At 39.1% G+C, this 72,089-nt stretch overlaps 3 protein-coding genes, 1 non-coding gene and 1 pseudogene across 4 annotated transcripts; 2 read left to right on the forward strand and 3 right to left on the reverse strand.

The window, feature by feature from the left end:
- Positions 1–17,239: 17,239 nt before the first annotated feature.
- On the reverse strand, positions 17,240–17,344 carry LOC130025605 (U6 spliceosomal RNA). The gene has a single exon (XR_008792740.1). It is a non-coding gene; the product is annotated as a U6 spliceosomal RNA (small nuclear RNA).
- A 5,525-nt stretch (positions 17,345–22,869) lies between these two features.
- Positions 22,870–23,808, forward strand: LOC130025481 (olfactory receptor 51F2-like; annotated as a pseudogene).
- A 15,248-nt stretch (positions 23,809–39,056) lies between these two features.
- On the reverse strand, positions 39,057–40,004 carry LOC130025482 (olfactory receptor 51F2-like). Its single transcript, XM_056116415.1, has one exon. The coding sequence runs from the start codon at positions 40,002–40,004 to the stop codon at positions 39,057–39,059; it is 948 nt and encodes a 315-aa protein (XP_055972390.1).
- A 7,231-nt stretch (positions 40,005–47,235) lies between these two features.
- On the reverse strand, positions 47,236–48,180 carry LOC130025347 (olfactory receptor 51F2-like). The gene has a single exon (XM_056116304.1). It carries the CDS (start codon positions 48,178–48,180, stop codon positions 47,236–47,238), a length of 945 nt encoding a protein of 314 aa, XP_055972279.1.
- A 15,933-nt stretch (positions 48,181–64,113) lies between these two features.
- LOC130025483 (olfactory receptor 51F2-like) lies at positions 64,114–65,064 on the forward strand. The gene has a single exon (XM_056116417.1). It carries the CDS (start codon positions 64,114–64,116, stop codon positions 65,062–65,064), a length of 951 nt encoding a protein of 316 aa, XP_055972392.1.
- Positions 65,065–72,089: the final 7,025 nt, after the last annotated feature.

The raw sequence follows: 72,089 nt of genomic DNA on the forward strand, positions 1-72,089 counted from the left end.
CCCTGTCTGCTTCCACCAACTACCCAGGGATCAGATGGTGCACAGAAGACCCACCCTACGATAGCACAGCGGGTAGGGCGTTCGCCTTACAAGCGGCCAACATGGCTGACCCGAGTTCGATTCCTCCGCCCCTCTCGGAGAGCCCGGCAAGCTGCCGAGAGTATTGGATATGCCAGACACAGTAACAACAAAGTCTCCAATGGAGATGTTACTGGGCCCGCTCGAGCTCGAGCAAATCCCTACCGGGACCAGATAAATACCCCACTGGCAGACACTACCGACACTACCTCCACTACCCAGCCGCCACCACACTCCAGGACACTTTCCGGACCCGTGCGGCCGCAAACATCATAAAGCACTAAATACCCATTTTCCGGAATTGTCGTACCATATTTGATAGGGTTCAAATATGGTAACACCTACAAGGGCGATTAGAGGTCACCCCAAAAGCCTCTATCCCTCTCGGAAAGACTGACAAGCTACCGAGAGTATTCCGCTCACACGGAAGAGCCTGGCAAGCTATCCGTTGTGTATTCAATATGCCAAAACCAGTAACTACAACTGGTCTCATTCACCTGACCCTGAAAGCTTCACCGACATGGCAGCACTGAGAAGGATGAGAAAGGAGAGGCCGATAAAATCTCAAGGCTGAACTAGGCTGCCACAACGAAGGAAGACAAAAATGATCGTCTGTACTTTCAATGCACGTACGCTAGCATCAGATGCATCCATCGAGGACCTGATGGTACAAGCGCGAATGATCAAATACAACATCATTGGTCTGACCGAGACAAGAAGGCACGAATCTCACCATGCCGTTTTCGACACTGGAGAAGAATTGTTCCTCGGAACATGCGATAAAAGAGGTGTCGGAGACGTCGGTGTCCTTGTCAACACAAACTTGGCCATGAGCATTGATTCATTCAAATGCCTAACAACCCGAATCGGACGTTTACATTTGAATAGCTGTGGCTTACTGCATGCAGTTTCTATCTTCATTGTCTACGCACCAACATCTCATTATGATGAAAGAGAAATCGAGAAGTTCTACATGGAGCTGGAGAAATTCTATAAAGAAGACTACACCTTCTACAAGATCATTGTGGGTGATTTTAATGCCGAGATAGGACCGAGAAGATCAGCTGAAGAACTTCACATCGGGACCCATGGCCTAGAATGGAACAAACTGGGTGAGAGACTGTCTGAGTTCATCATGTCGACCAAGACCATCCATGGTAACTCACAGTTCCAGAAGGAAGAATCTAAACGTTGGACATGGGAGTCTCCCAGTGGACGATTCCACAATGAAATAGACCACATCATATTCAATCGACGGTTTTGCCTGACTGATGTTGCTGTTGTCCCAAAATTTCGAACGGGATCAGACCACCGTCTCCTTCGTACAAAATTCTACTTCACACAGCGGGGAGAAAGGGCTGCAAAGTTTAAAAGGAGAACTCCAACTGGGAGCTCTTTGGCACTATTGCGGCAACATGGGAAGATGCCATTGTTGACAACATTGATGAGGAATATGATCAACTGGTACAGCACCTCCATGAATGTGCGAGGAACCCCAAGAGAGAGATAGCCACAAAAAAAGCCTGTCTTCGAAAACTCTTGAGCTTATTCGCCAGCGTGGCTTGGCGCATGCCTCAGGCAACCGCAAGCTAACGTCCGAGCTCACAAAGCAGTGCAGAAATGCGATCAAGGAAGACCTCAAAGAGAGAAGAGCAGAAGTTCTGATAGATGCGGCAGAAGCTGGGAAAAGTATTCGTAACGCCCGTCTGTCCTTCGCCAACTACAAGACCAAGATGACTGCCCTCTGATGTCCTGATGGATCCATCACATCCTCCAGAATGGCAATGGAGAAGATTATCCATGACTTCTACTCAAATCTCTTCGATAGCCATGTCCACTTGCCGACATACCAAATTCGACAGGATGGATATGTCGTTCCCAATGTTCTCCCTTCCGAAATCTGACATGCCATTTCGTCGGTAAAGAAACAAACAGCACCTGTCCCAGACAAGGTCAGACCTGAACACCTGAAGAACCTGCCATCAGTACTCATCAATACACTGGCTTGGCTCTTCACATGCTACCTGTCTGAATGCAAGGTTCCGTCCCAATGGAAAACCAGCAGGACCATACTATACTGTTCAAGAAGGGAAACATCCATGACATTGGCAACAATCGCCCGATCTGCCTATTGTCTGTCATCTACAAGATGTTCACTCGAGACATTCTAAATAGGATTGGCAGAACACTAGATGAAGGACAACCATGTGAGCAAGCCGGGTTCCGCAAAGGATTCAGCACCATCGACCATATCCACAGAATAACCAAGCTCATTGAGGTTTCTCGGGAGTTCAAGATGCCGCTCTGTTTAACATTCATTGATTTAAAGAAGGCCTTTCATTCTGTTGAGACGGAAGCTGTCATTGAAGCCCTAGCCAATCAGGGCATTCAAGCCCAATACATCAAGATCCTCCGTGAGCTGTATTACGGATTCACTACCAGGATCTCACCATTCTACAAAGAAGTAATCATTGATGTCAAGAGAGGGGTTCAGCAGGGTGATACCATTTCATCGAAACTCTTCAGTGCCACCCTCGAGAACATCATGCGATGACTGGAATGGGAAGGAATGGGAGTGAAGATAGATGGTCGGCAACTACACCACCTCCGCTTTGCTGATGACATTATTCTAATAACACCAAACATCAGCCAAGCAGCACAAATGCTGGCCGACTTTGACCATGAGTGTGGAAAGGTAGGACTACAGCTGAATCTTACGCAGACAATGTTTATGAGAAACAGCCTCGTTCCTGATGCCCCATTCGCTCTCAACGGAACGACCATTCTCCGAATGCAACAGCTATGTGTACCTAGGTCGAGAAGTCAACATGACAAATGACCTGGCACCCGAGTTGCGCAGGAGGATGAGAGCGGCTTGGAACGCCTTCAAGAACGTCGAAGAAATAACTAAGAGGACGAAGAACCTCCGGCTCTGGGCACATCTCTTTGATTCCACTGTTCTTCCTGTATTAACATATGCCTCAGAGACCTGGGCCCTACGTAAACAGGATAAAAATGCTATTCGGGTCTCCCAAAGAGGAATTGAAAGAGCTATGCTTGGAATATCACCTTTCACTCAAATGAGAGAAAGAATTTGGGTTCCGACATCCGTCGACGATCAAGAATCAGGGACGCTGTCTCATTTGTCAAGGTGTCAAAAATCAGATGGGCTGGTCACGTAATGAGATTTAAAGACGACCGTTGGACTAGAGCTGTTACTGATTGGATTCCACGGGATGTCAAAAGACCGCGTGGCCGCCCACCTACCAGATGGTCAGACTTCTTCATCAAGATCATGAATGATCGGTTTGAGGCTCTTCATGTTCCCAGAGCGAACAGATGCCATTGGGCTACACTAGCACGCGACAGGGACAAATGGAGACGTTACTGGCGCCCGCTCGAGCAAATCGGTGACTAACGGGAAGTTAAGTGATTAAGTGATTAAGTGATATCAAACAATCGAACAATTAAGTCAAACAGTTAGTCAAACAATTAATTCTACTTCTTACCAATACATTTGGACAAACACAGTAAGAGATATAGATCCCAAAACTTAGTTCTTTGGGCTCTGAGAGCAAGCAAGGCTTTCACTGTAAGTTCCAGACTAAGTCCTCAGGCCATTTCTGCTTGTCCTTCCCCATGGGGGTCCTGTCTCTTAAGTCATAACAGTTTGCATCAAGACCATGCATTTATGCTTTCTAGACTGTCCCATTTCGATGCCAGTGTAGCTTTGCCACTTGCCCTGGGTCGATCCCAGTTCAACGCGGGACCTCTCATTTGGAGTGTTAGGAACGACAGCAACTGAAGCCTGAGTCAAGTAATTATGACCAATGCCCAGGAGTAGATCTATTTCAGAGTCAATCAACTCCCAAACAATAGGAATACAGCGTTAACAGTCTTTCGGTGTTTAACTATAGAACATTGTTCTATAGTAAAATATAAAAAGGCCATAGGAGAAATAGAAAAGCAGGTACAAATACACAGGACTTCAAATGCCCTGTCATTCTCCTCCCGTTTTTCATCGATTTGCTCGAGCAGGCCCAGTAACATCTCCATTTTGAGACTTGTAACTGTGTTTGGCATATCAAATACGTCACGGGTAGCTTGCCAGGCTCTGCCCTGCGGGCGAGATACTCTCGGTAGCTTGCCGAGCTCTCCAAGAGGGGCAGAGGAATCGAACTCGGGCCAGCCATGTTGGCCGCATGCAAGGCAAACGCCCTACCCCACTGTGCATCGCTCCAGCCCACTTCAAATACAAAACAGTACAAATACAAAGTTCAGAATTACCAGAAAGTTTTGGCTTATAATTAATCATGATTGACTTGGGGAACTGACACAATGAGAAGTAAAATACAAAGAAAAAATTAAAGATAACTATAACTAAAATAGGGATGCTAGCAAGAGCACAATAAGCTTCTCTGAGAGGAGGAAAAGGGACAATTCACTGATGAAGCCTAAAACACTTTGGGTTAATATCCAACAGTAGTTCACGTTGATTCAATGAAAAATTACTACTAGACATACAAAGAATAAAATATCCATTCTGTATAGTGTCTTTATAAAATGTTTATGCTTACTTTATTAAAGATTGCACTCATCTGTGGAATATAAAGTCACAGAATGGGAGACTAACACCCAAGAATAGTCAAGATAAGTACATGGAGGTTTGCTCTATGGCTTGGAAGCCGGCCTCACCTGCTGGGGGAAAAGGGCAGCTCAGATAGAGAAGGGAATGCCAAGTAAAGGGTGTCTGGAGGACCTGCTCAGAATGGGAGATGTGTGCCGAAAGTACACTATGGACCCAACATGATGGTCATTTAATACTTTCATTGCAGACCACAGCACCCTAAAGGAGAGAGAGAAAGAGACTAAAAGGGAATGTGCCTGCCACAGAGGCGGAGGGTGGAGGGAGTGGGAGGGATGGGAGGGAAACTGGGAAACTGGGAACATTGGTGATGGAGGACAGGAACTGGTGGAGGGATGGGTACTCCATCATTGCATGACTGAAATGTAAGCACAAAAGTTTGTAAGTCTGTAACTATACCTCAGTGATTCATTAAAAAATAAAAAAAAATTTAAAAAGCCATCCTGCATTACTTTTCTGAATGTTGCTCCTACTGGTAACATTCTGCCAAATGTATCTTCAATTGAAAATGCTACCCCCCCCACTGTAATCTTTTGATTTAGTAATTTGCTTGCCTCTGAATTATAAGAGAACATTCTCTCATTTTAACAAGCATATGATGTGTAAGTGCTAGTCCTATGCTAATATCTGGAAATACATTCAAGTGACTGTTATTCCACTTAGTTGTATAAAAAATTCTGAGAAATAGGATATTACAAAAGTAAAGATAAATCAGACATGAGCAAGCAGAATTAAATTGAAGCAAGACTGCATCTTCACATGTATACATGTTGAAGGCAAGGATTCTATTTAACTTTTTAATGAAATTATATAAACTCTGAGTTCTTAGATCAACCTGTTAATTTTTCTTTAACTCTTTTTTATTTGCCTTCACATATACACTTCCTGGTGCTAAATAACAAAGGAAGCCCAACAAAAGACTGCAGAAATTCCCTGAGGATATATTTATCCCAGGTGCATAAATGATTACACCATAACTAGTTCTTATAAGAAAGAGGTCAAAACAAAACCTTTATAGTTCAGCTCTAAAGAGGAGTGAAGGAAACCTCTTCTATTCGAGGGGAAATATCAAGTAGTTGCTCTCAGATCAAAAATAGTGCTTCGTTGTATCTATAGTAGAATGTATGAAATGGCTTTAAGGGTTAATCATGAGTAATCTGGATTAGACAAAGGAAAAATATTGATGATAAATATAAAAATTAACCTGTCTTCTGGAACTGTCCCTTCCACAACCTTGTTTCTGACTCTTCAAATTATCCTCATCTTGAAGGTAAGAGTCTCTCAACCTACTCCTAGATTTTGACTTTCCTGCCGACTGAGCTCTTGATTATACTTTACTCCCCACCGTCTCGTTAACTTCTATATCCACTTTAAAACTACAAATCCTGTATAGAGGTTTGGTTTTCATCTTTTTAACTCATCATAATAAAAAAACTGCACATCTTGCATGTATATATTTACTGGCACATATGATAGCCTGACACCAAATACAGTTACTGGCATCCTAGGCATTGTTTAACTTATATGTTATTGATTATTATTGAAGATAGATGGTCGGCAACTACACCACCTCCGCTTTGCTGATGACATCGTTCTAATAACACCAAACATCAGCCAAGCAGCACAAATGCTGAACGACTTTGACAGTGAATGTGGAAAGATCGGACTACAGCTGAATCTTACAAAGACAATGTTTATGAGAAACAGCCTTGTTCCTGACGCTCCATTCGCTCTCAATGGAACCACCATCTCCGAATGCAACAGTTATATATACCTAGGTCGAGAAATCAACATGATGAATGACCTGGCACCTGAATTGCACAGGAGGAAGAGAGCGGCTTGGAATGCCTTCAAGAGCATTGAAGAAATAACTAAAAGGACAAAGAACCTCCAGCTATGAGCACATCTCTTTGATTCCACTGTTCTTCCTGCATTAACATATGCCTCAGAGACCTGGACCCTACGAAAATGGGATGAGAACGCTATTCGGGTCTCTCAAAGAGGAATCGAAAGAGCTATGCTTGGAATATCACGATTCACTCAAATGAGAAATAGAATCCGGAGTTCTGATCTTCCTCAACGCTCAAGAATCAGGGACGCTGTCTCATTTGCCAAGACATCAAAAATCAGATGGGCTGGACATGTAATGAGGTTTACAGACAACCACTGGACTAGAGCCATTACTGATTGGATTCCACGGGACATCAAAAGATCACGTGGACGCCCACCTACAAGATGGTCAGACTTCTTCGTCAAGACCCTAAATGATCAGTTTGAGGCTCTGCATGTTCCTAAAATGAACAGATACCATTGGGCTACGCTAGCACGCAACCGGGATGAATGGAGACGTTACTGGCACCCGCTCAAATAGATCGATGAATAATGGGGATTAAGTGATTAAGTGATTAAGTGATTAAGTGAAGTTATTGATTATTTATTCCATTCACAAATTTAAGTCCACAGCAATCTACTTCTTTTGGGGCTGGGGATAATTCCCAAGTAGGAGGTCTGGGGGCCCCTTCCAGGGCTGTAATTCAATGTGAAGTTATGAAGTTGCAGTACTGCTTGGGCTTTGCAGTGTCGAGGATTACCTGGGCCAAAAGTGTTAAGGATTACCAGCACCACAGAAGTCTCAGAGACTTCTAGGACTGTACCAGAATCATGGTGAATCATGTGATCCTGGAGACAGAAACTAAGGTTGGCACCATACAAGGCATAAGACTTAACCCCTGTAAGATCTTTGCAGCCCCTAACATTTTTTCAATTCCATTTAAATACCAGAAGCTGCCTGACACAGTAAATGACCACAGCTCTTGAATCAATGAGACCTGAGTTCACAGCATGGCTCTGTGATTATCAATGTGAATCTTCAACAAATTCTTCACTCCTTACCTATCACTGTCACTGTCACTGTCCCCCCATTGTTCATCGATTTGCTCAAGCGGGCCCAGTAACATAGACTTGTTACTGTGTTTGGCATATCAAATACGTCACGGGTAGCTTGCCAGGCTTTGCCATGCAGTGAGATACTCTCGGTAGCTTACCGGGGCTGGAGCGATAGCACAGCGGGTAGGGTGTTTGCCTTGACGCAGCCAACATGGCCTACCCGAGTTGGATTCCTCCTTACCTATCATGCCATCTAAATATGGTACACACAGTCAATGGTGCTGCGAAAAAAACTAAAGTAGCAAATTTATATATGTCGCAAAGAACCTAATGCAATATCAATTTCTTTTTTAAAAAATGTAAATTGTCCTTTCCTCTATTTTCCAACATTTAACCTACTTTTATTTCAATGCAGACTTGATACTGAGACCAGAGAGACAGGTCACTACACTTAATTGCTACAGTCACTGCTTCATCTCTATGTAGGTTCTTCACTTTGTAACATTCCTAAGACATCGCCCCTAAATTTAAAAAATGTATAATTAAGGATCTTCTCTGAGTAATAAATTAACACATGAAGTCCATTCAATTAAAAAATAACATTTATCAATGTTATTGATTTAACAACTATTTATTTTTCTGACATCCAATCCTACAACAAATAATCCTGTGATGGCATGACAATGGATGCTCCTGCATAGCGCAGTATAAGCTTGGACCTTCCTTTGTGAAAAGATTGTCTAAATATTTTTTTAAAAATTGAGTTCATAGGTCTGCGTGGGATGGGCACGGAGGCCCAGCTCTGGGCAACCAAGCGAACGACTCCTATTCCAACCAGGTACAGCCCGCCCCCAAGGGCCTGGGACCCTCTGTGCGCATGCCCAGCTAGCTCCACCTCCTAGAAAGCCGGTTTTACCCCTGGTCTGCGTGGGACAGGCACGGAGGCCCAGCTCTGGGCAACCAAGCGAACAGCTCCTATTCCAACCAGGTACAGCCCGCCCCCAAGGGCCTGGGACCCTCTGTGTGCATGCCCAGCTAGCTCCACCTCCTAGAAAGCCGGTTTTACCCCTGGTCTGCGTGGGACGGGCACTGAGGCCCAGCTCTGGGCAACCAAGCGAACGGCTCCTATTCCAACCAGGTACAGCCCGCCCCCAAGGGCCTGGGACCCTCTGTGCGCATGCCCAGCTAGCTCCACCTCCTAGAAAGCCGGTTTTACCCCTGGTCTGCGTGGGACAGGCACGGAGGCCCAGCTCTGGGCAACCAAGCGAACAGCTCCTATTCCAACCAGGTACAGCCCGCCCCCAAGGGCCTGGGACCCTCTGTACGCATGCCCAGCTAGCTCCACCTCCTAGAAAGCCGGTTTTACCCCTGGTCTGCGTGGGACAGGCACGGAGGCCCAGCTCTGAGCAACCAAGCGAACGGCTCCTATTCCAACCAGGTACAGCCCGCCCCCCAAGGGCCTGGGACCCTCTCTGCGCATGCACAGCTAGCTCCATCGACGTTCCCAACTCCTCGCTCAGTGCCAGGGACTCTTTCCGGAGCCGCGGCCGCTAACGCGGCCGCAAAATGTTTTCCCACTTCATATGCCATAGGAACCATAAGCTACCTTCTTCGATGGAAACTTCTCTAATTTAACTCAGTCACTAGAAACACAGTAGCCAATAACGCATAAGCCTATCTTAACTCATAAGCCTATCTTAACTCACACTGCATATCAAGCAGAATAGTAACAGTGAATGTTAAGGACTAAACCACACCTCTCACAATGGTAAAGCAACGCAAAAGCCCACCAAACTTTCTTATTGAAGAGTCTAGCCCAGATGACACCAACAGTACTGCAGTGTTAGACAACCTCTCTGACAAGGAATTCAGGAGGGGGCTACTTAGGATGCTTAGGGAACTAAAAGAAACAATGGAAAGCAATGCCAATAGAAGACAAGAGGATTTGAAGGCAGAAATGAGGAAAATGCAATCAGAAATGTCAGACCTGAAAAATCTCATAGGCGAATTGAAAAACTCAGTGGAAGGCCTCAGCAGCAGAGTAACAGATGCTGAGAACAGAATCAGTGAGATCGAAGATGAAGTTCAGAGACTCTCCAGAAAAGAGCAGAAAATGGAAAAGAGACTCACAATTCGGGAACAGATGGCAAGAGAAGATCGTGATGAAGCCAAGAGGGGTAACATAAGAATTATTGGAGTCCCAGGGGTACAGGAAGAAAACCTTGATGAAGAAGAAACTGTCAAAGACATCATTGCTACAACGTTTCCAGAGCTGAAGAAAACTTGTGACCATATTCAGGAGGTCCGAAGGGTACCAGCTAGAAGAAATCCGAATGAAAATACCCCAAGACACATTCTGATCAAAATGACCAAAACCTTAGACAGAGACAAAATTCTGAAAGCAGCAAGATCGAAGAAAGAAATCTCTTACAAAGGAGCATCCTTAAAATTCACAGCTGATTTTTCTGATGAAACCCTTATGGCCCGAAAACAGTGGTGGGACATAGTGAAAAAACTCAATGAAATAAATGCCTCTCCAAAAATACTTTACCCAGCGAGACTCTCATTCATAATAGAAGGAACAACACACAGTTTCACAGACAAACAACAGCTCAGGAACTTCATAGACTCAAAACCGTGGTTACAAGAACAACTAAATGGGCTACTTTAAGGAAAGAAAGGCCCCTCAAATACACCAAATTTCAACAGAACAATGGGACAAAATCCCATAACAATAATCTCTCTCAATGTCAATGGGCTAAACGCACCAATTAAAAGACATAGAGTGGCAGGATGGATTAGAAAATTGAACCCAACATTCTGCTGCCTGCAAGAAACACATCTCAATAGTCAAAGAAAACACAGACTCAGAGTCAAAGGCTGGAAAACAATCCTACAGGCAAACAGCTCCCAGAAAAAAGCTGGGGTAGCCATCCTAATATCAGACCACATCGATTTCAGAGTGAGGAAGGTCATAAGAGACAGTGAAGGTCATTTCTTATTGATCAAAGAATCATTACAACAGGAAGAACTTACAATAATAAATGTATATGCACCTAATGAGAGACCAGCAAAGTACTTAAAACAACTACTCATAGATTTGGAAAAAGACATCAACAGCAACACAATTCTAGTGGGAGACTTCAACACTGCTTTATCACCTCTTGATAGATCAACCAGACTCAAGCTTAGCAAGGACATACTTCATCTGAGGGAAACAATGGAAGAAAGGGACTTAGTCGATATATACAGGACACTTCATCCACAAAAAGCTGAATACACATTCTTCTCAAGCGTACATGGAACATTCTCCAAGATAGACCAAATGCTGAGCCACAAAACATGCCTCCAAAAAATTAAGAAGATAGAGATTGTATCGACAATCTTCTCAGACCATAATGCGCTTAAATTAGAAGTAAATCACATACAAAAAACAGAAAACTAAATCAAACACCTGGAAATTAAACAGTGCTCTTCTGAACAACGAGTGGCTTAGACAGGAAATCAAAGAGGAAATCAAAAGATTCCTAGAAACGAATGAAAATGAGGACACGAGTTACCAAAACTTATGGGACACAGCAAAAGCTGTGTTAAGAGGAAAGTTTATAGCTCTACAAGCATTCCTCAGGAAGGAGGCACGAGCACACATAAGTAACCTAACCTCACAGCTTAAGAGCTTGGAGAAGGACCAACAAAAGGAGCACAACCCGAACAGGAGAAAGGAAATAATAAAACTCAGAGCAGAGATTAACGAGATGGAAACCCAAAAAACAATCCGAAAGATCAATGAAACCAAGAGCTGGTTCTTCGAGAAAATTAACAAGATTGATAAGCCTCTAGCAAAACTCACAAAGAAAGGGAGAGAGAAAACCCTAATAAACCGAATCAGAAATGAAAAGGGGGTCATTACAACAGAAACTACAGAAATTCAAAGGATCCTCAGGGAGTACTTTGAGAAACTGTATGCCACGGAACATCAAAACCTCGAGGAAATGGATAAATTCCTAGACTCCTACAGACTCCCAAGGCTGAACCAAGAAGACCTGGAATACCTGAACAGACCTATCACCATCAAGGAAATTGAAATGGTAATAAAAAGTCTCCCCAAGCACAAAAGTCCTGGTCCGGATGGATTCACTAGTGAATTCTTCCAAATCTTTAAAGACGACTTACTCACAATACTCTTTAAGCTTTTCCACGAAATTGAAATATCAAAAACACTTCCAAACAGTTTCTACGAAGTAAATATCACACTGATAACAAAAGCAGACAGAGATACCACAAAGAAAGAGAATTACAGACCGATATCCCTGATGAACACAGATGCAAAGATCCTCAACAAACTACTAGCAAATAGAATCCAACTACTCATCAAAAAGATCATACACCATGACCAAGTAGGATTCATCCCAGGGATGCAAGGATGGTTTAACATTTGGAAATCAATCAACATAATCCATCACATCAACAAAAGAAAAGATAAAAAGCATATGATCATATCAATAGATGCAGAGAAAGCATTTGACAAGATCCAGCACCCCTTTATGATGAAAACCCTAGCCAAAATGGGTATAGAGGGGACCTTCCTCAACATAATTAAAGCCATCTACCACAAGCCTACAGCAAGCATCATCCTCAATGGGGAAAAACTGAGAGCCTTCCCTCTAAGACCAGGGACGAGACAAGGATGCCCACTCTCTCCACTGCTGTTCAATATAGTACTGGAAGTACTTGCAATAGCGATTAGGCAAGAAAAAGATATTAAGGGCATTCAGGTAGGAAAGGAAGAAATCAAGCTCTCACTATTTGCAGATGATATGATACTATACTTAGAGAACCCAATAACCTCCACCAAAAAACTCCTAGAAACAATAGACTCGTATAGTAAAGTTGCAGGCTATAAAATCAATACCCAAAAGTCCATGGCATTCCTATATGCAAACAGTGAGAGAGAAGAAAGCAACATGAAAAAAACAATCCCGTTCACAATTGTGCCCCAGAAAATCAAGTACTTAGGAATCAGCTTAACTAAGGAAGTAAAGGACCTGTACAAAGAAAACTACAAAACGCTACTTCAGGAAATAAAAGAGGACATGAGAAAATGGAAAGATATCCCCTGCTCATGGGTCGGGAGACTTAACATTGTCAAAATGGCAATACTACCGAAAGCATTGTATAAATTCAATGCAATCCCTATAAGGATACCCACGACATTCTTCAAAGAAATGGAGCAAACAGTCCTGAAATTTATATGGAACAATAAACCCCCACGAATAGCTAAAGCAACTCTTGGGAAAAAGAAAATGGGAGGAATCAACCTCCCGAACTTCAAACTGTACTACAAAGCAGTAATAATTAAAACAGCATGGTACTGGAACAAAGGCAGAACTGCAGACCAATGGAACAGGGTTGAATACACTGACATCTCCCCTCAATCATATGATCATCTAATCTTTGATAAAGGTGCAAGTAATGTGAAGTGGAGTAAGGAAAGCCTCTTTAACAAATTGTGCTGGCATCACTGGACGGCTACATGCAAATAAATGGGCTCAAAACTCTGCCTAACACCGTGTACAAAAGTAAGATCAAAATGGATTAAAGACCTCAACATCAGACCAGAAACCATAAGGTACATTGAAGACAAAGTTGGCAAAAGCCTCCATGACATTGAAGCTAATGGTATCTTCAAAGATGCCATGCCACTGGCCGAGCAAGTGAAAACAGAGATAGATAAATGGGACTATCTTAAACTAAGAAGCTTCTGCACCTCCAAAGAAACAGTGACCAAAATACAAAGACAGTCTACAGAATGGGAAAGGATATTCGCCAAATACACATCTGACAAGGGGTTGATATCCAGGATATACAAAATACTGGTTAAACTCCACAAGAAGAAAACATCCAACCCCATCCAAAAATGGGGCAATGAAATGAACAGAAACTTTCTCAAAGAAGAAATCCGAATGGCAAAAAAGCACATGAGAAAATGCTCTACATCATTAATCATCAGGGAGATGCAGATCAAAACCACAATGAGATACCATCTCACACCTCAGAGACTGGCCCACATTCAAAAGAACAAAAGCAACCGATGCTGGCGCGGATGTGGCGAGAAAGGGACACTCCTTCACTGTTGGTGGGAATGTCGACTGGTTCAGCCCTTCTGGAAAACAGTATGGACGATTCTCAAAATATTAGAAATTGAGCTCCCATTTGACCCAGCAATACCACTCCTGGGAATATATCCCAGAGAGGCAAAAATGTATAGTCGAAGTGACATCTGCACTTGTTTGTTCATTGCAGCACTCTTTACAATAGCCAGAAACTGGAAGAAACCTGAATGCCCACGAACAGATGACTGGTTAAAGAAACTTTGGTACATCTACACAATGGAGTACTATGTAGCTCTTAGAAAAGATGAAGTCATGAAATTTACATACAAGTGGTACAACATGGAAAGTATCATGCTAAGCAAAATGAGTCAGAAAGAGAGGGATAGACATAAAAAGATTGCATTCATCTGGGGGATATAAAGTAACAAAATATGAGATTAATACCCAAGAATAGCTGAGATCAGCACCAGGAGGATTACTCCATAGCTTAGTGGCCAGTCGGGCATTCTAGAGGAAAGGGCAGCTCAGACAGAGAAGGGAACACCAAATAAAGGGTGTTTGGAGGACCCTCCCAGGAGGGGAGATGCATGTCGAAAGTGGACTATGGACTGAACATGTTTGCCACTCAATGCCTCTTTTGCAGACCACAACACCCAAAAGAAGAGAGAGAACACAGGGGATTGCCCTGCCACAGAGGCAGGGGGGGATGGGGGGATGGGGGTGGGGGAGATATTATCCATGGTGGTGGAAAATGGGCACTGGTGGAGGGATGGGTATCTGATCATTGTATAATCAAACCCAAGCACAAAAAATTGTAAATCTACAACTGTACCTCATGGTGTTTCACTAATAAAAAAAAATTGAGTTCATAGTTTTCTTACCCCCACAAAAAAAGAGAAAAAATACAGGTGACATTTTTCCCTTTGCTTATTGAGTCAAAGTCTTGGTTATTGAGTCAAAGTCTTTGCTTATTGAGTCAAAGTCTTGGGAACCAGAAAAAAATAATTAAAGCTCAGATACATATTCCATCTTCTATCCAATTAGATAACCATGAATTTTATTTATACAAATTAAGAGTTGAGTAGTGTGAGATTAGCTAGAGGTAAGTAGGATAAAATGGTATTAAACCCAGGCTGTTCTGCCTGAAGCCAAACTCCTGTGGGTCACGTTGAAGTTTCCGCAAATCTCCCATTTCCCACTCTAGAAATCACAGTGATGCCGAACAAGCAAGTGATAATGTTTGTTTCTTTGTTTGTTTTGGACCACAGCCTGCACTCTTCAGGGTTTAGATTAGGGATCACTCCCAACAGTGCTCGAGAACCCAATGGAGAGCCAAAGGCAGAATTTGTAGGATGCAAGGCAATGGGGATTGCCCTGTATTGTCTCTCCAGTCACTGCACGCTTGGGTGTTTTTGTTTTTTTATTTTTTTTAAATAAATTATTTTCTTTTCTGAAGATGAACTATAAAGTTTTTATCAAGCATTAAATGTTTGCTATTTCAGTACTATTTCAGTATTTCAGTACTATTTCAGTACTAGAGTTCCAACAGTTCTGTTCTAGTGGGGAACACAAACAATAAACCTCAAAGTAATAAGTTAATAATATTTCAGAAAAAAATGCATAAAAATTGAAAGAACATAATAGGTTAGAGAGGGGTTAGTTAGTGTGAGTGTAGTCAGAAGTGTGTAGAGTGGAGAGATTGCTACTAAAGCCAAGTAGCCAAGGAAAACTTTAGGGAGCAGATAACATTTAAATTGAAACCGAACAGATGAAAAATTCTGTATACTTAAAGTCTAGAAAGGTACTTCTTAATCTGTGGGTTCCTATCCCACATATAGGGTCACATAACTATTTGGGAGGGTCTCTCCAAAAAAATGTGGCATCAGAGAAGGTTTCTGAATGCAATGACCAAAACCTTGTTCAAATTCAAATTTGCAGAATGAATCTGAGCTGTTTCTATGATATGCTCACCACCCACATTGCATTGTTTGTCATCTTTGATGTACAAGTCTGGCTCTTGGTAATTTTTTTACTTACATTTTATTTGTCATTTTTTCTCCACAGTGAATGAGGCATTTTATAAGTGTATTTTATTTATTGTTTTTGTAAAACCAAACTGATTTAAATTTTTACAGGATAGGAATTTTTTCTGTCTGAATCTTGCAGGGTTAAAAAGAGCGAAAATATTTTGGATGGGGCTGAAGCGATAGTACAGCAGGTAGGGCATTTTCCTTGCTCAAGGCCAACCCAGGTTCGATTTCTAGCATCCCATATGGTCCCCCAAGCATAGCCAAGAGAAATTCCTGAGTACATAATCCAGGAGTAATCCCTGTGCATGCCAGGTGTGACCCAACAAACAAACAAAAAAAAAATAATGATAGTAAGTAAAGGTAAAGGTAAAGGCCCTCCCGTTGATCATCAACTTGCTCGAGTGGGCCCAGTAACGTCTCCATTGGAGACTTTGTTGTTACTGTGTTTGGCATATCAAATACATCACGGGGAGCTTGCCAGGCTCTGCCGTGCAGGCGAGATAAATAATAATATTTGGGATATGTTCCATGTTTTTTAACTTTGGTTCTGAAGGCATAGCTAGGGTTTTCAGGGTTTACTCCTTGCTCTGTGCTTAGGGACTCTGGGGGACCTTAAGTGGCAGTAACAGGCATTTAATCTTAATCAGTGAAAGGTACAGAGAGGTAAACACCCTACTCACCAGTTACACTCGTTCTATTGGTGGTCTAATGAATCTTTTCCATTTTCACTGATTTGTATGTGGGGGGGAAGGGTGGGGGTGTGGATGTTTGGACCGCACACTGCTGTGCCCAAGGCTTACTCTAGGCTCTGTGCTCAAGAAACACTCCTTGAGGGGGTTGGTGGACCAGATGGGGTGCTGATAATCAAACCCAAATGAGCTGCGAGCAAGGCAAGTGCCTTACTGGTGCTGTCTCTCTGCTCTCTCTGTTTTCATTGATTTTAACTAGAATATTTGAGTCCTTTCAATCTCCAAACACTAAAGGTTTAGTTTTCTAGGTGTTTTGCTTTTGTTTTAGTTTTTCTTAGTCTTTTTGGTGTCCAGGTTTTTTCCATTTATCTCATTGTTTTCTTCCCACTCTTTGTTCCATAATTTATGGGAGGATTTTTCAAATATATTTTCAAATTGAGCTTATTTAAATAACTATACCTTAATTCTGGTTTTGATTATATGCAATACTTACTTTAATTTAAAGAAATACTATACTTTTTAATAGTCATTTATTTATTTTTTAATTTTTATTTGCTCGAGCGGGCCCAGTAACGTCTCCATTGGAGACTTTGTTGTTACTGTGTCTGGCATATCGAATACGTCACGGGGAGCTTGCCAGGCTCTGCCATGCAGGCGAGATACTCTTGGTAGCTTGCCGGGCTCTCCGAGAGGGGCAGAGAAATAGAACTCGGGTCGGCCATGTTGACTGTGTGCAAGGCAAACGCCCTACCACTGTGCATGAGGTGCAGTGTAGACTGACAAATTTTTGTGTTTTGGAAAAATATGAAACGCTTCACCAATTTGCGTGTCACCCTTGTTCAGGGGCCATGCTATCTTCTCTGTATCATTCCAATTTTAGTAATGTGCTGCCAAAGCGAGGACCCATTGATTTGTTTTTAAACTTTTATAATAATACATGAATTGGCTTTTTTGTTATATTAAATAGATGTTATAATATTGTTTTTCCCTTTTATATACTTTCTAATACAAAGTGAGATGCTTTTTTTATGTAGGAGTACTGCTATTTATTCAGCCACTATTAGCTGATTGAATTGGGCACGAACGCCACCTTACTTGTTTTTTTTATTTTTTATAATTTTATTTATTGAATCACCATGAGAACAGTTACAAAGCTTTTGGGTTTAAGTCTCGGTCATACAATGAAGCACCTGTACCTTCACCACTGCCCATTCTCCACCCCCGAGAACCCCAGTATACCCCCCCATCCCACTCCCTCTCCCTACCTGTGGGGCAGATGATTTCCACATTACTCTCTCTCTATTTTGATCACATTCAGTATTTTGACACCAGACCCACCTTTATTATTTTGGATTTTACCCCAACACTCAGATCTGCTGAAAAGGCAACAGTAGACAATTTGTTTTCTATTGCTGGTTAAGAATAACATATGATGTTGCGTGGCTATAGTAGTGGCTGTGTGATTTTGAAATTCCAAAATTTTAACACTTAAATCTAGGGGGATTTCTGCCAAAACCTGCTGGGTTCCAAAATTTGTTCCTGAGGCTCTGGAATCATGGCCAGTAAGCATGTTGATCAGGAGCCAGAAAGGCCTTTCATGGGTGACGACTCGGGGTCTCGTTGGGACAGGGACGAAAGGGCCGGCTCCACACCCATCCTGCGTGTCTTGTCACTGTGGGCCCAAACCTGACTGTCCAGTGGCCTCTGGCGGATGGTTGCCACCGAGCTGCCAAGGGGGAGCTGGTGGAGAGACAGCACCCTTTCCCCCCTGGGGTGGTCTAACAACAGTAACCTACTGCGGAGTCTGGACACATTTCTGCCAAAAGCCACTGGGTTTCGAGATTTGTTTCTGAGTCTCTGTTATCATGGCTGTTAAGCAGTTCAATCAGGAACCAGAGAGGCCTTGCCTCCAATTATATAGCTGAGCCCGAGGTGGTTTGTGGGTGTGTCTCCCACATACCTAACTTTTGGCCATTTACTTTCTTGGTAAATTTTGCCCCAATTTTTAGGGTCTGGCCAAAGGCACAGTAGCAATTTTGGGGTATCTGGAAGTCTTAAGGCGCCATCAGGCTGCTGATGCACTCACCTTACAGGTACAGATTGACCTGTTGGCGGCACCCTACCCCCAAAAGCAAGATGCTTTTACTTTTATTCTAGTGACCTATGTGAGTGGCTTGCATATGGCTACTTTCTCAGCAAGAATAATGTAGGTAAAGCAGTTTCTGTTCCAGTTTCCAGTCATCTACATTCCACTATGTTAACTCCCAAGTTGCCAACACAGTCCAGTTCTTTGTCTCCTAAAATAACAAGGGAATTCAAACCTAAATTTACCATTTTCACCTGTATCCTTCTCTGCTGAAAATAATGAACAGGAGTGAATATGCACTTCAAAATACAATGCCATGACCTTTCATTTGTTTTCATATTCTTAATATGAGATGTGTGAAATATTATGACAATCATTTTTAAAAAGTATAACAAAAAATTAATGAAGTGTTTCAGGCAGCAATAGTCAAAGTTACATTAAAATGGACTTCTACTTTAAATCTTTAGAAAATTCCAATAGCTGCAGTAAAAAGAGTTTTCTGCTCAACAGATGGTTACTTAAAGTAACTTGAAAATATGGACTTGGCATGCAGAAGTATCATGATACTATAGATATAATAGAACTAATAATCAAAATAAAAAACATATATAAAACTTTTAAGCCTACGAGGAAAAATCCACATGACTACGTGCTGGAGTTTAATTTAATATATTTAAATGAAAAATTATAAGAAATATGAATTCACTCTTTTGGAGATTAGCCTGAGATTAAATTAAAATTTTAAATTAGGAAAATTAATGAATAAAAAAATTATACATAGATGTTTATGAGATCAAGCTAAGTAGAAGTGTATAAGCAAACTAAGTAGATGGTGTAGTGATAACAACCCTGGAGAACTGTTCAAACTAATTTTTATTTACATCAAAAAGTAGCTTGTTGTTACTGTGTTTGGCATATTGAATACTCTCGGTAGCTTGCCGGGCTCTCCGAGAGGGGCGGAGGAATCGAACTCGGGTCAGCCATGTTGGCTGCTTGTAAGGCGAACGCCCTACCGCTGTGCTATCGCTCCGAGAGCCCGGCAAGCTACGGAGAGTATTCAATATGCCAGACACAGTAACAACAAGGTCTCCAATGGAGACGTTACTGGGCCCGCTCGAGCAAATCGACGATCAACGGGAGGGCCTTTATCTTTATCTTTATCTTTTATCAAAAAGTAAGGTAAAGGCCCTACCGTTGATCGTCGATTTGCTCGAGCGGGCTCAGTAACGTCTCCATTGGAGACTTTGTTGTTACTGTGTCTGGCATATCGAAAAGTAAGTTATATAATTAATTAGATAATAAAATTGTCTAAGAATGGACAGACTGTGGTCAAAGAGATAGTACATTAAATAGGGTAATTGTCTTGTACGCAGAAGACCTACATTTGATCTCTGATAATGCATTTGGTCTCCAAAGCGTGGCCAGGTGTAATCCCCAGCACAGAGCACTGCTGGATGTGAACCAAAAACTTACACAAAAATACATGAATGGTCATATTTAGTAATCTAATGACGAATGATTCCTAAAGGAACAATGGAAAATCCTAAGACATATTTGAGCAATACTTTTTTTGTTTTTTTGTACTTTTTTCTTTTTTTAGTTATATTTTTGTAAAGTTGTTCACAATAACTTATTATAATCAATATTTCAACAACTAATCCCACCACCATTATCTCAAATTTTCCCACCATCACCTAAGCGTGACCCAAAGGCAGATGCTAAATAATTTATTTTGTATTGCTTGTTATTAATAACCCACTAAAAGGGATCAAAAAGATTTCCTTAGAGAAAAGTATGTGAAAATTATTGTATTTCACGTTGGAGTCATTAAGCCCCTGTAGAAGAGACGAGCAACAGTTTTATCTTTATAATAAAATATCCACTATAGCCCAATTTAAATCATAATGTCCATTATTATGGTCAAGAAATTACTATTAGATTAAAATTATGTTTCAGTAATTTTATATAAATTATAGAAAATTAATTTTATATACAATATAAATATATATTTATACTCTATGTAATATAATTTATATGTCATACATAACATATATAATATTTAATGTCACAGTCATGGTCCTCCCGTTGTTCATCGATTTGCTTGAGTGGCCCTAGTAACGTCTCCATCGTGAGACTTGTTACTGTGTTTGGCATATCGAATACATCATGGGTAGTTTGCCAGGTTTTGCCGTGCCGGCGAGATACTCTCAGTAGCTTGCCGGGCTCTCCGAGAGGGGCGGAGGAATCGAACTCAGGTCAGCCATGTTGGCTGCGTGTAAGGCAAACGCCCTACCCACTGTGCTATCGCTCCAACCCAATATTTAATGTATAAAATCCCAAAATAGTTTCAACTCTGAATGATGGAAAACTCAATTAATTCACTTGTTAGCTGAAAAATTCCAGCACAGCTACCCATTTTATTAATAAGCAAAAAATATTTATTTCTAGAGTTGGAGAATTACTACAGGGCAGATCCTGTTCAATCTTGGGCACCATAAATGGTCCCCTGAGCACCAAGCCATGATTAAGTCCTGAGCACCACCAGATGTGGTCTAAAAATTACCACCCAAAAAGAGAAAATATTTTATTATTTTTGGAACAAAACAGAATGATTATGGTTTCTTTATGTAGTTATTGTTACCACATTTTCTAAATAAGCAATTTTGGGGTTTACATAGTACTTTTCAAAAGAAAAAATTACTCATAATGTAAATCTATCTTCTTTAAGCAAACAGTGTTTTACCCTTCTTGCACTCAAGGCTACTACTATCCCCTTGAATGATTCCTGACCCACCCACCATCTCGTAAAGGTGTTGCAAATTTTAGGAAGCACTGTCCTAGAATCTTATTTTCTCTGTTCCAGAATCCTTTATTTTGTATTTTAAAACTTTAGCTATTTTAGGGCTGGACCTATAGCACAGGGGGGTAGGACATTTGCCTTGCATGCTGACAACCCAGTTTCTAGTCCTGCTTCCCTCTCAGAGAGCCCGGCAAGCTACCAAAAGTATAGCACCCACACAGCAGAGACTGGCAAGCTCCCCGTGGTGTATTCGATATGCCAAAAATAGTAACAAGTCTAACAATGGAGACGTTACTGGTGCCCACTTGAGCAAATCAATGAACAATGGGAGGACAGTGCTACAGTGCAGTGCCAGCTATTTTAAAAATTTAAACTTCACTCTTTGCACCTATTGTAAAAATAACTCATTGTTATGTTCAAGGTGCAAGTGAAATAATAAATTTAATTTAAATGATGATAAAAGGCGTATTGAATATCTATTAAAATATCAATTTCACTGTCCTCCTGTTGTTCCTCGATTTGCTCGAGCGGGCCCAGTAACGTCTCCATTGGAGACTTTGTTGTTACTGTGTTTGGCATATCAAATACATCACGGGTAGCTTGCCAGGCTCTGCCGTGCGGACGAGATACTCTCGGTAGCTTGCCAGGCTCTCCCAGAGGGGCAGAGGACTCAAACTCGGGTCGGCCATGTTGGCTGCATGCAAGGCAAACGCCCTACCGCTGTGCTATCGCTCCAGCTATTAAAATAATTAATTCCTAATGAGAATTGGCTAAAAATACTCCTTTATTCTCATGATAGATATTAACAAGTCCATATGTAAAATATGTATAATCCCATTGAAGGATAAGACAGTTGATGAGTGCTAGTAAATTTAAATGAAACTGAACTTAATTATAATGCTTCAGTGATAAATTCAAGACATAATATTCAAGGAAAGAAGCAATTAGCAAAGAGCATGTATAATTCTGTTTATATCAAGAACAAAAACTTAGAAAAAATAATTATAACGATGTAAGCAGAATAATGGTTTCCTAGAAGAAGATACTTAGGAAAATAAGGCATGAATAAGCTTCCTGGGAGTGGGGAACAGAGAGATAGAACAGGATTAAGGTGCTTGCCTTGCATGGCCATTTCCATTTGATCTCTAGTACTACATGGTCCCTGAGCATTCCAGGTTCAACCTCGAAGGTACCCAAGTACTACCAGAATGACAACTGCATCCTCATTGTCTGTCAGTTTCTACCATGAAGCCCACAGCTTGGTTGACCAAGAATCACCACTAGGAGTAACATTCTTCTTCTGGTAATTTGGGCAGCACTTGAGAGTCCACCCCACAAAAGAAGTCTTCTGGGTTACTGATTATGTTCTACCAGTTGGTGTTGAAAAAGAGTGTATATACAAGCAAAACTTCATGGATCTGTATGCTAAAAGTTTGCATACTTTACTGAATGTATCTTAAATGTCTTCTAAGAATTATTTTTCAATTATAACTTTAGAAAATCAAGATTTCTGTCAAAGGAACTTCACCCCTGTGGATTATAATGCAAGTCTATAACTCCACATCCCCTGTGTTCCTTTTAACTGGACTTCCAGGACTTGAATGGGACCACACCTGGATCTCCATCCCCTTCTGCTTCCTCTATTTAACAGCGCTTTCTGGAAATACCTTTATCCTGTTTGTAGTCTTCACCGAACCAAGCCTCCATGAACCCATGTACTATTTCCTATGCATGTTGTCTACCACTGACATTGGTTTAAGCATCTCTACACTGATCACAGTCCTGGGAATATTCTGGTTCAATGCCCGGGAGATCGGCTTCAATGCTTGCTTGTCACAGATGTTTTTCATTCATCTCTTTACCGTTATGGAATCTTCAGTGCTCCTGGCTATGGCCTTCGATCGCTTTGTGGCTCTTTCTAATCCTCTGAGATATGCTAGCATTTTAACTCATGCAAGAATTGTACAGATTGGTTTAGCAATTGTTATCAAGGCAACTTCCATTCTAGTACAACGGGTCGTGCTTCTTAAACGTCTGTCATATTGCAATAACCAAGTGCTCCATCACTCCTACTGCTTCCACCCTGATGTGATGAAGCTCTCCTGTTCAGACGCAAGGATCAATAGTATTTTGGACTAGTTACAATTATCTCCACTGCTGGATTAGACTCTGTCTTTATTCTTATTTCCTATGTCTTGATCATTCACTCAGTTCTCAATATTGCATCTCCAGCAGAAAGGAAAAAGGCTTTCAGCACATGCATTTCTCATATCACTGCTGTGGCCATTTTCTATATTCCTTTGATAAGCCTCTCCTTTGTTCAGATTTGGAAAACATGCGCCAGCCTATGTGCCTACACTCATTGCTAATTTGTACATGCTCATTCCTCCTGTGATGAATCCCATCATCTACAGTGTGAAAACAAAGCAGTTTCAAAAAGCTATGATCAAGCTTGTGTGTTCCAGGAGAACTTATAGTTGACAATTATTAAACCTTTCAATACCTACTTCAACAGATAGTGAAGACCTAGCACAAATAGTAATTCCTATCACGAATTGGAATCATACATTCATGCGGTTTTGCTGAGTTCAGATATAAATAATCCAATTCTTTTCCCAAAGTAGTTCATATGACCTAGGGCAATATTTTCAAGCAACTGTTGACTAAGCTACTTCTGCCAAAGACACTCCGTATTTCTCATTGAGTTGATTTACCAACAAAAAAAAACACTGTAGCACTGTAGCACTATCCTCCATTCATCAATTTGCTGAGCGGGCCCAGTAATGTCTCCAGTGTGAGACATGTTGTTACTGTGTTTGACATATCGAATATGTCACGGGTAGCTTGCCAGGCTTTGTTGTGCGAGCGAGATACTCTCGGTAGCTTGCCGGGCCCTCCAAACGGGATAGAGTAATCGAACCCAGGTTGGCCGAGCCGGCCGCATGCCAGGCAAATGCCCTTACCTCTGTGCTACTCCAGCTCACATAAAATCAAATCCATAAATATTTCTTCCATGTTTATTCATTACCAGTGAAATAAAGCAGCAACCCCTGTCTATGAAAAATTTCTCTACAAATTTGGTTTAACTTTTCTTTACAGTTTCTTTCTCTTCTATATATTTCACATACCTTGTAGTTCAAGAAAATCAGTCTACTAAGTCTTCATGTGTATACATTTTCCTGACAATTGATTTCATTGTTGACTACATCAATCTTGGCTCCCATATATGTGTCAACTTTAAGTATGCTTTTTATTAAAATTTTCAATATTACTCCAATTAATACTTGTTCTCTGGTTCTTTGTATCTTCTTTGCCATTGTTTTTGTGATATATATATAATGCTCCTTTTGTTTAATTTTTTTATATCACCATGAGATATAGTTACAAGCTTTCATGTTTGAGTTACAATCACACAATGATCAAACACCCATCCCTCCACCAGTGCACAGTCCCCACCACCATTATCCCCAGTATACACACACTTTCCCACCCCTGCTTGCCTGCATGGAAGACAATATTTGCCATACCCTCTCTCGACTTTTGTGCATTATGGTGTGCAATGCAGATACTGGGAAGTCATCATTCTTGCTCCTTTATCTACTTTCAGCACACATCTCTCATCCTGATTGATTCCTCCAACCATCATTTTCTTAGTGATCCCTTCTCTATTCCAGCTGCTTTCTCCTCCCCCACCCCCACCCCCCTGCGCTCATGAGTAAGGCTTTCAGCTATGGAGCAATCTTCCTGGCCCTTGTATCTACTGTCCTTGGGTGTCATTCTTATATATAACATTCCTTTTAGAAGTTTATATATTTCATTTAAAAATTCTTTGGATTGCTTTGCGGTTTCTAGGAACAGTTACCAATATAGTTCATGTATTGGACACATAATTATATTGAATTGAACTGAACGTAATAAATTACCAAGTAATTATCTATACCAATGCAGTGATGTCATTTAATCCAGTCTTTAAAAGTCTAATATAAAAATATTTCTTTTATATCTGTAGTTGATTTTTCTGCTGAGTAATCATTGTTCTGGCTTTCTAAACCATGTAGGGCAAGAGCAATTTTAAAACCTGGTACTGAAATCTTAGGAAATAATCCCAATTTTCATAAAATCCAATTTGAGTAGGAATAATTTGAGTCTTCATTTTCTTTTCATGAATGCAGATTTTCTCAAACCAGGGATTAACAGCATTTGTTTGGGGGTCACACGTGGCTGTTCTCAGGGCTTGCTCTTGACTATGTACTCAGAGATTACATTTGATTGGCTCAGGGAACTATATGAGGTATCAGGGATCAAACTCAGTTGGATGCATGCGAGGCAAAGTGCCCTACCCATTTTACTATATCTCCAGACCATACTAGAGGAATTTTTAATAGGAGCCCTATCCTCTGTACTATCACTCCTGCCACAATCCTTCATTTTCTATGAATTTTATATGTATACTTAAAGAGAAAATAAAATTATCATACATTTCATCATTTGTATTTCTGACAATTATAAAAGTCCCCATGCCTTTTGTTTTGAGAACTGTGTATAACCAACAAGAGAAATTGTTGGCAACTCAGAATTCCTACAAAAATCTCACTCTTCCTTCTTATATCTTTCTAACATCTTTTTAGATATTACCACACTGTGCTTACAAACTCTATTGGCTACTTTCTGTCAACATCTATTATATGTATTTAGTGAGCTAGTTCTGGACTGCTGCTCTGAATCAACGTAGAAATCTTGTTGAATGTTATCATGAAGATTTACTTCACCATACTCAACTCACAGTCAATATATTCACTTAATACTCTACACAATTATTCATTAGCTCATTCAATGTCCTAGATTTTAGCAGCACTATTCCTACCACAACCCACCTGACACACTCCCTTCTTTGATTATGAAAACTTTTCCATAAGAGGTATCATTACGTCAAAGCTCTGTAGCGAAGGAAATGGGACAAATAAACCCTCATTTACTGCTGGTGGAAATATCTACTGATCCAGTCTTTTTGAAAAACAATATAGACATTTCTCAAAACACTAGGAATTGGACTTTTAAATGACCAGAAGCTCCACTTCTTGGCATCTACTCCCAGTGGTCAAAAAACACAATTTAGAAAAGACATTTGCACTCCTATGTTTATTTCAGCACTATTAGCAATCATCAAAATCTACAAAATACCATGCAAGAACAGATAACAAAGACACAGTACATAGGCACAATGGAATACTATTCAGTTATTAAATACGTTTGTTAAAATATTTATTTATACACATAACCTTTTCAAGAAAGTTTAAAATAAACATTAGATAATTTATATTACAAATAATTAAAGGTAAAGGTAAAGACCCTCCCGTTGATCATCGATTTGCTCGAGTGGGCCCAGTAACGTCTCCATTGGAGATTTTGTTGTTACTGTGTTTGGTATATCGAATACATCACAGGTGGCTTGCCAGGCTCTGCCGTGTGGGCGAGATACTCTCAGTAGCTTGCCGGGCTCTCTGAGAGGGGCCGAGGAATCGAACTCAGGTCAGCCATGTTGGTTGCATGCAAGGCAAACGCCCTACCGCTGTGCTATACTTGTTCTTTTATGTAACTATAGCATAAAATCAAAATTACCTAAAGTGGGTAAGGTCAATGGCACATAAATTATAGAATTCAGTTAAAATTGAAATAATGTGGTATATCACACTAGTCAATAAAATAAGTCAAATATATGTCTACCGATCAAATTTTAATTGACATTCAAACTTTCATAAAAGTATATTCTATAAAGTACTAAGAATTTTAATAAAGTCAGACAATTGATGGTCATCTAATTGAAAATACAGATTAATGTTACATGTCACTGTCATTGTCCTCCCGTTGTTCATTGATTTGCTAGAGTGCGCCCAGTAACGTCTCCATTGGAGACTTTGTTGTTCCTGTGTTTGGCATATCGAATACGTCATGGGTAGCTTGCCAGGCTCTGCCGTGCGGGTGAGATACTCTCGGTAGCTTGCCGGGCTCTCCGAGAGGGGCGGAGGAATTGAACTCAGGTCAGCCATGTTGGCTGAGTGCAAGGCAAACGTCCTACCACTGTGCTAATGTTACATGTGTACAACAGAATATTATTCAGTGCTAAAATAACCCTATCAAAGGCCAGAGAGATAACTCAGGTGTTAAAGCAAGTGCCTTGCCAAGGATTCAACTCTGATTCATGGCCACACTTAGACAGCTGAACACTCTCAGGTTCTGGTGGTCCTTAGCACTGCTGGTCCCCAATAATACTAACTAGCCCTAACTTCACTGTCTTGCTGGACCCTAGTATTGAATAACCATACCCAGTTGGTCAAGTATTAAGAGGAGTGTCTCAGTTCCCTGAACTGCTTGAGAGACTCGCTAAAAATGTAAAAATAAATAAAATGATCCATCAAGTAACAAAAAAGACATTGAGAAACCCTTAATGGATATTACTGAATGAAGGATTCCAATTGAAAACACCACACATTACATGATCAAAACTACATGACAATCTAGGCAATTATAGAGACAGTCTATGTTAATAGTTTTCTGGAGGTTGGAGGAAGATAAAGATGAACAGGAATTTTTAGGGCTGTAAAAGTATCCTACATAATTCTATGGTGATAGACCCACGACATTGTACATTTATCAAAATTTATAGAATGCATAATGCCAAAAGTGAATTCAAATTAAACTACAGGCTGTGGGATGATAATGGTGTGTCAGTGTTGACTATTTGTTTCTAAAATATGGAACACATTGATGGGGAATGTGTATGGTGAAGAAGAAAATTCTGGGAGGAGGGATATAGAGGGACTGTGCAATTATACTGAAAATCCAAAATTTTCATAAAGGGAAAGTCTGTGTTAAAAATGTATGTTACTCGGAGGAATAGTAGAGTGGGTAAGATGTTTATCTTGCATGTGCCAAACGAGGTGTCAATTCTTGACATCCATATGGTCCTCCAAGCGTCAGCAGGAGAATTTCCTGAGTATAGAGCCAGGAGTAACGTTTGAACATTGCTGGGTGTGACCCCAAAACCAAAACTAATGTAGATTCCTATATCCCACTCCTAAATATTCTATACTACTTAATCTAAGCTGAAACCTTAATATGTTTTTATATTCTCTACTTCGAATATGCTTAAAATAAAATATTTTGGTATATACGTTTTTTTAACTGCCGGATTTCTTCTCATTCCCCTGACCCTGAAAGAGCCCCTGATACACCTTTGGGCTACACTAGCACACGACAGGAACAAATGAAGTCATTACTGGTGCCCGCTAAAGCAAGTTGATGATCAACGGGATGACAAGTGAGAAGTGACAAGTGATACACAATGTTAAGGCAGTTTGAGAAACAACTGAGCTATAGCAAGATTCAACTTTCTGATAAACCTTTTATTTCCTTATTATATTCAATTTACCATTTATTTGTTTGTTTTAACCTCTGGGTAAAGGGCAGGGACCATCCTTATGTCTTTCTCTCTGTAGAATCACTAGGACCAAATCCCAGATTGTGTAAGATTATTTAATAATCACGCTTCTCAAAGCATGTGTGAAAATTCATACACTTTTTGTTTTGTCAATATTTATATTTTTAGGATGTAATTTTAATGTGAATGATAGTAAGAAAAAGGAAGTTATCCAGCAACTGAAATTACTAAATCATATGGTAGAGCAAGTAGTTTGAGAAAGAAACTAACTCTGAAGGAAAATCAAAATTAGCAAATATAGTTGACTAAAAACCTCCCCTAAGGATAGTTTTTTCCCATTTTTCATGTCTTTTATTTATTTTTTAATTTTTAATTCTATAAAGTAGTTCACAATATTTGATTACATTTAATATTCAAACACCAATCCCACCACCATTACACTTTCTCACCACCATATTTTGGATGTTTCTGTCCTGAACCTTAATCCCTGGCCCAAAGCATAACCAAAATAATGTATTTTTGTATTGCTTGTTATGAAAAACCACTGAAAATGCTACAAAAAGTATCCTTATCTGTAAAGAAAAAGTATTTCCCTCTAAGATTGGTTGCCTCCTGCTTTGAATCCCATCAAATGTGGTGTGGTACACTTGGAGTATGGGTAGTGTGTGGTATGAAGTGTTGCGGGTCTTGGGTGGAATAGATTCACTCATGGGTGAGGCTTGGCCCGAGCGTGTGGAGAGCATCCATGAGCATGGCGACTACTGAGTTCTGGAGGTTTTCTGCTCCCGAGATTGGGTGCCTTAAGGCAGGAAGCAGTTTTACCAGCCGCCCTCTGGGGTGCCCCAAGTGAAACAGCCTGGCACAGGGTCCAGCAGCATGGTTATAGCGAGCCACATGTTATTCTCCCTTCTGGGAGAGAAGAACATGTGATCTGGATGATGGCCGATGATGAGATTATCTGGTGTCAGCCAAAGGTGGCTGGCTTAAAGGCATGACTGCTGAGTTGCCAGAGACAGGTGGATACCGGCAGACGATCTCTGTTCCTGGTCCCATTGAATGCATAGTTCTCAGTCACAATAGTTTTTTTTCCTAATGAGTAAAATAATCTTTAGAGGAGCACAAATATAATAAATATAATATAATAATATAATATTATATTGTCACTGTCATTGTCACTGTCCTCCCATTGTTCATCGATTTGCTCTAGCGGGCCCAGTAACATTGTGAGATTTGTTACTGTGTTTGGCATATTGAATACATCACGGGTAGCTTGCCAGGCCTTGCCATGTGGGCAAGATACTGTCAGTAGCTTGCTGGGCTCTCCGAGAGGGGCAGAGGAATCGAACTCAGGCCGGCCCTGTTGGCTGCATGCAAGGCAAACGCCCTACCCACTGTGCTATCGCTCCAGCCCAATATTATATTAGTATATATTATATTATACATAAATATAATCTACTATGAGGTAAATGGGACCTCGGAGACCTCTTATTCCTTCTCTTCACTTGATGTAAGTGCAAGGTCAACATATAGACACTAGATATACATTTATGTTAGAAAGTTTTTTGGACTCCCTTTGAAACGAGATATTTTGCTTCATGGAAAAAACTACTCACAAGAAGTTACAGCTTCTATATAAAAACAAGATACTCTGAATAGGCTAAAAACATAATTTGCACTATCCATGTTGTATTCTGCCATTAAAAAATGTAGATTTCCTTAAATAGAATATAGAAATTGGTATATATAAGCTCATCATCCCCAAGCTCAGTATTGCACCCAAAATAGCGATCTCTTGGTACTTGTAATAAGGTACTTACCTTGCATGTAGCTATTCTCAAATGGTCCTCTGAGAACTTCTAGGAGTGATCTCTGAGCACAGAGCCAAAAGTGAACCCTGAGTATCATTGGATCACACTGTCACACCGTCCTCCCATTGTTCATCGATTTGCTCAAGCGGGCCCAGTAACGTCTCTATTATGAAACTTGTTGTTACTGTGTTTGGCATATCGAATACATCACAGGGAGCTTGCCAGGCTTTGCCTTGCGGGCAAGATACTCTCGATAGCTTGACGGGCTCTCTGAGAGGGGAGGAGAAATTGAACTTGGGTCTGGCGGGTTGGCCACGTGCAAGGCAAATGCCCTACCTGCTGTGCTATTGCTCCAGCCCAAGTATCATTTGGTAGAGCCCAAAAAGTAAAAAAAAAGTGATCTATTATTGATAAAGTTAGAGATTTTAGCTATTGTCTAATAGTAGGAGAATATTGTTCTGATCATAATAGTAGATGGTTCAATTACTAAAAGTATTAATGCATATAAGAGTTACTGATAACAAGATATGTTTGAAGTTAGTTAGCATACCTAAATGTGTCATCAATAGTTATAAAATGAGCAAAGCTAGTAAAAGTAGCACAAAGATATGATTTTAGCATGTCTTATTATATAACATTCACTGTTTATTTACCAGTAATCATAATTTGGCAGATAAGGGAATAAAATGCTCCCTGATTTACAAGATCATGACTTAAAATTTTGTTTTTATTTTCTAATAGTGTGAAGGTTATGCATATTCAGTAGAAGTCACTGTATGATCATTTTTTGTTGATACTGAGCAGCTAGCCTCAACTTCCAGTTATCTTAATTGACTGACAATTGTTTCAATTTTGTTGAATTCACTCTATAACTTCATGGAAAGCAAAAGAAGATCTGTCACCATTTTCTTTTTTTAACTCCCCCTAATATTAGTGGGCTGGAGCAATAGCACAGCAGATAGAGCATTTGCCTTGTACGCAGTAGATCCAGGTTCGATTCCTCCACCCCTTTCAGAGAACCCGGCAAGCTACCAAGAGTATCTCGCCCACACAGCAAAGCCTGGCAAACTACCCATGAAGTATTCGATATGCCAAACACAGTAACAACAAGTCTCACAATGGAGATGTTACTGGTGCCCGCTCGAGCAAATCGATGAACAATGGGAGGACAGTGCTACAGTGCTAATATTAGCAAGGGAATTCATTTAAAACAGAACAACAAAAATAAAGAAATGAAAAAGCAGTCTATCAAATGGCAAGGGTTTGAAACTTTAATGCATATTTATTAATAACTATTTAGAGTCAAGGAATTTAGACATATAGGAATCTTGAAGAGGAAAATATTCAGATGAATAACAAACGTTTTAGGACTCTATGAATGTAACAAAGCGTATTATTTTTCTGTTATCTGATAAATTTTACCACCAGGAAGAAACTTTTGAGATGCTTTTAAGCATTGAATTTATTTATTTATTTATTTAATTTTTGTTTTTTACTGTGTCTGGCATATCAAATACTCTCGGTAGCTTGCCGGGCTCTCCGAGAGGGGCGGAGGAATCGAACTCGGGTTGGCCATGTTGGCCACTTGTAAGGCGAACGCCCTACACCTGGCAATGCACAGGGGTTACTCCTGGCTCTGCACTCAGGAGTTACTCCTGGCGGTGCTCAGGGGACCGTATGGGATGCTGGGAATCGAACCCAGGTCGGCCGCGTGCAAGGCAAAAGCCCTACCTGCTTTGCTATCACTCCAGCCCCGAGCATTGAATATTTTTTAAAAAATAATTATTTATATAAATGGAATCCAAAAAAGTAAATGAAGGAAAAAAATTATGAGATTGAGTCTCACAATCATGAAGACTGAGAAGACCCAGGATTTACAAGCTGAAGATACAAAAGAAACTAGCCCAAATGTAAGCTTCTAAGAATAGCCAATAGTATAAATTCCGCTTCACAGGCATGGGTCTGAGAAGACCAAAGTCCTCACATTTCAGACACAATGAGAAGGAGAAAAATTTCTTTTCTCATCCTCTATTTAGGGTCTTAGTAAATTGAATGAGGTGCACCCACATTGGGAAGGGCAATCTGCTCTCCTTAGCCTACAAATTCAAATGATAATCTCTTCCAGAAGTCCCCTATAAACACTGAGAAATTATGCTTTATCACATAGGTAGAAATTCCATAGAACAGAGTTCTTCTCTCTCTCTTTTTCTCTCTCTTTCTTTCTCTCTCCCCCTTACATTTTTCTAAATAAGTTTAAATTAAAAAACTTATTTCAATAAAAAAAACATATCTTGTTTCACCAAAAAAAATAAGGAATTATTTCCTATCAATATCTAAAACTTCTACTTTTATATATACTGACAAACTTCCAATCAAGTAAAAGAAAGAAAATAATGATGATTACAGTAATTAGTGGGCTGGAGCGATAGCACAGCAAGTAGGGCATTTGCCTTTCATGCGACCGACCGACCGACCTGCCAGATCCAAGATCAGTTCCTCAGCCCCTCTCAGAGAGCCCCGCAAGCTACTGAGAGTATCTCGCCCACATGTTAAAGCCTGGCAAGCTACCCCTGACGTATTCGATATGCCAAAAACAGTAACAATTGTCACAATGGAGACATTACTGGGCCCGATCGAGCAAATCAATGAACAATGGGAGGACAGTGACAGTGACAATGATGGTCACGGTCCTCCCGTTGTTCATCAATTTGCTCGAGCGGGCCCAGTAATGTCTCCATTGTGAGACTCGTTGTTACTGTGTTTGGCATATTGACTACATCACGGGTAGCTTGCCAGGTTTTGCCGTGCGGGCAAGATACTCTTGGTAGCTTGCCGGACTCTCTGAGAGGGGCGGAGGAATTGAACTCGTGCCGGCCATGTTGCTGTGTGCAAGGCAAATGCCCTACCCGCTGTGCTATCGCTCCAGCCCAGTGACAGTGACATTAATTAGTATGTAGTAATGTAGATCAGTCAGAATAGATGAAAGAATGAAACTTTACTGCACAGTTGCAACAATCCAGATAGTATTGTATTGGTAGAAGAAAAACATAGATAAATGAAGATTTTTGAAATCAGCTTCACATCTCTACTCAACTGATATTTTACAGATGTCCCAATAAATTATAATGAGGAAAAATTAACGTTTAAAAAAAATGGTGCGGGTCTGGAGTGATAGCACAGTGGACAGGGTGTTTGCCTTGCACGCAGTCAATCCGAGTTCAATTCCCAGCATCCCATATGATCCCCTGAGCACTGCCAGGAGTAATTCCTAAGTGCATGAGCCAGGAGTAATCCCTGTGCATTGCAGGGTGTGACCCCTCCAAAAAAAAATAACTGGTGCTACCACCTAAATGTCCAGAAATGAAAACATTTGAATATGATAGATCTGGTACAATGAACATTATTTGTTGACAAAAGAAAATGAGATATCTATCACTTGCATCACTTGTCATCCCGTTGATCATTGATTTGATCGAGCAGGGAGCCAGTAACATCTCCATTCGTCCCTCTCGCGTGCTACTGTAGCCCAATAACATCTGCTCACTCCAGGAATACAAAGAGCCTCAAACCATCTGCTTAGGGTTTTGAGGAAGAAGTCTGACCATCTTGTAGGTGGACGGCCAGGCGTTCTTTTGACATCCCGTGGAATCCAGTCAGTAAGTATCTATGCATGCCACAAAATGTATAAATTTTAGAAATATGCTAAAATAGAAGCAAAAAAATATAAATCCATGCCAAAGAAATTAGAAGTTGAATTAAATACTACAAAAAAGAAAACTTGTCTGATTAGAGATGATTTTTTTTAATGTGGAGAATGTTACTGTCTTTTCATGAAGGATAAAAGAGCAGAAACCTTAATAATAAATTAATCAATCATTATTTGCTCTTACACTGTAAGTGTGCCTCAGGAAATCGTCTCGTCAGAATGTGATTCTCTGTTCTCTTTTCCTATAAAACTGTTTCTAATAATCTCGCAGCAAGATGGTTGTTTGGGACATGAGTCTGCCACTACTCAGGATACTAGCACATGAACAAACATATTCTCCCTTATCAACCATTATCTCTTAAATATTGGCCTTTGTGTTGCAAGCACTGAAACTTGTGTGTGTTAATCATTTAGGCAAGCCTTTCAGGAGGGGGCCACATATCCCAGATGACTCAGTCTCCTCAGTTTCCAACAACCAGAGCAGCTGACCCAAACAGTGTGGCAAGGTTTACCCATATGATCATGCAAGTTGTTAGGTGTTATGCTACCACTTTTAGTTAGATGACTCTACAGGAGAAAATTGGGGGACTCCCTGAAGATACTAAGACTCCCTTGTTTTTGAAACTCTCCCTTTCTTTATTCTCATGATATTGGCTGTCTTTATGAAATATTGATAGATTAAAAATTTTAATTTGCAAAGAGTCAATGATTTCAAAGGCTAGATATATTTGGTTAGTAAATCTCTGTTTTTACCATATGGGCTTTCTGTCCTCAGGGGATCCATGGGTCATTTGAAGTACCATCAGGAAAATTACCGAGAATTTATGACACCTACCAATTCCCTTCCTGGGAAAATCTGCTCTCTGAAGCAAATTTGTTTATGTTTAGATTTGCTTCTGTTCTGTTTCCATTAGTGTTTCCTTAGTGCTTTGGGCTCTGTGTGTGTGCGTGTGTGTTTGGGATATGGTTTTATTTTGTTATATTTTACAAGAGGGGATTCAATCTTAATGTGATCTGAAAGCTCTCTAGCTCATATTCTAGAAATTGTGCCACCTTTAGTAATGGGTCCATGGAATTAAAAAAATGTTTTTCTATTGTATCTCTGCTAGTCTCTATACATAGTGCAAAATTTGGAGTGAGATAGCTCCTTACTCAGTCTCTAAGTTCCAATGCCATTCATTTGTAATTAGAATTGCTTTATCATAGATGTGACAAGTGGGATGATATGTCAGATATCTATGCTTTTTATTATTATATAACAAACAAGGATTTTTTTTTCCCAGATAGGGTCTCTGAGTAGTACAGACAGGAAGAAAAGTCTCAAACATTTTTTCTCCCCAACAATCAAGACCCAAGAAGACAGAAAGCTTTTCTTCCTTCTGAATTTTTCCTTAAACCTTTGAAATTATGCCTGCCTTCATCTTTGCAGCTACCAGCTGCCTCACTTCTGGAAATAGTCTCCTACCCAGACAGGTAAAGAAAGTGTTGATTGACTTCCTTAATACCAATTAGAGCTTGAAAATGTTCTTGACGTCTGTCTTTTTGCTGTTGTTGTTTTAATGTGGGAATTTCTAGGTTCAACCCAATGCTTTGGAAGTTGTGGCCATTTATATGTCTTCTAACTTTTTTCCTTTTTCATTGACTCACTATGAGATACACAGTTACAAAGTTGTCCATTATTGGGTTCCAGTCAATTTTCCAATGGTCTTATAATTTTAAAATGTGCTGATGTACCACTGTTTTGTATTGCTTGCAGTTTTATGTTAGAAAATTAATATTTGTTTCAATTGTACAATGATCAAGCACTGGTGGAGGGATGGGTACTGGATCATTGTATAACTGAAACCTAAGCACAAAAATTTGTAAGTCTACAACTGTACCTCATGGTGTTTCACTAATAAAAAGTTTTTAAAAAAAGAAAATTAATATTTGTAAAGGTTTAAAAATCTAGATATCCTTTGAACATGTTATTTGGATAAATTCAGAATATGTATATTTAGGTCTAATAAGCTTCTGAGAAGTTCCATTATTATTATTATTTATTTATTTTTGCTTTTTGGGTCACACCCAGCAATGCTCAGGGATTACTCCTGGCTTTGTACTCAGGAATTACTCCTGGCAGTGCTTAGGGGACCATATGGGATGCCGAGAATCGAACCCAGTCGGCCGTGTGCAAGGCAAATGCCCTACCCGCTGTGCTATTGCTCCAGCCCCTTATTGTTCTTTTTGAGAAAGCTAATATGTTAGATCCATGAGTTTTTTTTTTTGTTTTTTTTTTTTTTTGCTTTTTGGGTCACACTCGGCAATGCATAGGGGTTATTCCTGGCTCTGCACTTAGGAATTACTTCTGGCGGTGCTCAGGGGACCATATGGAATGCTGGAAATTGAACTCAGCTCGGCCGCGTGCAAGGCAAACACCCTACCCGATGTGCTATTGCTCCAGCCTTAGATCCATGAGATTTTTATAAGCTGTGTTTTGTGTTATGTGTTACATGTTGTGATTTTAGAATTTGTCTGTTAATCTGAGGGTTTGGATGTTTCTTTTCATGTTTTTACATGTTGTAAATCTAGACTCTGTCTATTTTGATGTCATAAGAAGGAAATATTGAAGACAAAGCTTCAAAAACATGTAGATAGGTAGTGGTCATTTGGAACTCTTGAGATTCAAAAATCTGTTCTGTTCAAAATTATAGCTATAAAGAGGAAAAAACTAAAGAGGATGAGTAGAGCTTAATAAATCCAGTTTTGTGAATGGCTTACCAAATTCCATTGTTGGGAGTCAGGGAGAACCAGGGCCAGTGCTATCATCAATCAGAATTTCAGCAGGCCTCAGTTTTTGCATCTCCAGAGGATTCAGCCTTCATATCTTTGGACCACTTTGGGACTGGTTGACATAACAACTTCTTTAGATCACACTTTCTGAAAAACTCATAGACAGAAACTCCCTATCTGCCTGTTTCACTAGAAACTACAGAAAGTAGTTATTAGTGATCTCAGTAACAGCCTTTTTCTGAAATCTGTCTTTTGTGATTTCTCAGGAAGGAAAAATCAGAAGAATGAATTGTTGTTGCTGTTTTTTAATTCTTGGTTGACAAAAATGGACTTGATGTCTTAATCAGTAAAATAAAATGACGGAATAGCTGTAAAACTTATCTTACAGTTCAGTCCCAGATAACACTTGAAATTAGACTGTCTTTGTATTACATTGACAGTTTTGGGTTAGAACAATTAATGAGAAACCTCACATATTGCAAAATAATACTTGAATCCCAACCAAACTATAGCTACTAGAAGACTGGAGGACAAATTTCTTTTGCTTTCTTAGTCTTTTTTTTTCTTTTTGCTTTTTGGGTCACACCCGGCAATACACAGGGGTTACTCCTGGCTCTGCACTCAGGAGTTTCTCCTGGCGGTGCTCAGGGGACCATATGGAATGCTGGGAATCGAATCCGGGTCAGCCACGTGCAAGGCAAACGCCTTATCTGCTATGCTATCTCTCCAGCCCCTCTGCTTTCCTAGTCTTACTGAGATTCAATTGACATATAGATTTAATTGACATATATTTAAGGTGTACAATATGGAATAAAAATAATTTTTGCAGAGGTAAATTCTTACAAAGTTTTTCCTTCTTGGTCAAAGTAAAATTTGAGCCTCCTATTGATATCACTCTTCTGAATAGGTACCTATTAAAAATGGGACCCACTTGTGGTTAGGGAAATAGGACCAAATGAATTTTCCTTGCACTTGACCAACTCTGGTTGGCACTGCTACACTGCATATGTTCTCCATTGCTGCCAGGAGTAATCCCTGAGCACAGAAGCAGAAACAAGCCCCAAGTACACCAGATAAGTTCCCTCCCCCAAAATTACAAAAATAAAAGCAAAACTGGATCTCCCAGTGTGTCCTATTAATATATTTTTATGAATGCTATGTTTTTATATTTTAAAAAGATATTCCTTTTACTCAAGATTGAAATAGTCATATCTCAAATTTATCTGATGAAAATATAGTCTTTAATCATGTAGAATGTAGAAATTTCCATAATTCTGCTAAAATATAGTTTGCTTTCTCTTAACATTCTTCAAAAGTAAATTTTTCTTCTACAAAAATAAGCATGCTTAGTAAAAAATGAAGTACAATCCAAAATTTGAAATCTGTACTTAAAAGAAGAAAATGTTAATGAGCGCACTCTCTGACTTCTTTTCAAGGTCGCCCTAAAAGCTGTAAAATAATTAAAAGTCTCATTCATCCAAATTGCAGAAATGGTTTATTTTAGTTGACAACAGCATATATTGACATATACATACATTGTAAAGATTACCACCATAAATTTAATTAATATCCATCACATAGGTAAAAAAAGAAAATTCTTCTTTTCATAATGATGAGAACCCAGAGGTTCTACTCTTAACTTTCCTAAATACCACACTTTATTGTTGACTATAAAGTCATCTTATAGTATTTACATTCCTAGTTCATTTCCCTTGTAATCTTTAGATTCGAGAAGGAAAGGTCATATTAAACAGTGAATGGATGTTCTCAACTTTGTGTTTTACTGAAAGAAAATATCAGTAGAAAAGTCCTGGGGGATGGGGGGGGGGGGGAATAAAACAGTTTCTCTTTTCCCAGTCTTGAATTTATCTGTTTTTGTTTGTAACAGAGAAAGAAAAACTGCTTAGCTGTGTACACAGCTTCCCACAGAACAACAAAGCAAGAATTCAGTTCACATCACCCAACTTTCTGAGCTCAGCCTTAATGAGGTTAAAAACAAATTCATTTACTTTATTGCACCATAATGTAAAATTTTTAGCACAGCCTTTCGTATCTGCTTAGTCTTTACACTGTAAATGATGGGGTTCATCACTGGGGGAATTAGCAGATAGGCATTGGCAATCAAAGTATGCACATAGGGAGGAGCCTGTTTACCAAACCTGTGAACAAAGGACAGACTGATCAAAGGTATGTAGAAAATAGCAACAGCCCCAATATGAGAAATACATGTGCTGAAGGCTTTCTTTCTCTCTTCCGGAGATGCAATGCTGAGGACAGTTCTAATGATCAAAACATAAGAAAGAAAAATGAGAATTGAATCCACTCCCGCAGTACTTAACAAAGCAGTCAACCCAAGGACACTGTTGATCCTGGTGTCTGAACATGAGAGTTTCATCACATCAGGGTGGAAACAGTAAGAATGACGGAGCACGTGGCTTCGACAAAATGATAGACGTTTAAGAAGCACCTGTAAAGGTATTAGTACTAATGTTCCCCTGGTGATGATTGCTACTCCAATTTGTGCTATTTTAGCTTCAGTTAGGATAGTGGCATATCTGAGAGGATTAGAAATCGCCACAAAACGATCAAAGGCCATGGCCAATAGCACTGAAGATTCCAAGACAGTGAAAAATTGAATAAAAAACATCTGGGATGAGCAGGCATTAAAACTAATCTCCCTGGCATTGAACCAGAATATACCCATCATAGTGACCAGAGTGGATATGGACAAACCAAGGTCAGTGGTGGACAGCATGGAAAGAAAATAATACATGGGTTCGTGGAGGCTGGACTGAGTGACAATGGCAAAGAGAATCAGGCTGTTTCCTGAGAGAGCTGTTATGTAGAGAAAGCAGAAGGGAATGGAGATCCAGCTGTGGAAGCCTTCCAGCCCAGGAACACCAGTTAGCAGGAAAATGATGGAAGAGGATGTGGTATTCTGGAAACTTGACATGTTGAACTCAAACTGCTGAATGTCCTTCAATGATAAACTGACTTTATTTATTTTGAATTCAACATGAAAACAATTATCTCACCAGGAAAGCATTTATATAATTTAATATCTACATTATATAAAGAACCCATCCAAATCAATTTAAACTAAGATCACTTCAAACAAATGAGCAAAAAATCAGAAATGAATAACAAACATACAGGTGCAAAATTTGTATAAAAACTAATTGAACGATTGCCTATTTATAAGTTCGCAGATCTGTTAAATTATACAGCTGGCACTTGAATTTATACTTCCTAAACTCAGATGATACAGAATGAGTAAATTTACACTGAAATGTTCCCAAAGCTCTACAAATAATTAAGAAACTGTGTGTGCAATTATTGTGACAAGACTAATAAACTTTGTTAAATTCAGCAGGCCCAAAAGAAATTCTCTCTTAAAATATGAGCAATTAAGGCAATTGAAAAAAGAACTACTTGAAAACTTAAAGAATTAATTTTATGTGAGTCTGATGGCAGTGTGAAATAATAAATTGTTATCCTGCTTGCCAAGTCAATTATTTTTAGAACTGAGTAGTCTAAACATTGGGTGGCTTCAAATAATGACTGATGCATTACTGAATATATTATCAGAGGACAAATTGCATGTGCTGGAATATCCCTGTCATTAAAATAATAATGAAATATAAATTCCATAGGCAATTCTGTATTAATATGTGTGAAAATCTTGGCAGAGCACCTTAATATAGTTTAAAACTCACAATTTTTAGTTAAATCTTACTTTACTTGTTTTTGTTTGGAGAAAAACAAGTTCTCAGGGCTTGCTCAAGAATCATTCCTGGCAGGGCTTAGGGACTACATGGAATGTTGGGAGTTGAACTTGGATCAACCACGTACAAAGCAAACACCCTCTCTGCTGTACTATCCCCCCAGTCCCTAAGTCTTACTTTAAAGGAAAAAGAATACTAATAAAAATTAATAAATTTGTCCTGTTTCTATCCTTTATCTATCTCCACTTTTTCACTCATGTCATGATCTGACTGCTAAGCCTGTCGTAAATAATATTTACTAGTTAATATCTTCTCTACAAGGTCCCTTCATACTCCACAGCTGTGATTTTCCAAACTTTCTAATTCTTTCCTGATTCAGGTGAACCCTTGTAACTTTTTCTAAGACAATTTTACTGCCTATCTTCTCAAATCAACTTTGGATGTTAGTAGCACTGTCTGTAGCACTGTCCTGCCGTTGTTCATCGATTTGCTCGAGCGGGTACCTCACCAATAACGTATCCATTGTGAGACTTGTTATTACTGATTTTGGCATATAGAATACACCACAAGGAGCTTGCCAGGCTATGCCGTTAGGGCAGGATACTCTCGGTAGCTTGCCGGGCTCTACGAGAGGGAAGGATAAATCAAATCCAGGTTGGCCTCGTGCAAGGCAAATGCCCTACCCACTGTGCTATCGCTCTAGCCCATTTAAATGTAACTGAGGAGAAATATGAAATTATACTGTAACCTTTAAAGGGTAAGAAATGTCACCAGAGAGATAGGAGAAGAGTTAAGGTACATCCCTTGTACACAGCCAAACCCTGTTTGATCCCTAGCATTACATGGTTTCCTAAGTGTGGCCCAAGCAACACTGCCTCTTCAAACCCTTGCATTCAACTGCCAACAGGGTCCAGTTGGCCTAAAATTTCCAGGAGATGTTACCAGGCCCCCTGAGCACCATTTACGACACCCCCCACTTCCCAGTGAAATAAAAGCATAAGAAATATGGGCATTCCTAGTCACTAGGAACAATATCTATATGTTAGATCTCCTTGTTTTCTTGAAAATAGCCTCACTAACTCTTTTTTTCTGTTAAAGTTTATGTTCCTGCTCATCTGTATTAAAATTGCAGTGTTTAACCGTTTCAAAATCTTCCTCTGCCTAAAGATAATTTAAATTACAAACAGAAAAAAATAGAAAAAAATACCCAGACTCCCAGTGAAGGGAAGGTATCTATTTCCTTCCTTCAAGGACAACAGAAGAAAACAGCCAAGACCCTCTATCAGTCCAGACTCCTTCCTTCACCAGCAATTTACCTACCCTCAACAAAAAACAAACAATACAGCCCAATCTCCCTTTTATCAGCTCAGACTCCCTCCTGATGGGAGGTATCTCTTTCCTTCAAGGACAACTTACCTCCCCTCAACCCTCAACAGCAACAAAAATAACAGCCCAGACTCTCTCTTATCATTTTGGTCTTACTCCTGAAGGGAAGGTATCTTTCTTTTTATTTTTTTTGGAAAGGGATTAGGAGGTGGAGAATTTTGTAGATTTTATATATATATCGAACTCGGGTCAGCCATGTTGGCCGCGTGTAAGGTGAACGCCCTACCCGCTGTGCTATATATATATATATGTATATATATATATATATATATATATATATACACATATATATAAACACAATGACAAGTCTCACAATGGAGACGTTACTGGGCCCGCTGGAGCAAGTCGATGAACAATATATATATATATATATATATATATATATGTATATTTTGTACATGTAGAGCATGCCCCTTACTACTAGGCTACATGCCTGGCCTTTGTCTTTCCCATTTCCCTCCTTAATAGTTCACAACTATAGATGAAATCTGTTTAATTTTAAACTGAAACATATTTTCCCTAGTTACCTATTGCTGAATTAAAAACTATTACAGATTCACGATTTAAAGCAAGATACATTCATTATTTAATTTTATAAATTCATGCTTCTGAGTGCAGAAAAAGCAGAATATATGTTGAGAATCTCAGTGAATTATTTTCATTCCCAACGAATGAGTAGTATGAGTATGTGTGTGTGAGTATGTGTATATGTATATGAGAGAGAGAGTGCTGCATTTTGGATTGATAAAAGACTCCTAGAATTAGAAGGTACATTTTTATGTTCCTGTTTCCATTGGTTAATAATAACTGTCTTCATAAATAAAGACAATAGCTTAACCTTACAGTTAGAATACACTGTAGATTCTTTGCTAGACTGCCTTGAGCTATCTCTCTTCTATAATTATAGAAAGTCAATAATTTAGCTGTAAGGCCAGTCAAACTTAAGCTCAAATACTGGCTTTGTCACTAACTGACTAATGTTCTCCAAATAAGAATTTCTGATTAGATTCAAATCTGTGAAACTGGTGGCTTTAAAGCAGCATAAATTTGTAAGACTTTAATGGGATAACATTGGTAAAGAATTTAATCTGCTAACTAGAACATAAGAGGCATTTAATAATGATAACTGAGGAGGAAGAGAGGAGTATGTTGTGGTGGTTCGTGGCAATGGTGCCAGCAAGGGCCCTGCACGATGATTTTGAAGAGCAGCACATCTAGCCATTTGCAAGGGCTCAGAGTAATAATACTCATAATCATAGACCAACAGAAACATATGAACCAGATTATGACCCCAGTAACATAGATTTTCATAAAGAACGTTCAGTAACTTTGCTTAGACACCCATGAGAGCTTTTTGCAGTTACTAAGATCTTCCTTGTTTTTAATAAACAAGTTTGCATGAAGTCTGATGTTTTCCCTCAGTGCATTGTTACTTACAAAGTATGGAGTAGTGTTATTTCCTGTCCTGCTTGCCAGAAGAGACTGAGTAGCTGAGGAGGTTTGCTATTTAGGTGTTGGGGACATATATAAGTCTCCTCAAACTGCAGGAAATCTCTTCATTAGTAAACTCCTGGTGGATATGTTTGTGGCCTCCAGAGTATAAAATTTCCCTTAAGTTTATTCTGCCTCATGCTTCCTTCCCCTTCTACTTCATTACATTTACTTTCTTCATTTTCTTACAAGACTAATAATATGGTTCCTTGACCTTACATCCTGATGAAATTTTCTTAAAGGAAATATGTGAAAAAATTTTCCAAATAATATCTACTATATCCATTTATTCATTCTCACAGCCCCCCGCCCCCCCCGGCCCCAAGATGATAAATGCATCAACCTCCAGTATCATTTGGGTGAATTTTGGACTTTTGGGTTTGGGGCACTTTTTTTCTAGGAGAGGGATCACAGCTGGTGCTACTCATGTCTTACTCCTGACTGCTGAGGGATCACTCCTGACATAACTCAGAGATGCAAAGTCAAAAGCATCAAATTAAGCTTTGCATTCTCTATCTAGATTTGATAAGGGATATTTTATTTTATTAGGGATATTTAAAGGAATTTCTTCATTTAAGGGTGAGGGCAGAAAGTCTCATTTTGTAATGAAATAATTCTGTTCTAGAACACTCATCTATTAGAGTTTTGTACTAGTAGCATGGAAAATAAAATTTTCTTTTCCCTCCAAGAGCATAAAATTTAGTGAAGAATTAGACAGAAAACTCAGTGGCCACATCAGGACATATTTATCATGAAAGCATGAAAAGGTGTATATTATCCCATAGAAGGTAAGCAGCAGATCAATAGGGAGACAATGTAGTCTAGAACACATGAAAAATAAAAGTTAGTGATAACATCATAAACCTGTATAGCTTGGGTACCAATAGAGGAGTTAGCAACAAGTTAGACTAAATAAGGAAGCAAAATCTACTTTATCAAAGATCTTTAAGCCATTCCAAATATTTTAATCTGAGTAATATAGTATAATGCTAATTAAGTAATATAATATAGAGTGCTCAATATATAATTTAAGTCTTTCTTGGGGAAACAAACACATGTCTACAAAAGCTGGTGAAACGAGTGAAGAATTCAAGCATCTTCTTTCAGTTCTATAATATATTTTAAACCCTGCCAATATGTAATCCACCTAAATAATGAGAATACCACATGTAACATCTTCTCTTTGAGCTGAAATATACCAGTTATATAAAAATATTAATTTAGAAAATGTTCTCAAATGGTCCCTTATGAGCTCATTAGGTCCTAGTAGAATACTCTTTCAGACTTGTTCTCCCATTCTAAATCACATGAGTCAGGCTACTGTTTTGAGCATTGACTCAGACCATAATGCCTACAAATAAGAGCAAAAAGAGTAAAAATGTATAGACCTCTGTATTTAAGGATGTTGAATTCTCAGAAAAGCACAGCTAATAGGAAAATAACGGTATTGCCTACCCCTAACAGGAAAAAAAATATTGCCTTTCCCTAAAATGGAATAAAGCTGACCTTGGTGGTTTTCTGTGAATTGCATTATTTTACAAAAGTACAAAAGAAATATACTTTTAAATGGACTGTAGTAACATACATGTGGCTATGCTAGACAAAATTGTGGCACTTTATGAGTCACCTATCTTATTACAGCATAAACTGGAATTGTAACTTTGATGAGAATGTTATTTAATGCATTTTATTTGAAAATCCACATAATAGGGTAATAACAAATAGCCAAAGTCAATAGAGCCTGAAAAATTAGTCTACAGAATTGAACTTACCATGTTGGGGCATGGGAGCAGTTAGGTTGAGAGGGGGGACATTCTGGTAGAGGGTGTGGTGTTGGAAAATGAAATCCTATTACTGAGTTGTAAATCATGGTGTTCAAACTAAAATTTAAACACACACACACACACACACACACACACACACACACACACACACACTAATAATTTAATTGCCCTGTCTTCAAAAATCTCATTTCAAAACTATCCTGCACATCAATTAACTTGGGTCATTTTTAATTATGCTTTAACTGCTTAGATTTAAATATGGATTATACAAATTTATTAAATAATAAATTTCTAAAGGTCAATTTTTTTCTCGTGAGGCTTTTCTTGGCTGATGATTTCCCTTATTTGTTCTTCTAAGAAAAGAAGGAATTTCTATCTATGGGAACCCTTTTTGTATCTGATTTGTATACGGTACAGTTCATTAGAAATTGACTAAAATGTGATTTCAATTTAGGAGGCCAGGGCGATAGTTAACACAGGGATCAGAGATCATGCTTTGCATGTTCAGTGTCCAAGTTGTTCCTGGACACTAGATGACTCCCTAGGCACCACTAGGTGTAGCCCAGAGAAGTGCCATGTATTACTGCAGTGGTCCTGGTGGTCCCCAGCAAAGCAGGGTTCAGGCAACACCCTAGTACTGTGACCCCATTGACTAAATGTCAACGGAGTATCCCCCAAAACCTCTGACAACTATACCTTTTCAATAATATATACATGTAAGTGCACATGGGTATGTACCTGTGTGCATAGTCACAAAAAGTAAATATGTATACAAAAACTAAAACTATGTACATGAATTTGCCTTTTTCTTAACAATATGTCATTAATTTCTCTTCAGTAGTTAGACTGGTGCATGATAGTTATTTTCTTTTGGCTTTTGGATCACACCCAACAATGCTTATACTTTATTCCTAGCTTAGGGTTTCTCCTTGGTAGTGCTAGGAGAATCATGCAGTACTAGGGGATCAAACTGAGTCTTTTGTGTGCCAGGTGTGAGCTCTGTTTTTGAGCTATGGCCCTGACACTTAAACTTTGTTTTTCCAATATTCTGAAGTAAATTCTCATTGTAAGGGATAATAATGCATTTAGTATCACAACACATCACTGCATTTTCTCCTATGTTCTCTGTTTAGACACTTTTTTAGTAAATGAATCCCCAGATATTGCATAATTAAGATGACTACATTTACCTCAGGGTTTGAAGACTAGTGCAAATGCTCTGCATGCAGGAACTCTGGTTAACTTCTAGCACTACATGGTCCCCTAAGCATTTCTAGGAACAAACTCCAAGCAACAGAGATAGAGGAGGGAGGAAGGATTAAAGAAACTATTAAAAATTAAGAAATTACTCTTTTCTTTCATACTTCTTATTTGTTCTGCTTATTAATGTTCTTTAATCATTAATAATCCATTGTGAGTGAAAATATCATTACCAATATTTGTAATCATTACTGAAACATAGATTTTTATACTGGATCTAAATTATTCCAGCCATACTTTGATAGCAAAATATACCAGGGTGGTATTACTGAATCCCAATAAATGATTCCATTCTCCATTTTCTAGTCACAGAACTGAGGCTTTAATTTCTGCCAGACATAGTACTTTTGATAGGATTTAAAGACTTAAGAAATAGACCCTGCCCACAAAGAATTCAATATAGAATTCTATAAATAGAAAGTTGTATCATCAAATTAAAATGAAAATTTACAGACTTCTTCAATGTAAATGGTAACAGACTAGCAAATAATTAAATGTCAGAGAAGACCATGTATAGGAAGAACACACGTAAATTTTCCTAAATTGCCTTAGAAAGAAATATTTTGAGTATGGCCTTGCGAATTTGCTTTGTCTTCACACTGTAAATTATGGGATTCATTACAGGAGGAATAAGCAGATAAACATTGGCGATGAGAGTGTGCACAATGGGAGAGGCATGTTTCCCAAATCTATGCACCAGTGACAAGCTGATCATAGGAATGTAGAAGATGGCAACAGCACTTATATGAGAGACACAGGTACCAAATGCCTTTTTCCGTTCTTCTGGGGAGGCAATGCTAAGCACAGAGTGGATGATTAGGACATAGGAAAGGAGGATCAAGACAGAGTCCAAACCAGCAGTGGAGATGACAATGGTTAGACCAAATGCACTGTTAATCTTGGTGTCTGTGCAGGAAAGCTTCATCACATCCGGGTGAAAACAATATGAATGGTGCAGAATATGACTTCGGCAGAAGGACAGACGCTTTAGGAGCAGGAGTAAAGGTACTAGAGCTGTGGTACCCCTAATAACAATAACAAAGCCCGCTTTGATGATCCTTGACGTAGTCAAGATGGTGGCATATCTCAGTGGGTTACAGATGGCTATGAAACGGTCAAAGGCCATTGCCAGGAGTACCGAAGACTCCATGAATGTGAAGCCATGAATAAAGAACATTTGGGCAATGCAGGCATCAAAGCTGATTTCTCGAGCATTAAACCAGAAAATACCCAGCATGGTGACCAATGTGGAAAAGCACAGCCCCAGGTCCGTGAAGGATAGCATGGAGAGAAAATAGTACATGGGTTCATGGAGACTTGACTCTGTAATAATGACAAACAAGATCATACCATTCCCAGATATAGCAATTGCATAGAGACAACAGAAGGGGATGGAGATCCAGGCATGATAAGCTTCAAAACCAGGAACGCCAGTAAGCAAAAAGTATGCAGGGTGGAAGATACTTTGATTGAAGGACAGCATGATATGTGACGAAAGCTTATTTCCCGAAGAGAAATGACCATGCCCTGTAAAAAGTAGGAAAGAAAAAAGTTTTCACTCTTTTTTTTCAAATTTTTATTAGTGAAACTCCATGAGGTACAGTTGTAGATTTACAAATTTTTGTGCTTGGGTTTTGATTATACCAAGATCAAATACCCATCCCTCCATTAGTACCCATTTTCCACCACCATGGATCCAAGTATCCCTCCCACACCCATCCCCCCCATCCCACCCTGCCTCTGTGGCAGGGCATTCCCTTTTGTTCTCTCTCTCCTTTTGGGTGTTGTGGTCTGCAAAAGAGGCATTGAGTGGCAATCATGTTCAGTCCATAGTCTACTTTCAACATGCATCTCCCCTCCTGGGAGGATCCTCCAAACACCCTTTATTTGGTGTTCCCGTCTCTATCTGAGCTGCCTTTTCCCCTAGAATGGCCGGCTGGCCTCTAAGCTATGGAGCAATCCTCCTGGTACTGATCTTGGTTATTCTTGAATATTAATCACCTATTTTGTTACTTTATATTTCCCAGATGAATGCAATATTTCTATGTCTATCCCTCTCTTTCTGACTCATTTCGCTTAGCATGATACTTTCCATATTGTACCACTTGTATGTAAATTTCATGACTTCATCTTTTCTAAGAGCTACATAGTACTCCATTGTGTCGATGTACCAAAGTTTCTTTAACCAGTCATCTGTTCTTGGGCACTCAGGTTTTTTCCAGATTCTGGCTATTGTAAAGAGTGCTGCAATGAACAAACAAGTGCAGATGTCACTTTGACTATACATTTTTGCCTCTCTGGGATATATTCCCAGGAGTGGTATTGCTGGGTCAAATGGGAGCTCAATTTCTAATTTTTTGAGAATCGTGCATACTGTTTTCCAAAAGGGCTGAACCAGTCGGCATTTCCACCAACAGTGAAGGAGTTTCCCTTTCTCACCACATCTGTGCCAGCATCGGTTGCTTTTGTTCTTTTGGATGTGGGCCACGAAATTGAAATATCAAAAACACTTCCAAACAGTTTCTACGAAGCAAATATTACCCTAATGCCAAAATCAGACAGAGATACCACAAAGAAAGAGAATTACAGGCCGATATCCCTGATGAACACAGATGCAAAGATCCTCAACAAACTACTAGCAAATAGAATCTAACTACTCATCAAAAAGATCATACACCATGACCAAGTAGGATTCATTCCAGGGATGCAAGGATGGTTTAACGTTCAGAAATCAATCAACATAATCCATCATATCAACAAAAGAAAACCTAAAAAGCATATGATCATATCAATAGATGCAGAGAAAGCATTTGACAAGATCCAGCACCCCTTTATGATAAAAACCCTAGCCAAAATGGGTATAGAGGGGACTTTCCTCAACATAGTTAAAGCCATCTACCACAAGTCTACAGCAAACATCATCCTCAATGGAAAAAAACTGAGAGCTTTCACTCTTTTTTGCAAGCCATATAATTTAGGATTATTAACAAACTTTGTCTTGTTTGTCAACAGAAGTTGATCTCCAGTTTTTTGCTTTTTGTTTTTTCTCATTTGGAGCTGTTTGTGAGTAAACTATGGAAAAGGCAAATCAAACTGTATGAGGACCCAGAGTTTCAGTTAAGGTTTCACGTGAATTAGTAGAACTTGAGTCTATCTTGAATCAATGTACTTCAAGATATTTTCATAGACATTTATAGAAGAGGAGTTCAGATTAGATTGTGGTGATATATTTCCCACATCTTTAGGTATGCGATTCTATGTTTATGAGTACATAAGACATTTCTGCACAAGTATATGACTATATATAAACGCCATTCAAGAAAACAATCCCATTCACAATTGTGCCCCAGAAAATCAAGTACCTAGAATCACCTTAACTAAGGAAGTAAAGGACCTGTACAAAGAAAACTACAAAACGCTACTTCAGGAAGTAAAAGAGGACACGAGGAAATGGAAAAATATCCCCTGTTCATGGATCGGGAGAATTAACATTGTCAAAATGGCAATACTTCCCAAAGTACTGTATAAATTCAACGCAATTCCTATTGGGATACCCATGACATTCTTCAAAGAAGTGGAAAAAACACTCCTGAAAATTATATGGAACAATAAGCCCCCACAAACAGCTAAAGCAATTCTTGGGGAAAAGAAAATGGGAGGAATCAACCTCCCTAACTTCAAACTCTACTACAAGGCAGTAATAATTAAAACAGCATGGTACTGGAACAAAGGCAGAGCTGTAGACCAATGGAACAGGGTTGAATATACTGACATCTCCCCGCAAGCATACGAGCATCTAATCTTCATAAGGGGGCAAAAAAAGTGAAGTGGAGCAGGGAAAGCCTCTTTAACAAATTTATGCTGGCAAAACTGGACGGCTACATGCAAAAAAATGGGCTCAGATCTCTGCCTAACTCCATGTACAAAAGTAAGATCTAAGTGGATTAAAGACTTCAACATCAGACCAGAATATATAAGGTACATTGAGGAAAAAGTTGGCAAAACCCTGCATGACATAGAAGCTAATGGTGCCTTTAAAGATGACACGCCGCTGGTCAAGCAAGTAAAAACAGAGATAGACAAATGGGACTATCTTAAGCTAAGAAGCTTCTGCACCTCAAAAGAAACAGTGACCAAAATACAGAATGGGAAAGGATATTCGCCAACTACACATCTGATAAGGGGTTAATTTCAAGGATATACAAAGTACTGGTTCAACTCCACAAAAAGAAAACATTCAACCCCATCAAAAAATGGGGAGATGAAATGAATAGAAACTTTAACAAAGAAGAAATCCGAATGGCTTAAAGGCACATGAGAAAATGTTCCACATCATTAATCATCAGGGAGATGCAGATCAAAACCACAATGAGATATCACTTCACACCACAGAGACTGGCCCATATCCACAAGAACAAAAGCAACCGGTGCTGGCGCGGATGTGGTGAGAAAGGGACATTCCTTCACTGTTGGTGGGAATGCTGACTGGTTCAGCAATTTTGGGAAACAGTATGCACGATTCTCAAAAAATTAGAAATTGAGCTCCCATTTGATCTAGCAATACCACTCCTGGGAATATATCCCAGAGAGGCAAAAATTTATAGTCAAAGTGACATCTGCAATTGCCTGTTTATTGCAGCACTTAATCTGGAAAAAACCTGAGTGCCCAAGAACAGATGACTGATTAAAGAAACTTTGGTAGATTTACACAATGTAGTACTATGTAACTGTTAGAAAAGATGAAGTCACAAAATTTACATACAAGTGGTACTACATAGAAAGTATCATGTTAAGCAAAATGAGTCAGAAAGAGAGAGATAGACAAAGAAAGATTGCATTCATCTGGGGAACATAAAGTAGCAAAATAGGAAACACCCAAGAATGGCCGAGATTAGTACCAGGAATTTTACTCCATGACTTGGAGGCCAACCACACATACTAGGGGAGAAGGGAACTCATATAAAGAGGGGAACACCAAATAAAGGTGTTGGGAGAATCCTCCCAGGATGGGAGAGGCATGCTGAGGGTAGACTATAGACCAAACATGATTGCCATTCAATGTTTCTTTTGCAAACCACAACACCCAAAAGGAGAGAAAGAATAGAGGGGAATGCCCTGCCACAGAGACAGGGTGGAATGGGGGGGATGGGGGGTGGGAGGGATACTGGGATCCGTGGTGGTGGGAAGTGGGCACTGGTGGAGGGATGGTATTTGATCATTATATAATTGAAACCCAAGCACAAAAATGTGTAAGTCTGCAACTGTACCTCATGATGTCTCACTATTAAAAATTTTTTAATTAAAAAATAAATAAATAAATAAATAAAAGCCATTCAACCCAACTGCTTCTCTTCTCAATATTCAAGGTAAGTATTTGAATTTAATTCTTTATGTACTCAATTAAAGGGGGTGGGGTAGCAGGAAGGACATGGGGGTAAGGGTGGTCTGAAGTGTATACCTGTGGAGGGATGGGTGTTGGAACATTGTATGACTGAAACTCAATCATGAAAGCTTTGTAACTATCTCACGGTGATAGGTGATTCAAAAATACAAATAAATTTTTAAAAATAGAAAAAATGATTGAAAAATTGATATTAAAGTACCCTTTTTAATAAATACATAATAGTTACTTTAAAACAATTAAAGCTAGAAAAGAGCCAATGCAATTTATACAAATAAATCATTTTGGAAAATAAGTGATGAAATGTTTATAATGGTAATAGCTGTTGACCTAGTACTATTCTAGAAAAATTCTCCTGTGGAAATGTGGACAAGTCAACCTTACCACAGTAACATGACAAAGGAGCAGAATTATCTGAGTAATTTCTTAATATTTTATTTTTTCAAAAGAACGTTGAAAATTAAATGAGGGGCTTGAATTTGGGGTGTAATCCCCCGGAAACTCTCACTGAGAATGCACTTCCATTTAAATGATTGAGTCATCTTTCAGAGATCTGAGTATACATTAATCCACATCAAGAAATCTATAAGATTGAGAGACAGAGGCAATAGATTAACAGCAAAGCCTTGCATGTGTGAGATCTTAGGTTTCATCCTTTATACCAACAAATATTTACACAGACATATACACAGAGATACCTCTCAATACACACACATATACAGTCTGTAGAATAAACTAATTTTCTTTATATTAGTTCTAACCCTAACTTTTTGAGACATCCTGTCTTTATCTATAGAAAAAATAGTTGATTTTGTTGCTGTTTTGATTTTTTCTTTTTTTGGTCACACCCAGTTATGCTCAGGGGTTGGTTACTCCTGGCTTTGCACTCAAGAATTATTGATGGTGGTGCTCCAGGGACCATATAGGATCTTGGGGATCAAACCCTAGGTCAGCCACATGCAAGGCAAATGCCCTACCTACTGTATTATCACTCTAGCCACCAATGGTAAATTTTTAAAGTATACTTGATCACTTGACATCCCGTTATTCATCAATCCGCTAGAGCAGTCGCCAGTAACATCTCCATTCATCCCTGTCATGTAGCCCAAAGTATACATTCCTCTTATTTTTTCTCATTTATCTATGTGCTCTCTCCACCAACATGTAAATACTTACAAATGTTGGTATGTGTAATGGGTAGAAACAGAATTAGACCTGATATTTACAAGGTCTTACATGATTTTTGGAAAATAAAATATCTGAATGTGAATCCATGTGAGTTCCATTTCCACCATCAAATGAATAGGCAGTGCCTTCAACTTTAGTGAGAATAATTGGTTACAGAAAGTGTGGTGAAGAGGACATTTGAAAGAAAGGGGGGAAATGAGCGACATAAGAAACCAGTTGTTTCTTATTCACTCTCCTTCCCCCAAAATTGAAAACTTGTAAGATTTTCAATCAGAGGTAATATTTAACCAAATAAAATCCATGCATTTTGATTTAATCACTGCACCTGAGTTGGATGATAAGCCTCACTATTCAACTTGTCACTGACATTCAAGATTTGGAATATTATGCCCTTGTCTTTGCATTCCCAACCAAGTGATTCCTGCCCTGAGAATAAATCTTGACAGCTATCAAATTGGGTTGGTCACAGTAACAGTGCAAAAATATCTTGGACTAAATAGACTCAAAGGGAAAGAAAGCATAAAAAATGATGCCCGGAGAAGTGTAAACCCAGAGCTGCACCTACTGAATCTGTGGAGGCATAACCTCAGGATGAACAAGCAGCTCCCCAAGAGAATGAGACTCCCACTCAGGTTTTCTCAGATTTCTAACTTCAAGGTCAAGAAAAATGCCTTGAATAATAGTATCTAAAGAGTGTCTATTGAATAAATAAATGAATCATAGCTAATAAAAATAATAAAACCTAAGTTTTTAATAACAGATATATGATGTGATTTTTGATATTTGATTCCCTCAAGTTAAAAATAAGGTTTAACAATCATATGCCAATGATAAGTAAGATCAACTATTTTCCTGCTAGTCTCTTAGTAATTAGGAGATACACTACATTTTTTATAAGTAAACAAAATTAGTTTTTTGCATTATATTTATTAATTTATTGAATGATTAAGAATGAGTGGTCCAAATAAATTCTTATACTATGATTTTGCTCAAAAATAATTCTAGTTTTAATATATAATTTTAATCATATTCCCATTATTGTAAAGATAAGGAACTGGGTTCTGGACTCTGTTTTCATTGTGGCAAATAAATTAAGAAATGTCATTGGGTTATCTAAGTATTCAAGTTACTCTTCATTTAATAGCAATGGTAATATTATTCAATGACTATCTGCTAATTTGTGACATTCTCTTTTTCTCTCTCTTCTCGCTCTTCCAATCCTTGTCTCCAGCACTCTGTGTGTTTCTTATTCATATCTTTTTACATTCATATCATCAAAGGAAAGTAGTAGTGTTACTCCAACGTAGTGAACTCTATTAATAAAATTTGTGGGGCAGAACTCGTTTTGTTTTAGTCAGTAAATCTTAAGTTATCCTTGGAGTTTCTTACACTAAAAGTAATGAGCAAATATTAGACAACCACACTGTTCTGTCCTCCCGTTGTTCATAGGTTTGCTCAAGCAGGCACCAGTAACATTTCCCGGCCAGCTATCAAGAGTATCCCGCCTGCACCACAAAGCCTGGCAAGCTACCCGCGGCGTATTTGATATGCCAAAAACAATAACAAGTCTCATTAGACAACTATTTTAGTAAAATACTTTGGGATGCGGGGTTAGAGTTTGGGAGTGGTGGTTGTTGAATGCTACACCCAGTGGTATTTCAGGGATCAAATAAACCAAGTTCAAAGCAAATACCATAATCCTGACCTACTGGAAAGGTATTTTCACATGTCTTTCTCCCATGGCTAAGAGTTATGACTTAAACATACAGCACCAAAATAATATAATAATTAATTTTTTGTTTAGTATGTAATAAGGTAAAGGTAAAGGCCCTCCCGTTGATCGTCGATTTGCTCGAGCGGGCCCAGTAACGTCTCCATTGGAGACTTTGTTGTTACTGTGTCTGGCATATCGACTACTCTCGGTAGCTTGCCGGGCTCTCCATATGTAATAAGAAATGCATAATCATACCTACACTTTCATAACTTTTTTAACAATATGTTAATTTTTGAAGTTTGTAATATATAAATACATGTTCTATGTAATTATAATCTTAGTTCACCTATTTTCTCTAACTTAATCTTGGTTTCTTTTTTAAAAACTATATGAAATTTATACATTTCTGATGTATTTAAAAAAAAACAAGCAATCTTCTATATACTGAAAATATCATCCAAAGAATTTTTTAGTCTGGAAAGAAATAATTTGATCCTGATTCACTGATTGATGCTTTCATGCAGGGGGTGGTGGGAGTGGGAAAAGAGCCAGAGAGAGATGGGAGTAAAGGAGATTGATAGAGAGAAAGGGAGAGAGAGAGAAAAAGAGAGAGAGAGAGAGAGAGAGAGAGAGAGAGAGAGAGAGAGAGATTTTTCAACCTCACCAACTTACGGGCAAACCGGTCCTTTTGTCCTAAGGCTGTGGAAACAGTCCGTGGTCAGTCTTGCCCTCTTAAACCATCTCCAAAGAGTCTTTCCCCCTTTAGGAGAGGACACGGAGAGTCCTTAGAAATGGGGAACACTATCAGATTGGAGAAGGAAAGCCTTTATAAGGCTTTCAGAAACTGCCTAGTGAGAATAATTTAGCCAGAAGGTAGGTAAATTCCTAGGAGAGAACTCTATATAGCTGTATCCTGCTAACCCTTTGTGCCTCAAAGGACAAACAGCAAAGAGTGTCCTTTTCTAAAAATTTTATAATAATTAGCATTCAGGGAACATGAGGATAACAGTGTTAGTGTTTATAGTTTTATGTGCACTTTTACCTCACCTCATCATCGCCAAAGTGTGACCCCACTTTCCTTCTCCAAAGAGGAATTCATGATGAGTTACAAGTCCAGTTCTCTTTCAAAAACAATTTGAGGGGATATGGTGCCGCCAGCAGGTAAGCCTGTACCTGTGAGATGAGTGCATCAGCAGCCTGATGGTGCTTTCAGACTTCTAGATACCCCAAAATTGCTGCTGTGCCTTTGGCCAGAACCTAACAACTTGGGGCCAAGTTTACCAAGAAATTAAATGGACAAAAGTTAGGTATGCGGGAGACACACCCACGAACTACCTCCAGCTCAGCTATATAAGCTCATTTATTGGCCTTATCTCAGAGACCCATAAATCTCAAAAGAGATCAAAAGATGTAGTTAGGACCTGTAATGCAGAGGTAGGCAGGAACCCATGACTAAGAGCTCCAGACTCGCTTGGATCAGGACTCGGCCTCCTCCGCTCCAGGTCCCCAGTTTTCCAGTATCTTGACAATCACACACACAAACTGACACCCACCCCCCCACCCCCACGCCATGTAATCTCATCAATGGCCAAGACTCAGAGACTATAAACTAAAGCTCCTGAAAGAGAATGACACAGAATTTCCTGGACGTTATATTCTATCTATAACAAGCAATAAAAAAAAAATTGTCCAGCATTGCCTTTTCAGCAGGAGTGGTAGTGAGACTGGTGTCAAAATATCGAATGTAAGCAAAGTTGAAAGAAAGTATGGGGGAAATTATCTGCCACCCAGACAGGAGAAGGGTTGGAAAAGGGGTGGTGTTGGAGGAATACTGGGGATTTTCTTGGTGGAAAGTGTGCACTGGTGAAGGGGTGGATGTTTGATGATTGTATGACTGAAGCTCAAACATGATAGCTTTGTAACTGTATCTCACGGTGAATCAAAAAAGGGGAGGGGAGAATAATAACAAAATGAACACTCAGAATAGAATAAAAGAAAGTAATGTGGAGTTCATGCCCAATTCAATCGGCCTAATCAATGGCTGAATAAATAGCAGCAGTACTCCTACATTCACGGTCACGGTCCTCCCGTTGTTCATCGATTTGCTCGAGCGGGCCCAGTAACGTCTCCATCGTGAGACTCATTGTTACTGTGTTTGGCATATTGACTACATCATGGGTAGCTTGCCAGGCTTTGCCGTGCGGGCAAGATACTCTTGGTAACTTGCCGGGCTCTCCGAGAGGGGCGGAGGAATTGAACTCGCGTTGGCCATGTTGGCTGCATGCAAGGCAAATGCTCTACCCGCTGTGCTATTGCTCTAGCTCCAGTACTCCTACATTATTAAAAAAAAATTTTTAGTAACTATGATACAAAGCTTTGGACTTGAGACCAAAAAAAGAAAAAAGGAAATGTGATGTCAATGAATCTCCATAGCTTCCTAATCAATCATTTGCCAGACTCGTGGCAATCATAAAACAAAGAAGCAAACTAGGAAAGGTATCACTGGGGTAATAGAGATAGTATAGAAGTTAGTGCTTGCCATGCATGCAGCTCACCCAGTTAGATCCTTAGCATCAGGTATGATCCCCTAATCACTGACTGGAGTGACCCCTGAACAGAGAATAAGAAATGATCTCTGAGCACAGAGCAGGAGTTAGCCCTGAGCACCTCCAGGTGTTGCCCGCAAAAAGACCTCCCCACCACCACCAAAAAGAAAGAAAAAGAAAGCTTTTAATAATAACTACATTTACTGAAACTCCGACCCGAGTTCGATTCCTCCTCCCCTCTCGGAGAGCCCAGCAAGCTACCGAGAGTATCTCGTCCCCACGGCAGAGCTTGGCAAGCTACCCGTGCCACCCGTGACGTATTCAATATGTCAAACACAGTAACAAGAAGTCTCATGATGGAGATGTTACTGGGCCCGCTCGAGCAAATCGATGAACAACGGGAGGACTGTGACCATGTACTGAAACTACTGAAATTCTATATAGTTTAGAGCCCAGGTTTTTTCCTGAGTATTGTAAATATCTTGGGAATTATAATTAATTGGGCTGGAGCACAGCGGGTAGGGCTTTTGCTTTATACGCAGCCAACCCAGGTTTGATTCCTCCGCCCCTCTCTGAGAGTCCGGCAAGCTACCAAGAGTATCCCACGCACATGGCAAAGCCTGGCAAGCTACCCGTAACGTATACAACATGCAAAAAAAAAAAAAAAAAAACAGTAACAAGTCTCACAATGGAGACATTACTAGTGTCCACTCGAGCAAATCGATGAACAATAGGAGGACAGTGCTACAGTGCTATAGCTAATTAATTGATAAGCACAGAAAACAACACAAGAGTAAGTAGCTTCAACAAATTAGCAAATGAAAAGGTGTTTTGCATGACAGGTTATAGGGAAATAAAATAAAACAACATGATACTACTACATGCCAATTATAAAAGGTTAAATCTCAACACCAAATCCTGAACATTGCTGGGTATGGCCCAAAAACCAAAGGAGGAAAAATGCTGTATTTTTTAAAATATCTAACACTCAGTATGATATTCGAATATAGGACACATGAAATATTTTCTAATATAGAAAGAATAGAAATTGTTTATGTAAAATAAAGCATGCTAAAAAGCATAGGTAATCTAGTGTAACAGGACTTCTGTGAATAACATATTTTAAGAAGTTATAGGGTGGGGTATGAATTACAGCCACATAAGGAAATTACCCTTAGCAATTTAACATATTTTATTTTAAAAATCCTTTCAGAGAGACATCCAATGGGTGTATTTGGGTTTTATTTTTTGTTGTTGTTTGTTTGTTTTTTTTGAAAAAAATTCTAAGATTACACTGTGATGATGGTTGCCACTTACCTCTGAGAATTGACTAAAAATTAATGACTCATATACTTCAAACAAGTGAATGCTAACGTAAGTGAATTAATTTCACAACAGTTGCTGCCAAAAAATTCAATCAAGAACAAAAGCAACAGGTGCTGGCGCGGATGTGGCGAGAAAGGGACCCTCCTTCACTGCTGGTGGGAATGCAGGCTGGTCCAACCCTTTTGGAATGACTCTCAAAAAATTAGAATTTGATCTCCCATTTGACCCAGCTATAGCACTCCTGGGAATATATCCCAGAGAGGCAAAAAGGTATAGTCGAAATGACATCTGCAATTGTTTGTTCATTGCAGCATTCTTTACAATAGCCAGAATCTGGAAAAAAACTGAGTGCCCGAGAACAGATGACTGGTTAAAGAAACTTTGGTACATTTACACAATGGAGTACTATGTAGCTGTTAGAAAAGATGAAGTTATGAAATTTACATACAAGTGGTAATACATGGAAAGTATCATGTTAAGCGAAATGAGTCAGAAAGAGCGGGATAGACACAGAAAGATTGCATTCAGCTGGGGAACATAAAGCAACAAAACGGGAGACTAACACCCAGGAATGGCTGAGATTAGTACCAGGAATTTTGCTCCATGTCTTGAAGGCCAGCCACATGTGCTAGGTGAAAAGGAAGCTCAGATAGAGAAGAGAGCACCAAATAAAGGGTGTTGTGAAGACCCTCCCAGGGTGGGAGAGACATGCTAAAAGTAGTCTATAGACCAAACATGATTGCCACTCAATGCTCTCTGGCAAAACACAGTACCCAAAAGAAGAGAGAGAGAACAAGGGGGAATGCCCTGCCACAGCGGCAGGGGGGGGGACGGGGGGGGAGGGCAGGGGGGGAGGGATGCTAGGACCCGTGGTGGGGGAGGATGGGCACTGGTGGAGGGATGGGTACTCGATCATTGTATAACTGAAACCCAAGCACAAAAATTTATAAGTCTATAACTGTACCTCATGGTGTTTCACTAATAAAAAAAATGATTAAATAAAAAAATACAAAAAAAAAATAAAAATTCAATCTAAGAGCACAAGGACAAACATAATTATATCAGTCTATCAAGCACATAGCCATAAAAAGGAATCACAAAATGGAACAGATATAAAAAGACTCTAAAGCAAAAGAAGTCTTCTGGGACCCAAAAGGCTCTGGAGACACAGTACGTGTCCCACAGCCAGGAGCTGACCTCTTGGCTCTGTGCCTCCATTGCCAACCAGGTTGCAATAAGTCTCCTTCCTCATGGGCCTTCCTCTGGACTCGGAATCCTTCGCTGCCTTCTGAGCCTGAGTGGGAAAAACAGAACCATTTTATACATTCTGTAAGTTAAAGTATTTTATTCCATCAAAACACTCTGATGTACTGAGCTGAGATTTTAAAATATTTTTTTAATTATGTTTTTACCAGGGGGTTGAGCTATACCTTTCAGTGACTGCTCTGCACCTGGGGAACAATGTGTCCAGTTCTTTGAATATATTTCTGATCTGAAATTAGACTTTTATCCACAAGGAAAAAGTTTTCTTACAAGGTGCATAATAAGATTAGATTGTGAGATATGGGGGTCGACATCCATGGTACAATAGGTATATAGGAAACTATAGCTAATGCATAATTTGTTCTACCCTGAGTGAAAAATTTATGTTTTTTTAATCAAATAGCTTAATCAGTGTTTAATACTTTTATCAAGATTAGTGGTTGGTGCTTGAGGAATACAAAAAGGTATCAATGACTAAGAAACTCATAAACATATTTCTATGTCTTAATTAATTTAAATTATGTAATTTAATTAAAATTTAAATGCACCAATCTGAACATCTACTACATACCAGGTATGTTATCTATTAACTTTAGGAGATACAGGTCCTAGATCATGAAATGATTACATTATTTATAGATAAAAATATCATTTTTGAAAGTATGAACATTAGGAATTTAAGACCTGGGTTTAGACTCGAATTATAATTCTAACTAGTTGTGTGAAATCCTGGAAACATTTTAGAATATGGCTAAATATTCAACTTATATATAAATAATCAGTTACATATAAAAAATTTACTTAAAGCAAATTTTAAAATACAGATCACAACGTTTTGTGGTAAGAATTTAAAAAATAGAATGCTTGCAAAGTTCTTATAACATCCATATAAGTTGCAACCAATGAGAATTTTGGGGTTATTTTTAGTTGTTGCTTAACAAGGTCTAAAAACTAGTACAGTATTTGAGCAAGGATATGAATCTAGGTCAGTCACATAGTATACCATGCCATTGGCCATGTCTTGAACAATATTGATAAAACTCTGTTGTCTGTTTCAGAGCTTAAATAGACAGCTTTACAGTTCATGTTCAGCTATAGTTCATAAAAATGATATGAAAAGTAGCGTTATTATGAGACCACCAAATCTAAAGTGGGCTCCTGCTCATGGCAGTATTACTCTATGTTCATGGCAGTATTACTCACACAATAGCCAAAATGTGAACAATGACAGATTACTAGAAAAAGAAGTTGTTACTCACTGAACCACTACTAGGACATTAGAAAAGATGAAAACAGGTCTTTGGAACAAAATGGTTGGATCTTGAGGTGAGTATGTCAAGTGAAATAAGTGAAAGACATTTACCAAGTGAAATAAGTGAAAGACATTTACCAAATATCTTCATCCACAGGTGAAATATAAGTGACTCAGTTTAAATAAATAATATGAATAGGACCAAAGAGAGTATAGGATAAAATAAAATTCATAGAGAATTAATAAGATATTCTTGTAAAAATTTCAATAACTCAATTATAATTATAACTTGATTATTGGCTATTATTTGACTAATAATCATGAAAATCATTGTCATTGACCAGACATAAGTGGTATTACATCAAGGCTCTCTGTTCTCTGTAATTTAGTCATTACTGTAAACTAAATGTTAAATCAGGATTACTTTATAAATATGCACAGTATCATTATTTTCACTGTCACTGTCACTGTTCTCCCGTTGTTCATCTATTTGCTCAAGCAGGCCCAGTAATGTCTCCATTGAGACACTTGTTACTGTGTTTGGCATATCAAATATGTCATGGGGAGCTTGCTAGGCTTTGCCATGCAGGAGAGATACTCTCAGTAGCTTGCCAGACTCCCCGAGAGGGGCAGAGGAATCGAACTCAGGTCGACCCTATCGGCGGAGTGCAAGGCAAATGCCCTACCTGCTATGCTATCGCACTAATTTTATTATAATATTTTAAGAAAGTATGTGTCCATGTATAATATGCATTTGTTTCTTATGACATTATACACAAAGTGATGCTGAATAAATGTCCTTGAGGATGTCAGACATATTGCAATTTCAGCTCATCCCTTGTATGTCTACCCTTCTAAAAGTCTTGGGATATTTTACCTCAACTTTTACAAAATGTAGGAATATTTCAAATATAGAATTTCCTAGAAAGCATTTTACAAATTTCCCAAGCTGTTAATGTACAGAATTCAGGGTGTTTTTTTTTTTCATTTTCTACTGACCCCAGAAGTTAATTTCAAAGACTAAGATCCTGTTTCTGGAAATTGATAGTAAATGAGCAGGTCAAAGACTTGTAGAAAGTAAGAGATAATTCCAATTTTAAAACTATCATCAGTGCCATTCATTTAATTTTCATTCATCTTGATCAATATTAATTTTTTAAAACACAAGTACAGTTACGAAAATGCATTTTTCAAATTTACTAAATTTACTAGGTAAGATAAAAAAATAAATATATTTTAATACGGCAACAGGTCATGTCTTCTATAGGTGGCAGATCTCGAGAATGGAACTCAGTCGCAAGTTGACTCCAAGTGTCATTTTAAAGATTATGCACTTACTGCCCTAGTGCCTGAGATCCAGATACTACCATTGCATGTATGTTCATTAGTATCATAAGTACTATGATTTGTTAGTATAAAAATACCCTGTCTCCATGTTGTTGGCTTCTAATTTATTCTCCTGCAGCTCTGTAGTTCCAATCTATTTTTCTCAGAACTAACTCTACCAGAAATCATACTTTCTTCCACCTATCACTATCATAACATTTAGAGAAGATGGGATTTGATTGGGTCATTTTGCGTAAAGTTTCTTGACTATGTCCAGTCATCTTCAGTGAGATGAGTGAGGGAAAATTCACATAATTTTAACATAGCCGATAGTTTTTGCCTTGCAGTGGCCAACCAGAATTTGATCCCTGACATTCTGGTCCCCTGAGCACTGGCAGGAGTGATCCCTGAGTGCAGAGCCAGGAGTAAGCCCTGAGGTGTGACCCAAAAAACATATAACTAAGAGTTTCTGTGTCATATAACTAATATATAAAGCAAGATAGATAACAAAATGAGACTATGTTCTTTAGAAATTTACTTATGTTACTTTTAATATTTTATTGACAATTTCACGTCAATAAACATATTTTTTTCACAAAATAAGTTTGCTTTGGTTTGGAGGCCACACCTAACTGTGCTCAGGATTTACTCTTGGTTCTGTGCTCAGGAATCACTCCTGGCAGGATGTGGTGACTATACGTGGTGCCAAGTATCCAACCTCTATCAAGAGCATGCAAGAGCTTGCATGCTGTACTATTTTTCTAGTCCTACAAGATGATTTTCAATGTCACTCTCATAGTCTAGGATTTAGGTTTACCATGTTTACCTAATTTGTCAATCCAGTGGAGGAACTCTCATAAGTAAATTTATTAATCACCCCCACACCTACCAACTAGCCTGCAACCTGCCCTTTCTAAAAATTGCCTTTTCTGTTATCTTATACAAACTGCTTCTTGCGACCATGCAAGGAAAAATATGATCTCACTTTCTCGTTCAAGATGGTGTTCTGTCATGTGAGTCTACCATATGCAACATACTGGCTTGTTGGTTAATAAAACTCATGATCCATCCATAAAAACAAACAAACAAACAAACAAATAAATAAATAAATATAGATACTAGCAAATGGCACCAGGGAGAGAAAGTGGGACTGAGACAGATGCGAAGACACACACAAAACACACACACACACACACAATCTTCTCTACAATTTAAACTTTACAATCTTTTACTAATTTAAATAATCCTTAAATAATCATTCACATTAACATGGTATGTAGATGTTCATCTTTTATTTGTCTTGGGATTAAAAAAAAATAGTTGTAATTGTGTTCATTTATTTTAAACACAACTTTGTTTTTGTTGTTCCAGAGTTCATCTTGGAATTCTTCTAATCCAGTATGGCAAAGGTCCAGAATATCACATCCTCTTCTGTCATTTTTCTGCTAACTGGTGTTCCTGGGCTGGAAGCCTTCCACAGCTGGATATCCATTCCCTTCTGCTTTCTCTATATAACTGCCCTCTCAGGAAACAGCCTGATTCTCTTTGCCATTGTCACACAGCCCAGTCTTCATGAACCCATGTATTATTTTCTCTCCATGCTGTCTACCACTGACCTTGGCTTATCCATATCCACTCTAGCCACCATGTTGGGTATATTCTGGTTCAATACCAGGGAGATCAGCTTCGATGCCTGTGTGTCACAGATGTTTTTTATTAAACTCTTCACTGTCATGGAATCTTCAGTGCTATTGGCCATGGCCTTTGATCGCCTTGTGGCCATTTCTAATCCCCTCAGGTATGCCACCATTTTAACGGACTCTAGCATAGTTCAAATTGGAGTGGCAACTGTCCTCAGGGGTACAGTAGTGCTAACACCAATGGTAGCACTTCTTAAAAGACTGTCCTTCTGCCGTAGTCACATACTCCACCACTCTTACTGCTACCACCCTGATGTGATAAGACTCTCATGCACAGACACCAGAATCAACAGTGTAGTTGGGTTGACTGCCATGATCTCTACAGTTGGTGTGGACTCTATCCTCATCCTCCTCTCCTATGTTTTAATCATCAAAACTGTCCTCAGCATTGCATCCCCAGAAGAGAGGAAGAAAGCCTTTAGCACATGTATCTCCCACATTGGGGCTGTTGTTATTTTCTATATTCCATTGATTAGTCTGTCCTTTGTTCACAGATTTGCCAAAGGAATTCCAGCCTATGTACATACTATAATCTCTGACACCTACTTGCTAATCCCTCCTGTAATGAACCCCATCGTCTACAGTGTGAAGACCAAACAAATACGTAGAGCTTTGATAAAACTTCTCCATTCCAAAGATATAGGATCATAGAATTTTAGAGACAGACTATGTAGAACCATGTTGTCAATTAAAAGAACAAATTGGTGCTCCTTGAAGCTACGTGTTCAAACCTTTTGAATGAAATCTTATATATATTTATCAAATCAGATATCCTCCTGCAAATAAGAATAGAGACTTAAGAAGAAGAGAGAAAAATAGCCTTAAGCCCTACCTATAGAATTTCTCCTCTGCATCACTGAGTGAAACTTTGTTAATCATGCCAACTATCTTCCTCTACTCCATCCACTTCAAAGCAGTTGAATGACACATAATGAAAAATTCCTTTTGGAGACATAAAAGCACTTTCTAACTGTAGTAAGTTTAATTTGTTTATTGTTTTCTTTGTACCATCACATCCCTGTGGGTTTTTTCTAAATATTAGATGCAGACAGACCGGTCTTCGGTCGAGGGTATACGAGTAGCTGCGCTCCCCTGCTAGAACCTCCATTTTGCATCTAAAAAACAAAATTGTTGCATAATTACTTTCATGATTGAGGCATAGAAGTAACAAGGTTAAATAAGGAGTGATAAAGGCATATTTCACCTAACTCCTGTTACTCACACTCTTTATTCTAATGCAATATGGCTACCTATAGTAAAAGTAATACAGAAATTCCCTCAAAATATACTATTATTGTATAAAATATGGGCATATATCAGATGTCTATCTTAAAGCACATACATACACCGTGTGTATGTCTTTTCATGGAATTTGTGTTGAGGATATAAGGAAGTAAAAAATAAAAAACATAATTCTGTCCTCTAGAAAAATTCAGCAAAATGGCAGAGACAAAATACAAAACAATCTTCAAATCTCAAAATCTATCTTAGACTGATATTCTTTTCCAGCTAAGCATGTTCTAGATTTCTCTTCATCCTCCATCAATTTTCTGCCTTTGTCCGGCAAAAATCGGAAAATTACTACAGGTTTCAAATGAATTACAATTGTTGGCATTAACATAGAAATGTTTAATGTGTGACATACGTTTCATGTAAATCAATAAAATTTTCCTAACTTGTATATTACTCGGGGCGGGGGGGAGCAATATACAGGCTGGAATGATACCACAGCGATAGGGCATTTGCCTTGCATGCGGCTGGCCCCACCGACCCAGGTTTGATTCCTCCGGCTCTCTCGGAGAGCCCAGCAAGTTTCCCAGAGTATCTCGCCCGCACAGCAGAACATGGCAACCTACCCGTGACGTATTCAATATGACAAACACAGTAACAACAAGTCTCGCAATAGAGACATTACTGGGCCCGCTCGAGCAAATCGATGAACAACAGGAGGACAGTGCTACAGTGCTACAGTGTATATTACTACTTTCTTTCCATTTTAGTACATATTTCATTGGCATGTTAGTATTAATAAATAACCATACAAATGATATTTTAGGTCTAACAAGGGAGTAGAAGTAACTATCCTAATGCATGTGAAACTTTATAGCTGATCACAATACTGATTACTTCACAGTAAAGATCAGACAAAATCCTCACTATATTTGGCAATGATATTTTCAGTCTCTGTAGTGTTCGGTCTTGATCGCTATATGTTGGAATATTCCAGGGCTTTTGCTTTCAGACTTTTTTTCATGTTATATTATTTTGTTGAGATAGCGGGTTTAGATATCAGGTTAACAATGACTAGGATAGGGATAATCGACATACTGGGTTCCTAATTCCCAGTCCAAATTACTCTCAAAGGAAAATATTATCTGTGCTTTTAAGATTCACACTTACCCCATAGCAGAAGATAAAATGTAATGTTTCTAATTCTTGCAGGATACTTACAAAGCCACAAAACAGTGATCTATTAGAAGTCTTTGCAAGACAAAAATACCAGCTGGAAAGATTCACACATTACAACAAAGGCAGCAACACTAGAATTACTCCAGTTTCCATAATTCTTAAGCTGCTTCTTAGACCCTTCTTTCCCTTCAAGCAGGACTCTCATGTACCAACAGTCTTCACAACTAAGTAAATAACGACCCATGAAGGTAGTTTTAAATGCTGCTTTATTTCTCCTTTTTTTCAGTGCTGCTTTATTTCTCCTTTTAAAGTACTTGGATAATATATCTGAGAATACAACAGGAAAGGAAGGAACTATAATTATCAACGTAGTTTTATCTGAAGTGACTGAAAGCTCCGATCCTTCCTTCCCTACATGGTACAGGTTCCTTTAGGCGTCCTACTACTAAACAAACATGTCGAGTTTGGATCACTAAATCTTAAACCAGAGACATCAAATTTCACAGAAACAATACTCTCTTTTACTACAGACAGAAACTTAGTCTGGAAAGTTCCTTTTTCTAGCTACTTATATAGCATATATATATATAATGTATATATATAATATATATAGCATATATATAATGTATTATATATATATATATATATATATATATGGGCTGGAGTGATAGCACAGCGGTAGAGCGTTTGCCTTGCACGCAGCCAACATGGCCGACCCGAGTTCAATTCCTCCACCCCTCTCAGAGAGCCCGGCAAGCTGCTGAGAGTATCTCGCCCACACAGCAAAGCCTGGCAAGCTCCCCGTGACATATTCGATATGCCAGACACAGTAACAAATGTCACAATGGAGACGTTACTGGGCCCGCTTGAGCAAATCGATGAACAACGGGAGGACCGTGACCGTTCTCATGTCATCCTTAAATATACTTCACCCAATAATAATATAGCATATAGAATCTAGGGTACCTGTTGCCAAAGAAATGTTTCAACCCACAAATGAAGATATAACTTATTTTAAAGAGATTCAAAGAATTAAATTAGATCCCCCCTTTTTGGGGGTCACACCTGGAAATACCCAAGGGCTCATGCAAGACAGGAGGGAGAATATCACTCTAAGTGGTGTTTTGGGAGATGACACCACATGGAGAGAGAACTTAGGCTTCCTGCAGAAATTCACCCACTTTTTAGTCACATAGCAAAAGCTAGAACTAAAGAAACTAGGAGTAAACAACTAAGAAGTTGTTTCTTTTCTATCCTTAGACACTCTTCTGTTATGTGATACCTTAATCTTAATGAACACTGGAAAAATATATTCCAAGAATAAATATTTAAGGTAAAATGTAGTTCTATGCTGTATAATGATACCAGGGGTTTTAATATAAGTACTACAGCACCACTGCAGGAAACTCTAAATTTACGCCAGTGACCCTCGTGTCAAGTGATCTAAGCCCCATTAGCCATTACCAATTCCTCAATCTGGCTGGAGAGGAGAGAAGGCAGAACTCACTGTCAAACAACAATGAGTATTTCAAGGGCAAGCTTTTTTTGTTGTTGTTTGTTTGTTTTTTGGGGTCACACCTGGCGATGCACAGGGGTTACTCCTGGCTCTGCACTCAGGTGTTACTCCTGGCGATATTCAGGGGACCATATGGGATGCTGGGAATCGAACCCGGGTCGGCCGCGTGCAAGGAAAACGCCCTACCTGCTGTGCTATCTCTCCAGCCCCAAGGACAAGTTTTTTAATTTTTTTTTAATCTTTAAATTTTTATTAGTGAGACACCATGAGGTACAGTTGTAGACTTACAAATTTTTGTGCTTGGGTTTCAATTATACAATGATCAAATACCCATCCCTCAACCAGTGCCCATTTCCCACCACCATGGATCCCAGTATCCCTCCCACCCCCTATCCCCCCCCCCCCATCCCACCCTGCTTCTGTGGCAGGGCATTCCTCTTTGTTTTCTCTCTCCTTTTGGGTGTTGTGGTTTGCAAAAAAGGCATTGAGTGGCAATCATGTTTGGTCTATAGTCTACTTTTTTTAAAAGACAATAACAAACTTGGCCCTCCCGTTGATCGTCGATTTGCTCGAGCGGGCCCAGTAACGTCTCCATTGGAGACTTTGTTGTTACTGTGTCTGGCATATCGAATACTCTCGGTAGCTTGCCGGGCTCTCCGAGAGGGGCGGAGGAATCGAACTCAGGTCGGCCATGTTGTCCGCTTGCAAGGCAAACACCCTACCCGCTGTGCTATGGCTCCAGCCCAAGAACCATCTGGGCCTCATACTCCTCTGCGCGACTTCAAGTTAGTTTGCTCGTACACAATTTTTGCAGGTATCACGCCCTTGGAACTACTCGGATCACAGCAGCAGGAAAACTATGTACTCTATGTCTGGCTGGAGCAATAGCACAGCTATAGAGCGTGGGCCTTGTACACAGCCAGCCCAGCCGAGACTGGTTCAATTCCTCCGCCTCTCTCAGAGAGCCCTGCAAGCTGAGAGTATCTCGCCCACATAGCAAAGCCTGGCAAGCTACCTGTGACATATTCAATATGTCGAACACAATAACAACAAGTCTCAAAATGGAGACTTTACTGGGCCCACTTGAGCAAATCAATGAACAATGGGAGGACAGTGTTTGTTTGTTTTTGTTATTGTTTTGTTGTTGTTATTGTATCTAGCACCATTCCTTTTTTTTACCCTCAATATAGGAAGTTTTTTTTAATTTTTTTTTTAATTTTTATTAGTGAGACACCATGAGGTACAGTTGTAGACTTATAAATTTTCGTGCTTGGGTTTCAATTATAAAATGATCAAATACCCATCCCTCCACCAGTGCCCATTTCCCACTACCACGGATCCCAGTATCCCTCCCACCCCCCTTACCCCCCCCCCCACCCTATCTCTGTGGCAGAGCATTCCCTTTTGTTCTCTCTCGCTCCTTTTGGGTGTTGTGGTTTGCAAAAGAGGCATTGAGTGGCAATCATGTTTGGTCTGTAGTCTACTTTCAGCATGCTTCTCCCGTCCTGGGAGGATCCTCCCAGCACCCTTTATTTGGTGCTCCCTTCTCTATCTGAGCTGCCTTTTCCCCTAACATGTGTGGCTGGCCTCCAAGCCATGGAGGAAAATTCCTCGTACTAATCTCGGCCATTCTTGGGTGTTAGTCTCCTATTTTGTTACTTTATGTTCCCCAGATGAACGCAATCTTTCTATGTCTATCCCTTTCTTTCTGACTCATTTTGCTTAACATGATACTTTCCATGTAGCATTCCTTTAACTATTGTTTCTATACTGACAAATCCTAAATCAACATTTATAGTCTAAACCTATATCCAAGTGCCTATGTTACCTGCTTCAACACTTGAAGATCTAATAATGATGTTAGACTAATCATGTCCAAAACAATATTATAATATTTTTATCAAGGAAAATATGCTTGAATATAGTTTTCTTAACTTAATCACGTAACTTCCCGTTAGTCGTCGATTTGCTCGAGCGGGCACCAGTAACATTTCCATTTGTCCCTGTCGCGTGCTAGTGTAGCCCAGTGGCATCTGTTCGCTCCGGGAACATGAAGGACCTCAAACCGATCGTTCATGATCTTGACGAAGAAGTCTGACCATCTGGTAGGTGGGCGGCCACGTGGTCTTTTGACATCGCGTGGAATCCAGTCAGTAACAGCTCTAGTCCAGCGGTCGTCTTTAAATCTCATTACGTGACCAGCCCATCTGATTTTCGACACCTTGGCAAATGAGACAGTGTCCCTGATTCTTGATCGTCGACGGATGTCGGAACTCCGGATTTTTTCTCTCATTTGAGTGAAACGCGATATTCCAAGCATAGCTCTTTCTATTCCTCTTTGGGAGACCTGAATAGTGTTCTCATCTTGTTTGCGTAGGAAACAAGTTAGTTTTCTATTGTTTTCTATAGCTCAAAAACTTTATATGTCAAGTTGCTGAGGTAGAACACTTGGAGTTAGCCCTGATTCTTATTTTTCCCTTCTATTCCTCATCCAACCATTCAGAAAATGTTGATGGGGCCAGATCAATAGTACAGCAATTGCCTTGTGCACAGCCGACCCGGGTTCGATCCCTGTCATCCAATATAGTCCCCGGAGCACCACCAGGAGTAATTTCTGAGTGTAGAGCTAGGAGTAATCCCTGAGCATCACTGGATATGACCCAAAAAAAGCCAAATAATTTAAAAAAATAAAATGTTGACACCTTACAGGATTCTGTATATTTATTTAAAATTCAACTATTCTCTAGTACCTCTCTTGTTATCATCTTGATTCAAACCATTGTCACCTTGTATATAAAGCCTAATAATATATTGATGAAACTTCCTTCACCCATTTTTATTTTATAGTTTATTTTCACTATAGTAGTTAGAACAATTATTATGTTCTTTTCCTGGTTAAATATGTTCCAATGGCTACCTGTCTGATTGAGAGTAAAATAAGTCACTGTAATAACTTAAAGTGATCTTTATGTCCTAACTCCATTCCACTATCCCAAATCCATCTTTTATTACTCTGTTTTCCCTCTTTTACATCTATACTAGTCTTGTTTTGTTGTTGATATTGTATCTAGCACCATTCCTTTAACTATTGTTAAAGTCTTCAAATATTTCCTTAAGTTCACCCAGCATGTTTTAGCATCAAATTCTATATTTGCTGATCTATTTGAAATGATTTCCCCCAGATAGCTACAAGGCTTACTGCTTCACTCAACATAGCACTCTGATGAACTATCACAGGGCCCTTGACTTAATAATAAGTATATTAAAATAATATGCAAATAAAATATAACATATAAATAGTATAACATCTATGTAGATTATAAAAAACTATATGCCACATAAAACAAAATATCAATAATGGCACATTCTCCTTTATCTCCCTTAATTCCTTTCTACATTCACTGTCCTTCTCTACCTTATTTTTTAAATTCCTAGCTCATCCCCATATCCCATACCAGCAAATATCATTATATGTCTATTGTAGCTTACCCACTATATAGCTTTTAAGAATAAGAATTTTGTTTAATTTATGCAGTTTTTCAGACTCCAAGTCAAAGCTGCCATGTGGTTCACAATCAGAAAGTAAATAAAGTAGTGACCTGCCTCTACTTACCTCTTAAATCTCATCTCATTGCTTCCTTCTATACAGTGAGTTAAGCACAGCAAGCAAATCCATTTTCTTGTTTGATCTCACCTACCTTGTGCAAACTCTATCTTCACCCACAGAAACTTTCCTAACTCACTTCTAGTA

Source organism: Sorex fumeus, unplaced genomic scaffold (genome assembly GCF_029834395.1).
Source record: "Sorex fumeus unplaced genomic scaffold, SorFum_2.1 ptg000030l, whole genome shotgun sequence".
Taxonomy (NCBI): domain Eukaryota; kingdom Metazoa; phylum Chordata; class Mammalia; order Eulipotyphla; family Soricidae; genus Sorex; species Sorex fumeus.

What these genes read in the sequence shown, in the direction of transcription:
- LOC130025482 (XM_056116415.1), bottom strand. Translation starts at nt 40,004, where the DNA reads ATGTCAAGTTTCCAGAATACCACATCCTCTTCCATCATTTTCCTGCTA.
- LOC130025483 (XM_056116417.1), top strand. Translation starts at nt 64,114, where the DNA reads ATGGCAAAGGTCCAGAATATCACATCCTCTTCTGTCATTTTTCTGCTA.
- LOC130025347 (XM_056116304.1), bottom strand. Translation starts at nt 48,180, where the DNA reads ATGCTGTCCTTCAATCAAAGTATCTTCCACCCTGCATACTTTTTGCTT.